Source organism: Malaclemys terrapin, chromosome 2 (assembly GCF_027887155.1).
Source record: "Malaclemys terrapin pileata isolate rMalTer1 chromosome 2, rMalTer1.hap1, whole genome shotgun sequence".
NCBI lineage: Eukaryota > Metazoa > Chordata > Testudines > Emydidae > Malaclemys > Malaclemys terrapin.
Genome location: NC_071506.1, coordinates 138,376,832 through 138,448,920, shown reverse-complemented (window position 1 = coordinate 138,448,920; position 72,089 = coordinate 138,376,832). Strand labels below are relative to the sequence as shown.

At 46.3% G+C, this 72,089-nt stretch overlaps 1 protein-coding gene across 1 annotated transcript; it reads right to left on the bottom strand.

The window, feature by feature from the left end:
* Positions 1–20,173: 20,173 nt before the first annotated feature.
* TGFA (transforming growth factor alpha) lies at positions 20,174–67,410 on the bottom strand. Its single transcript, XM_054020396.1, has 6 exons — positions 66,880–67,410; positions 51,353–51,406; positions 31,076–31,193; positions 29,900–30,049; positions 27,063–27,172; positions 20,174–24,051 (listed from the first exon to the last, which is right to left on the bottom strand). The coding sequence occupies exons 1-6, from the start codon at positions 66,917–66,919 to the stop codon at positions 24,044–24,046; spliced, it is 480 nt and encodes a 159-aa protein (XP_053876371.1). The 5' UTR covers positions 66,920–67,410; the 3' UTR covers positions 20,174–24,043.
* Between the last annotated feature and the right edge of the window lie 4,679 nt (positions 67,411–72,089).

Sequence of the window (72,089 nt, the reverse complement as noted above, 5' to 3'; positions counted from 1 at the left end):
ATGCAGATTAAGCGGCAGACGTGAGTCAGAAGGTCTGTGTAGCGCAGTATGGATGTTAGCATGGCCCAGAGACCTAGGTCCAGCAACTGTAAACCCAGGTTTACTATGCAGTGTGGACACTCAAGCATGGTCTTGGAAACACCGAATCCATAAGCCTGTGTCCGATGGGACCCAGGCTTAGTGTGCAGTATAGCCAGACCCTTAGCCTGCAGCTGTTTTCATGTCGGCCTTATCTACACTGGGATTTCAACCAATAGCGTAGCTACAATTGTGTAGCTATGGAGTTTGCCACAGGGCACTACATTGCTAGCTGAAATCCCAAGGACCTCATGCAAATACCCAAATCATTCTGCTAGGGAAGGGTGTAGTGTAAGACCCGACGCAGCACGGGGAGAACGCCCACTGAAATCTTGGTCCTGAGCAGCGAGGTGATTTTTGCATCCACCTACTGGACTGTAGCATAAAAGGATGAGTCAAGTCAACAGAGACGCCCATTGAGTACAATGGGGTTGGATCAGGCCCTAAGGGAACAAGTCTGGTTCTGGGAAGAATATGCACAATTTCGACTTTGTACCTAGGGCAGTGGCAGTGTTTCTTTCCTGCCAGCCACAGCCAAGACCCCTTTGCTATTAGCCAGGCTCGTGTTTATCTGCTGTTAGGCGAGCCCAGCGGTTCCCAACCTTTTTGCCGGCCTGACCCTACTTTGAGACGTATTGATTCCCGCAACTCCATCACGACACCGCTAGACTGCTGGAGGTTGGACCAGATGCAGCTCCTCTGCGGGCCCCCAACGGAAAGCCGAGCTCTAGAAAATGGCCTCCTCCATGCGGTGTGACCTTGCCCATACGGTGCACGTGAGGTCGTGCTGCACGGAGAACGCCATTTTGTAGAGCCGGTCCGGACGCGTTCGGATTTGGTTCATACATTCAGCTGGGATCGTGATCCCATCCCTGATGGCACAACCCCAAGTCCCACAGTTTGGGAGCCGCTGATCTAGCTCTGAATTGCCTAGATTGCTTGGTTTCCAGTTTATGGCGCACCTGGCAGGTTCCCAAGTATCTGTTGTTTTGAACGACACACATTCTTCTTATTTCCATTATCTTTACTCTCTATAAGGCCTAGGATCTGACCTGCTTTCTCCCCTTCACTTACTATTTTTAGTAAAACAGGCATTCTTCGTAGCTCTGGCGTTATCTTTATTGCCTTAATATCTGCGGCACATCTCCGTTTTATCACGCTGAGCTATGTGGCTAATGCTGGCCTAGGAGAAAGAGCACTGCTATGTCATTCATCCTTAGATAATCGGTTTCTCTCTCTCGCTCAAGCTGCCGTGAAGACTTTTCTGCACGAAGGACATAAACAATAAATTGGTCACAGGGCTTTTTCTCCAAGTAACTTATAGGTGGGTCTCATCACCCCTGCTTCCCATGGAAACTGAAGTGATGGGCCCAGGATGATCTCTGAAGTGAGGGGTAGAACCTGGAGTTCTACTTCTGCTGCTTGGAGCATTAGACAATTCTCCCTCCCCAAACCGGCCATCTTGACTCCCCCACTCTGCTGCCTTGACCACTAGAGAACACTGTCTCTCTGAACCAGGAAGAGAACTCTGCAATCCTTACTCCATTGCCCCATCCCCCGCCTTCTCATTATTTCAGGCTGCAACAAAATGGCAAAGTAGGAAGAGAATGGGAAGCGGAGGCACGAAAGGTGACCAGAGAAAGGTCTCCCCGAGCCCTCTTGTTGCATCATTGTAGAGTTTGGCGCTGACCAAATGGGAAGCACCATTAATTCAGAGGTATCATCTGTAGATATTAAGACCAGAAGGGCCCATTCTGATCACCTAATCTGACCTGCAAACGCAGGCCAGACAACTAAGGAACTCTGATTACAGATGCTACAGAAGCAAAGTGCAATTGATCAAACCTGATGCTTTTAACGAGACGGCACGCCTACAGAAGGCAAAGGGAGTTGTGCCCACATTAGCCCTGCCAGATAAGGCGTGCTGGACTTTTTCCATGGCAAATCAACGTGTGCTTTATGGAGGATGGGGACGAGGGGGAGTTAATTATTAAAGGGAGAGCAGAATTTTCAAGCACTAGGGCTTGTTCTAGCTCTGCCTGGCAACAGGTGTGCCGATCACCTGGTGTGCACCTGGTAAAGTCTGCTCCACGCAGGCCCCGCCACAGCTGTGACATGCAGTTGCCTCTCAGAAGCACGATCTAGCCTTTCCTTTGCCCGGTTCTCCGTTAGCTGAAGGGTTTCCATTCCCCTTCATGATCCAAACTGCCCGACAATTATAAATCACGCGTGACTCCCAGTTACATATGTTTCCTTGCCACGCCATGCGTCCTGCCATCACCTCTCGCGCTGGTATGCCCTGCTAACAGATAGTGCCCTTTGGCATCACATGGGAGAGTCCCAGCAGTTTCAGGAACTGAAGCCAATGGTGACACACCAATTTCAGCTTGCTGATGAGCTCAGAGGGGGGTTCCCCCTTGTCACACTCCCATGACATAGGGCCGTGAGACCTCCAGCGGCAGTTGTCCTAACTGCTCAGTGGGATGTGCTGTGGATCAGAGCCGCACCCCCTGGGAAAACCCTCTAAAGAGTGTCAAGTATCAGAGGGGTAGCCATGTTAGAGTGGAAGCTGAAGTCAGGGAGGTCTAGGAATGGCTTTCTGGCTGTATGATCTCATCTTGGCCTGATTTTCTCCGAGGGGGACTGAAGTCAATGAGAGCCGTGTGCTCAGCATCTCTGAATCTCAAGTCCATGGCTGCTCTGTGGCTTAGTTTGCCCATCTGCATACTGGGGATAATCCATTCTTAACCACAAACAGGGCATGTGGAAAGTGCTGAGAGCGCCTCTCCTGGGATGAAGCAGAGGTGACCCTGTTACTACAGTGAAAAGAATTATTAACCTTTCTACCTGGGCCAGGATTTTCAAAATTCTCTTCTCTGCCACACATACATCCTCTGCTCCAATCCCTCTTCTCCCAGAGCACACCCAAGCCACCTCATCTGTCAACAGGACCAATCACTGTAGTATCTAGGCACTAACAACGAGTAAGCAGTCGGGCTTGATCTAAACCTCACTGAAGCCAATGAAAAGACCCCGATTGATTGCATATGGCAGGCAGATCTTGGAAGCCTAACTCCACCTAAGAGGCAGTGACTGGTCTAGTAAACAGAGCACAAGACTGGGTGTCAGGAGACCGGCGTTCTATTCTCGGCTCTGTCACTGGGTGACCTGGGGCAAGTCGCATCGCTCTGCGCCTCTCGCCCGTCACTTGTCTTGTCTATTTAGACTATGGGCTCTTTGGGAGAGAGGCTGTCTCTTACTCTTATACCGCCCTTAATTAGTATAGTGGGGCCCTGATCTCAGCTTGCTAGGTGCTACCCTTTTGAAGGCCAAGACCATAACAGGATTCAAAAAAGAACTAGATAAATTCATGGAGGACAGGATGGGCAGGGATGGTGTCCCTAGCCTCTGTTTGCCAGAAGCTGGGATTGGGCAACAGGGGATGGATCACTTGATGATGACCTGTTCTGTTCATTCCCTCTGGGGCCCCTGGCATTGGCCCACTGTTAGAAGACAGGACACTGGGCTAGATGGACCTTTGGTCTGATGCAGTAGGGCCATTCTTATGTTCTTATGATCGGGGCAGTACATCTGGTCAAAGGACACCAAAGTAGCCGTATTAATTTCAGTGGGATTAAATTAATATAGCAGAGGCGAATTTGGGCCCTACAACTAAGGCTTAAAAGGGGATATTTTGGACAAGCAGCCCCATTAGGCAGTAGAATGCTATAAGATCTTCTGTTCCCTCTGTTTTATATTTCCCCCCCAAACAAACAAGCCCTGCAATGCCAGCTAGATAAGTAATAAAGCAGCACCAGGGGAAAAAAATTAAGCAGGTTTGGAGCTGTCCAGTATTTCCCCTTCGAGGTGGTCCAGCAGTGAAATAAGCCAACACTTTTGGTACCCTCACAATCCCTCCAATGTGCTAGGAACCTTCATCTGTCTGGATTCAACAAGGGACTGTGCTGCGTGACTTGGTTTAACACCGACTGCTATTCTGGGTACAGAATGCCCTGGCCCGTGTTTGTTTCTGGCAGCCAGGACCCAAGAAGAATTAGGCTTCACCAGCTCTTCTACAAGAGCTTGATGGACAAAGTTACGGAAATACATAAAGAAGTGGTAACATGTTGAATGAACCTGTGGTTTGTAGTTCTTTAGGCTACCAGAGTGGGATGGGATCAGACCTCCAGGCTGCTTTGCAGAGGGAGGCCTAGATGTTGCAGCATCATGTCATAGGGACCCCAAATCATAGTTCTTAGCGTTTATAATCCATAGAGCTCCAAGTGCTTTACGAAGTAAGTCAGGATCATTATCCCATTTTACAGATGGGAAAACCGAGGCACAAGAGATGTGTCCAGGCTCATGTCGGAGCCGGCAGTAGAACCCAGGTCTCCTAAGTCCCAGTCCAGTACTGTAGTCACCAGGCCATGCTGCCCCCTAAGAGCAAGTTACTTATGCCTAAGGCTATCCTTGGTTAGCAGCAAGGTGCAGAGGCAAAGAGCACTGCAGGGCAAGGAAAAGGAATTCAGTAGCAGGAGGTGCCAACAACCAGATTTAACAAACAGATACCGCAAAGCTTTACAAAAGCATTTATTAACCGAGAGGTATGTGACCTGGGTCCCAGCGCAACTATAAACGAGATCAGTCCATTGGCATGCCAGTCTCCTCCCCCGCCCAACGTCCTGAGCCCGGAAAAACTCGCAAGAGCAACGGTAACGGTTTCTTCCCCCGCCCCCCGGTTAAGTCTTTTTAAAGACACCCGGCGCTTCAGCGGCGGGTCGTAAATGTGGCATGAGTCGGCTGCTTTCTGCCCACCTCTGCGCAGCTGGGTGGCAGCTGCTGCTGCGTCGAAGCCTTTGCAGATCGAATTCAATGACCAAAAAGGGCCTAATGAAAGGAAGGATGGTTCCATAGCCCCAGCCTATGACTTGGGAGCCGTGGTTTCGGTTCCCTGCTCTGCCACACATTTCCCGTGTGACCTTGGGCAAGTCACTTAGCCTCGCTATGCATTAGGTCCCCCTCTGTAAAAGGGGATAACAGCCCCACCCTCTCTTCCAGGGCTGTGTTAAAGATCCCAAAGGGCTCAGATACGATGGAAACGGGGACCCTAGAAATATCTTAGCTAGACAGAATGAGCACCAAAGTCTGAGCCAATTTAAAAAATATATCTATATATTTGTAATGTTAATGTTTGATAGACACGCCTGATCTGATAACTCTGAGGAGAGTCCGTAGTTTCACTCACGTTAATACAGTCACCAGAAGCAGCCTGAGTTGGGTAGTGTAAAGAGGCCCACTCTGTAACACCCTGCTACATAGAAAGACTGATGACTCTATTACTGCATAATGCTTCTCTAAACAAAAAGATCAATTCAGTGTCGTAATGATTAACGTGTTTACACGGCCATGATTTGTGACCCTGTTCCAACTTCCTAAATAAATAGTTTTCCTATATATAGAACGTACAAAGAAAACTTTGTATTCCCCGCTCTTTCAGGGGCTCGAGATTGAAAGAGGCAGCGCTGTTAGGTCCAATGGTTAGGGGACTCCAGAGCGCTGGATTCAACTCCCACCTTTGCCACACACTTCCTGTGAGGCCTCAGGCAATCTGCCTCACCAATCTGTCATTAACTTGCCTCTGTAAAGGGCCGTGAGACCGACGGATGGAAAGTGCTGAACATGAAGCTGGTCATCCCAGGTCCACTGCCACTAAAGTCAGAGGCAAAAAATACCAATTGACTTTAAAGGGGAGCAAGACCTGCCTTGGTCCTTAGAACTCCCACGCACACTGTGAACCCCGCAGTGCGGAGGCAGCCAGCACAAAGGCTTCTGGGATGCGTTTGGGGAGCATGAGGCAGCTGCTGCACATGGTTTATTCAGTAGAGGGCTGGAAGCCTGATCGGCAGATATGGCAGCTGGAGATCAGCTCAGGACTGGCTGATGACCCACGCCCGTGGCTGCATACTAATCCCAAATTCAGGGCCGGCTCCAGGGTTTTGGCCGCCCCAAGCAGCCAAAAAAAAAAAAAAAAAAAAAAGCCGCGATCGCGATCTCCGGCGGCAATTCGGCGGGAGGTCCTTTGCTCCCAACGGGAGTGAGGGACCGTCCGCCGAATTGCTGCCGAATACCTGGACTTGCCGCCCCTCGCCGGAACGGCCGCCCCAGCACCTGCTTGTCAGGCTGGTGCCTGGAGCCGGCCCTGTCCAAATTGGTGTCACAGTCTATCAATGATGTGACATGCTTAGAGAGAGATTGTAGCATTCTGCCCACGCGGAGGTCTTTTGAGGTCAGGAAGGCCAGAAGTTCTTTAATAACCCAGCTGTTCTCCTTTCCTGTGCTTGATAGGTAGAAATCTGCCTTTTCTCTCCTTAGCCTGGTCTGCTGGCGTGTGGGGATGGTCTGGCCCCTTGCTCAGAGAAGTAGTCAACATTTAAATCCGTGCTTTGTCCCCCTTTTAACTCCTGTGCTTCCGCTGGAGGTAATTCCAGACTCCAGCTCCTCCCCATGTGCTTGCAGAGAGTGTCATTCAGGGGCGGCAGTGTCACCTAGCGGATAGAGCACTGGACTGGCACTCAGGAGACCTGGGTTCTATTTCTGGTTCTGTCAATGGCCTGCTGGGTGACACTGAGCAAATCACTGCCCTACTTTGTGCCTCAGTTTCCCCCTCTTTAAAATGGGGATACTATTATTTACCTTCTTTGGAAAGAACTTTGAAGTCTGTGGGTGAAAGTGCTCGATAAGAGCTGAGTAGTATTAATATTGAAAGTAGACATGTGGGTCCTCCTTCCTAAAAGGAAAAAAATAGTACTGAAGCAGAAGACGGCTTAAAATAACCTTTCCCTTGTGAGAAATCTTGTTACGATAAGACAAGGGAAATGGTACGAGCCTTTCCAACCCTCCTTACAATATCAAGACTGAAACTGTGTGGTGTTTTCTCAGGATCTGAACAGGCGAGTGAGTTTTGAGACATGGTAACATTTTCCAAGAACTTCTGTACCTAAAATGTTTAATAAGCCACTGTAGATTGAGCAAGCAGAAGTGTAGCTTTAAAACCCACTCAGATCAGAGATCGCCCAGTTCAATACACCCAAAATGACTGAGAGAGAGGAGGATGCATGGGGGCACCCACTGCAACGCATCTGTGTGAAATCCTGACCCCATTGAAGTCAATGGGAGTTTTGCCATTGATTTCTATGAGGACAGCACTCCGCTCTACAAATTTTTCTTGCAATCACTGCTATGGACTGGTTAGGAATTGTGCATCCTCTATTAGTTGGTTGATCTGGTTTCCCCTGCTCTCCACCCTGACCCATTTGTTTGTCTCATCCACCTGTTACATCTTGTCTTTTTTCGATTTTAAGCTCTTTGAGGCATCCGCTGGGGCTGGTCAGGAACTGGTTTTTCCTTGGCATGACAAATTCCACAATTTTGAAATTTTTTTCATTCCAAACCAGAACGAAAACAAACAAAAATTTTGAAGTGTTCTTTGCAATGGAAGTCGGGGGAGGGGGGATCATTTGGGGCCCATTGAAACATTTTGTTTTGCTAAAATGGAAACGTTTTGTGCTGATTTTAACACTTTTTTAAAATGCTTTTTTCATATGAAAAACAATCAATGGTGTTTCAAAATGAAAAATGCGACGTCAGAAGACATCAAACCGGAAAGTTATACCCTTTTCAAGATTCTTTTTAAAAAATTTTCGCCACAATCGACTTGTTCGGTAAAACACGCTGATTTCAATGAAAGTGGCAATATTTCTGACCAGCTCAAATGGTCATTTCTCATATGTCTGCAAGGTGCCTAGCATATGGGGGTCCACCTGGTTGTGGCTTTAAGTGCTAGTGTAACATAGGTGTTAAATAACTTTTTTATTATCCTGTTACTGTTCTCCTTTAAACACGGTTATAGACTCAGGTTTTATTGCTCCGGGGAGAGATCAGAGAGATTTGCCTCTTGCTAGCTCTGGTTTTATTGGTCTTCCAATGTAAACATCATGGAGAGTGCACACCGATTATCTACCTCCGATTGCTCTTTCTTTTATGATTAACTACCCCCAAAATGTGGGCGTGGGTGACTCAGGGATATGAAGCCGCATTGTCTGCTGGCTCCTAGCCCCATCAGACAAGTAGTGACTTGCTAGTCTTTGTTTTACTGTAGCAGTAAGGGGCCCTAACCAGGACTGGGACCCCCACTGTGTTAGGTGCTGTGTATGCACATGTTAAGAGACAGTCCCTGCCCTGCAGGGTTGACAATCTAAATAGAGAAGACAGAGGAAGTATGATTATCCCCATTTTACAGATGTGGAACTGAACCACAGAGGCCTTGATTCAGGAAAGCTCTGAAGCAGATGACCTGTGGACGGTTGTCTGGGGGTCTCACTGTGATTCCCACTGACCAGGTCTCAGCCAGGGCTGTCAGAAAGGTCCTGCAAAGCTTCAAAGTCACTGATATCAGAGTGTTCTAGCCAAGCCCACAAACCACCATCGCAGGGCTACCCAATTTGATAGCAGCCTTCAACTACCTGATGGATATTAGGAAAAACTTTTTCACTAGGAGGGTGGTGAAGCACTGGAATGGGTTCCCTAGGGAGCTGGTGGAATCTCCTTCCTTAGAGGTTTTTAAGGTCAGGCTTGACAAAGCCCTGGCTGGGATGATTTAGTTGAGGTTGGTCCTGCCTTGAGCAGGGGGTTCGACTAGATGACTTCTTGAGGTCTCTTCCAACCCTAATCTTCTACGATTCTGTGATTCTATGAATTTCAAGGACCTGGATCAATGCAGTTCACTCAGCCCGACTCCCAGCTCTCACTCTCTTCCCCCAAGGCCTAGAGATGTGGGCCCAGATCCTCAAAAAGTATTTAGGCATCTAATTCCCTTTGAAACCGATGGGAGTTAGGCAGCTAGATAACTTTGAGGATCTGGGTCATGTCCCTTAGTGAACCTGCAGGTGGAGTTTCACTGGGAATGGTCCTAAGAAGGAAGTCGCTCTGCACATAGCTTACATTTCTCTCGCATCCCGCCCTCGCCGCTGAATCACTGCCCAGGGAACAATTAATACCCGGAGCAAAGAATTCAGTGGCGCTGCCCTTCCTTCGCCTTCTGCTAAGAACAAACATGAGTCCAGACAGCACCCCGGGGATTCCACTGATTGCATAAGTCTCTTCTGGCCACACAAACACGGTCTGCGCACCATTGCTCTATGTTTGAAAGGCAGAGTACGGGCCCTGATTTCCAGAGGGGCCCAGAGCCTGCAGCCCCCATTGACTCTAAGCCAAAAGGGGAATGTCAGCATGGGCTGCTCCAGCCTGACCCCCACACCCCCGGGGTACATACTTGCTTGCGCAGTCCACGCTGAAGCCTGCATTGTGGCATCCTAGCTTCTCTTTTTAGAGAGCTAGCTGGAGAATGCTAGTGTGAGTACGTCTACATGAGCTGCCATTCAGACACCTGGCTGCAATGTTGATGTACCCTCGAGTCTTCTAGGAGGTGCTTTCAACTGACAGAAACTGCATGGTTGCAATCACAGGTCATCACAGCATGACTACTTATCCTATGCATCCGAAGAAGTGAGGTTTTTACTCACGAAAGCTTATGTCCAAATAAATCTATTAGTCTTTAAGGTGCCACCAGACTCCTTGTTGTTTTTGTAGATACAGACTAACATGGCTACCCCCTGATACTTATCCCTTAGTCAGCATTTTTTATCCAAGGCGCTTTATAGCAGTGGGGCAGTGTCAGTATTTCCAGTTTACCAATGAGGAAACTGAGGCACAGCAAAGCAAAGTGACTTGCCCAAATCCATACAGTGAATCAGCGGCAGAGCCAGAAACAAAACTCTTCTGACCCCCCCCCACCCCAAGTCTAGCATTCTTGCCGCTGAATCACACTGCCTCTCCCAAAACCCCTAGCGTCCAGAATCAAGAGCGACCGATACTTTGGAAAGGTATATCCAGAGTCCCATTTCCCAGTGACAAGTCAAAAATGAATGCAACATCAACAAGTTCCCCCCCACTGCTGTTTATGACTTTTTCACATGTTTCCCAAGTACACTATGAGATCAAAGTGACTAACAAAATAGATTAGGAATGTATCTCTTTGATCACACCTACAACAATCCCTGGTCATTAGTCACACAAGCATATGGAAGTGGCAAACCCACATCCTTTGCAAAATTTGAAGGAAAAAAAATCAGTGACAGAGAAAAACAAATTGCTTCACTCTCGCTGGCTCATTGCAGCTTTGGGTTGCTGATCACGATTCAATATTTTGGGGTTAGAGGCCTTTTAAGATACCCTTCACATAACACAAGAACCACAGGATCACCCAATGAAATAAATAGGCAGCAGGTTTAAAACAAACATAAGAAGTACTTCACACAACGCACGGTCAACCTGTGGAACTCAATGCTGGGGGATGTTGTGAAGGCCAAAAGTACAACTGGGTTGAAAAAGAATTAGATAAGTTCATGGAAGATAGGTCCATCAATGGCTATTAGCTAAGCTAGTCAGGGGCGCAATCCCATGCTCTGGTTGTCCTTAAGCATCTGACTGCCAGAAGCGGGGGCTGGATCACTCAATAAGTGCCCAATCCTGTTCTCTCTGAAGCATCTGGCACAGGCCATCGTCAGAAGACAGGACACTAGGCTAAATGGACCATTGGTCTGACCCAGTCAGGCCATTCTTATAAGACTCTGGATTGCTAGAAATGAGACCATGCTGCAAAATTCAGCTCCCAATAGGGAATTCAGACATCTGGATTTGGTTTCACTCCCCCCCGAACACAGGAAACCACTGTGCAATTGTGATCCAGGAACACACGTTAGTTAGATCTCACAAGACTTCTCTGGTAGCTTCAAAACTTGTATTAGCTGTGGTGGGCCGATGTGGAAACTGGGCACAGAGACGGGAAGTGCCTTGCAAAAGACCACAGAGTAAGTCAGTGACAAAAATGGAACATGAGGCCAGGACTCCGGATTCCCTGCCCCTTTTCTAACCATTCACTAAACCACATATTTGTATAGCCCTTTAAATAATAACCAATTGGGGGGTGGGGAAGGGGAACTAGACAAGAAACTCTCCTTTTCTGGATGCTACTCTTGGTCATCCTTTGGTTATACAGATGCTTCCTATTACCAGCCTTGCTCCCCTTTCTCAGCCTCTCACTACATCTATCTCTGTTATGGAGCCCATTGCTGGGACCTCAGCTGACTTGTAAGAGCCCACCTTCCTGATGCTAGAACCCATGCATTGAGACTGCATGTGATGAATGTAACTGACTTAGAATCATAGAATATCAGGGTTGGAAGGGACCTCAGGAGGTCATCTAGTCCAACCCGCTGCTCAAAGCAGGACCAATCACCAACTAAATCCCGACTTGCTTAGCTCCACACACTAGTTATGGGCCTCTGGCTCTCCCTCCCCTTGGCTTAAGTCTGTCTGCTTCCTCCACCTTTTCTTTCTTTCTCCCAGTAAGGGTAAAGCTCCTTGGAAGGCCCTGCCACTGATTCTGCTCCACTGCTTGCTATGGCTCTTGATGTCCACCTCTGGCCACAGATGTCTTTTGATTAGGAATGGGCTGAAGACACACAATTTGGTTCCAGATTTCAGATCCAGGGTGGAGGGCCCTTGGGTCAAGGCTCATCTTGTCCCTGCGTGACACCACCCAGACTTGGCACAGTGACAGCAGTGGTAGTGTGGAGGAAGGAGAAGGTCACATACTGGGCACATTAACCTACAAGGGTCTTAATTCTATATTGAACCCGCCCTGAAGCCTGATAAGCAAACCCAGGGAGAGGTAGAAAGGAGGGCCTCTCTGCAGAGCTGGTTTCCATTTCCTTCTCCCACCCACCAGGCTACAGAAATGGAGATTTGGGGGCTTTCCTACCTGTGGGAAGCCTTCTCTCCAGGAAGGAATGAGCTGTAACATTGCACTTCCCTGCTGACTCAAGGAGCAGAGGAGAAATCAGAAAACCAGGCAGAGCTGAATGGAAGGTCAAACAGCAGTGGGCTGGGAGCGCAACTGATTTCTAGCCTCTGACAGTGCTGCATGCTGGCCGAAATGTAGTACTGCAGTCTCCCAGCGCAACAGGAAACTGCAGGTTTCCGCTTGTGTTTTTTATTTGCATCTACTTTTTTTTTTCTTGGCCCTTTGCAGGAGGATGGTGCGTGCGTCCCTCCTGGCTAGAGCAGGCAATGTATCTTCAAGGTAACTATCTGGAAGAACGAACTGGAAAGGTGAAGGATGCAGACTGGCTCAAGGCAAGGGAAGGGATTGCTCAGAGACCTTATAACTGGTGCGTGGGGTAGGCAAGTCAGTTATATCCATGCTTGTAAAGTGAGGCCCTAATGAGATACAAGGTGGTCTGCTGGATGGGGCATGAGATGTCGGTTTTATTCCTGTCTCTGCTGCTGGGTGACCTTGGATAAGTTATTGTGCTGCTTTCTGCCTCGGTTTCCCCATCTGTAAAATGGGGATGATGATACCGATCTCCTTTGAGAGCTACTGATGAAAGGAGCTTCAAAGAGGCAGGTATTCTTATTATTTTTCCCAGTTCTGTTACGAACCTCCTTTGGACCACTCATTTCACCTCTGTGTTTCCCCTCCCACCCTTTGTTTAACATGGCTATTTAGCTTGTAAACTCCTCAGCCCCTAGACTCTCTCTCTCTGTGACCCTAGTCCTGAAAGCTTTGCCTATGGGACCAAGAGCAGGCCCTGGATTCTAGCCCCACTGGGACCTGTGCCCTCTAGTCACCTGTAACACAAATACGAGCTTTGCCTGGACTTGTCTATGATGATTCAGCTCAATCCACTTTAACATAGCAGTTCAAACAGCCCATCCTGCTCGCTATCTTATCTTAGGTACTTATATGGCCCTCATTACCACAGTACCTGGTGATCCTTCCAGCACCCCCTTTACACATGGGGAATAGAGGCCCAGAAAAAGACTAAGGGTAGTCTACACTGCAATAAAAGACACACAGCATGGCTGGAGCTGGCCCGAGTCAGCTGACTTGGGTTTGTGGGGCTAGAAGTAGCAGGGTAGATGTTCAGTCTTGGGCTGGAGCCCGGGCTCTGAGACCCCATGAGGAGGGGGTGGGTCTCAGAGCCCAGGCTCCAACCTGAACCTCTACGCTCCTCATTTGAGCCCCCCCAGCCTGAGCCCCGGTAAATCGGAGATGGGGGTGCCCCAGGTTTTCTGACTGCGGTGTAGACATTACCCTAAGTGACTTGTCCAGGGTCAAACAGGGAGTCTGAGGCAGAACAGGAATTTGAACTCTGTCTATGGCCCTAACCACGGGCTCATCCTTTTCCCCCTTCTTGCTCAGTTACACTGGTTTAAATCCAGAGTAGCTCTACTGAAGAGGTCATTGCAGCCCTTCTAGATTTTTTTATACAAACCAGCATCCATACTGGTTCCTATCTTCTTCCATCCCCTGGCTCCGCAAACCTCACCCCCTGCTTCTCCTCTGACAGCCAATAGCATGACAGGGGCCTTACTCAGCAGAGAATTAACCAGATCCAAAATGCATTTCCCGCCTAGTCGCTCTCCAGTTATCAGTGTATCTGCAGCCGTTCCTCCATTGTTAGCCTCTCGCCCGACCAAGTAAAAAGTTGTTACTTCTTTGCCCCACCCCCAACGTCTGTTTTAGAGTCTAATGAGAAAGACAACTCCGCCCTGTATGTTACTCTGTACATTTCATATGGATGGTATTGTCATCATTAGGCCTGGGCCTTCCCATGGCAACAGAATGCCAGGCCAGGGTAGAGGGAACCCATGTAATTCTGCTTCAGTGGCTCTTCTCATCTCATCAATGCTAATGAGCTCCCTTGTGATTTAACAGCCTCTAGCACCCGGCCCACTGGCTCCATTCACTGGCTCTTTAGACTTAATGCAAATTATTGACTGATAACGCACACAAAGAGAAAGTAGGGCAACCTTCCACTGGGAGGGGAATTAAAAAGGCTGCCAAGCTCCGAGCTGGGTGCAGGGATCTCTTGCTACTACTTATGAGGCTCTGTCTATCTGCAATGAGCTTATTGATGTGACTATAAAAGGGAGCTGGGCTGCATGGTTTGGCCAGGAATTTAGATTTTTTTGTTTTGTTTTTAAAATGGTGAACTTAATTGGAGCTTCATCTTGGGGAGAGCACATGGGAGCTGATGCATGCTCAGCCCTTCATCGCATTAGACCGTGGGTCAATCAGGTACTTAAGCAAATGTCCAACTTTAGGAACCTGAGCACCGCCATTAACTTCGGGGGGCCTGCTTACATGCCTGCTTAGTGTTAGAGGGGAGAGGGATAGCTCAGTGGTTTGAACATTGGCCTGCTAAACCCAGGGTTGTGAGTTCAGTCCTTGAGGGGGCCACTTAGGGATCTGGGGCAAAATCAGCACTTGGTCCTGCTAGTGAAGACAGGGGGCTGGACTCGATGACCTTCTGGGGTCCCCTCCAGTTCTATGAGATAAGTATAATCTCCATATATTAATTATTATATTACAGCTGCTCAAATGCATGGGCTAACATACCATTGCTGAAGCAGGGCCCAATCCTGCACCCATTAGTTAAAAAACCTCCATTGATTCCCATGGGAACAAGAGCAAACTGTCAAATTACAGGGGTTGTATGCAGTGATGTAACTTAGTGGAGAGTCACCAATCATGTAGACCTGCCTCTTCCCGGGGCTGGTGTGATTCTCTGGCCTGTCTCCGGTTCTTTCAGGTCCACAATAACTAAGGAGGAGCAAGAAACTAGCAGCAGCAGCTAATCTTTGCCCTCCTTTGTTTGTGTCCAGTTTCCATGAGCTGTATCAGCAGGAGCAGCCAGGAGTCCGAACGTTGGGAACAATTATGATACTGTCTGCAACAAAGGGAGCATCTGATGTCAGAGGCCTCCCCCGTTGCTGGGAAGCTCTGGTTTGTAATCGTGCAGAGGGACAGCTTGTTACCAATTTTTTTTTTTTTTTTTTTTTTTAAAAACCCTCACCCCGATGTAGTTTCTGCGATGCTGTGCTGCTAGAAAGGACCCAGGTCACTGCTAGCAGGATTGAGCAGAATTCCTGGGGAGCCACGGGCTGGCTTTGCCGCCTGAGAAAAGTCACTGTTGTGAGAAATCAGGCTGTTTTCTAGTCTCTATTTTAAAGTTTGAGAACCCCAGCTACAAACCTGCCCCCAGGCTAGGTTTAAATGTCCCAGCTGTCCTTATTTCATTTGCCATCATGGGTTAACCTGTGACTGAAAGACATAAGGGCTAGTCTACATTAGTGTAGCAGCATTGCACCTGTGCAAAGTACAGATGATGCAATGTAACTTCTCCCTGGGCCAGCCAGGCCCATGCACTGCATCGATCCTGGGGCTTTGCACTATCCGGAGACCAAAATCCCTGATGTAGACAACCATTAGTAACAAGATGTATTCAAAGTGACTATCAAGGAGGCTCCCTCCGTCCCTTGGAGCGTTTCAGTTCCGAGCGGATGGCTTTCCAAATGGGACACGCTCAAGTTCCACCACACCTGAGCTGGTGGCCAGGTTGTATGGTTCTGCTTTGGATGCATTGGGTTCAGATCTCTCCCAGTCATGTGGCTCTAACCTTGACAGCCTGCCTTTGTGGCGAGGGGTGTGGTGGACACCATTGCTGTGTCACTCTAAATGAAGAATGGCTGTCTTCCCAAAGGATCTGCTCGAGCCCAAGAAGCAGTTATGGCCTTGATACTTACACTATAGCTAAGCAAAGGACTCCCTCGTGCAAGGCTCTGAGGTCATTTGCCACCTTCCACCATCACTGAATTCCCTGAAATAGCTGTGTAACACAGGTGGCAGGTAGGGCTAGTCGCCTGAGTGCAAACCCACCCAGAGCTATCCTGAGCTGATGCCCATGCGACCCCTGCCTACTCTGCTATTTTGAGTGCACTGGATTGAGCAGAGTTGGCGCGTGTGATCCACCCACCCTGGGAAGCATGTGCCTAGCTGCAATGTCAATGCACCCGATGAAAAATAGATCAACTGTTCATTAGCAGTGTATAGAAAGATGGAAGCTCTGCTCTTAGTTACTATCAGATTGTACATGATCATCTTCAAAAATCCCGTTTGGAGGGTGTGGCTGAGGAAGGAGATCAGACTTTAAGGTCAGAAGGACCCCTTACAATCATTTTGGCTGAACAATCCCTGCCAAATGAGCTCACCTGTTCGTAGAGCACTTAGCCCCGTGCGGTGCTGGTCCATGACTGGGGCTCCTGGGTGCTACTGCTAGATAAACAACAATTGAGGCTATAATTTAGCCAGCCGCCTCTTATACAATCATTCTCCAGGGCCTTGCAAGCCAAGAAGTCTGCTGGCTGAGCAAGGCCTATTCGACACCCATAAGGGCTAAGCACCATCAAAATGGTGTGGGCTGGTTTGTGATTAGTATCTCTTTGAAACAGGCACTGCTAGCAACCATGGGAAACAACTCAAAGAGGAGAAAAGCCAGGCCAAGAATGAGGCCTCTAGATTCTCACCCACTTTTGGAGGTTGTTTAAAAAGTGCTTCAGGAAGACACCACTGTCTCAACTCCATTTTGTATTTCGAGATTCAGCAAGGACACCTACAGTACAGATGTCCCCTGCACTGGGCTGCTAAAAGACCTTAAACCTGGCCTGCAGGAAAGGACTGACCTCCAGGGGTTGAGAGGCTAGTTATTAATTTATATACAACCATAATCCCAGGGTAATCCTGTCTTGGCCTTACTACTGCAACTCTCAGTTAAGACAAGGAGACTGGACAATTACAAAGGCGAGAGAGACCCTCAATCCATTTCACTGAGGGCACCAAATGAAATGCAAAAACTCACTCTCACCCCAATTCTGGATTGAATGGTCGTTGAGCTGTGAAAAGTTCTGTGCTTGCTTTCCTAAACCAGCTAACCCCTCATCCACGTTAATTGTAGATACTGTTGTTGTTTGTAGTGTTGGTCAGAGTATAAGAGACAAGGTGGGGGAGGTAATATCTTTCATTAGGCCGACTTCTGATCCCATAAAAGATATTACCTCCCCCACCTTGTCCATGTAATTAAATCGCAGCACAGAACCAGGACTGGTTCTTTCCACCCGGAACAAGGATCATTCCTTGTAAATGAAGTCACTACAGTATAAGATTCAAAAGCAACCACAGTTTATTTATGTATTTCAATTGAGGAGCATTTAGAGCAGGGTGATAAACCACACCATTTGGATCCAGATCTTGAATTCTCTCCGTGGATCTGAGAGGTGTTTGGATCAGATTCATTTGTGGATCAGAGGAAAGTCACACAAACAAATACACACCAGCGACAGAGGGTCCTATGGCACTTTTAAGACTGACAGAAGTATTGGGAGCATAAGCTTTCGTGGATAAGAACCTCACTTCTTCAGATGCATCTGAAGAAGTGAGGTTCTTACCCATGAAGGCTTATGCTCCCAATACTTCTGTTAATCTTAAAGGTGCCACAGGACCCTCTGTTGCTTTTTACAGATTCAGACTAACACGGCTACCCCTCTGATACTAAACACACACCCTAAGTCTCAAACCCAATTTGGTCAGATTGGGTCCATTTGCTCATCCACCCCAACTATGGATTGTTTTCAACACAAGTCTGCACTATGCTCAATCAGAACCCAGAAGGGAAAAAAATTGACATCTCTGGGGGAAAAGAGTGGAGAAGGATCAGCCAGAGACCCTAATAGGTAGGGGCAGCTACAGAAGCAGCCAATGTCTCTGGACATTCAGAGAACTTGCTACAAATTTGCCAGACTTTCACTGCGCTGCTTGCTCCAATCCTCTCCCACCCATTCTTTTCACTTCAGCTTCACTCCACACCTGCCCCTCACCCTCTGCTCTCCTGCCCTTTTCCCCTCACCCACTTCCCTTCAGTGCCCACCCCCATCTTCACTTTTCTGTAGCCAATTGCTACATTTAAATGGAAAAATGCTTATATGGTTGAAAATGACCCATTGAATGGTTTTGCCGACTCCTAAAAAAACGTCATGGTATAAAGAGCTATGACCAAGAATACTTGTAGGATGGAGCCCTTACATTGTAGGCTAGCGTCTTGGAGGAAATGGTGAAGTAATATTGGGTCATTTTAAACTGGAGTGAACATAAGCACTGAGGACTATACTGTAAGGAACAATCTCGCATTGTGCAGGCACATAGACTAGACGAAGGGCTCTCAATCTCAAGAGGAATTCTAGAATTATTCACTTTCTGTATGGCTAGATGGGAGATTGTTACATCAGTAAAAATAGCTTCAGTGGTTAAGAGCAAGGAAGAGATTGAGAACTATTGGAGAGACAAGCTGATAAAGAGTTTTAGCATCTCTTATCTCCAAGGTTCTCTTGTCTAATAATCCCTCTCAGCATATTTTAATATTGTCACACCACAGAAGAAAATCCATTCATTCTGGGACCAAGGAACATTCGAAGTTTCAAGTAATCCTCAGGTTGCTGGAGTTCCTTTCAAAGCAATAAAAATGCGACAAAAAAAATCTGAAAAAAAGTGTACTTTATCACTCTAAGTAACTAGAATTCAGGTATTAAAGAGAAAACAGCCAATCACAACATAGTACAGAAATCAAAATTAATTTAACCACACAAAATAAATTAAAACATTAAATATTAACTTTTTCAGTGCAACATATACAGATGACAGAGTAACCATGACTAGAAAAAAAAGCTTCAGGTTGGTTATTTATAATAAACTTAGAGACTAAAAAAAGGTTAACAATTCAACTGGAGGTTAGAGTACCAGCTGGAGGAAGTTTCCTAGAATTAAAGCTGATTTTATTATTAATAAGAGATCATCGGTCTCAGAGGAGCATGGTCCCTGCAATGAGGTGGTAGTTCTGTCCTAGTGCCATAAAATTTCGAGACTGAATAAATATGTGATATTTTAAAAACCAAACAGCACGTTTTTTTGGTAAAAATATCCAAAATTGGGGGGAAAATGCAAGTTACACATTTCAGGCAATTTGTCAAAACATCAGGGACACTGGGTGAAACGCACACATTATGGGTGCAAAAATGTCCCAAAAAGTGGGGAGATTTTCAAAAGGCACATGTAGAAGTTGGGTGCCCAACTCTCACTGACCTTCTGTGGACACTGGGCACAGATATCCTTTGTGACTTTAAAAATCCCCACCTCTCCCCACTGAATCACATTTATTGATCTTGAAATGCCAGCTCCAATGAGATTTTTTCCCCCGTAGTTAAATTATATAGACCCTAATTTTGCTGTTAAATCTGGATTAACCCCACTGATTTTAAAATGTCTCCCCCATGAATGGAGTTACTCCGAATTCACACCAGAGTAACAGAGCGCACTCTAGGCCATGCTGTCTTCTTTTGTAAACGCTCAGGCTGAAATCTCGGCTACACGGAGGTCGAGGGCAAAACAATGGGACCAGGACTTAATGTGCTGAGTCACCAGAAGTGCTCATCTTTCCAACGTTACATTCAACGAGACCCTTTTGCGACATAATTCCAGATTGCCTTAGACCCATAGAGCTGAACCCCTGTGCCAATGAAGTCCACTTCAAAATTTCCATAGGTTTCAGTGACAGCAAAGATTCAGCCCATAGCTTTTTGTTTTCCTACCGTCAAAAGTCCACAATTTATTTCATCTCCTAGCTCTCCCTCACCTTGCATTGCGACTTTACCAGTAAAGAAAAAGTCGAGGAACAAGCATAATTTTAAATCTCTTATCCTGGAACAGTTTCAATTAATTTAAAGCCTGCAACACAGCACAGGATAGACTATACTTATGTGTATGGAAAAGCCATTGTGGGGAAAGAAAAGAGGAATTAAGATCTTCATTTTAAATTGTGAACCTAATACCCATTGTCACACAAACCTTTATTTCTCCCCTGTCCTTTCCACTCCCTCTTCAACTAGGCAATGATTTTTTTTTAAAAGTACATTCCATATTAATGAAGTGTGATCCCACTTTTTGAGTCAAATATCTAGGTATTTTAAAAATCAGATCCTGGAAGGTCAAATAATTGCAAGGAGCAGATCCCAGAATGGATTATGAGATAGAATATACACATGGTCCTTTCAAATTGCTCTATAGTGGGGTGTAATTGGGGGGGGGGGGGGGGGCGGAGGCAAGAATTCAGTGCTGGAAAGTGTCTGAAAACCTAGATTAAATCCTCAACTGGGATTGCTCCATTTAAGTAAATAGAAATGTTAATTCACATCAGCTGAGGATCTTTCCCCCCTTGTTTTTAAAGATCGAATTAGTGGATGCATGAACATTCCCACTAGTGGGTCAACTCAGGAGGCATGTGTGAGCTTCTTGCCTATCAATATATTTCTAGGTAATACAGAGGGACAGAGCTGCCCCTAGGGGAGACATGCCTAGTTGAGTATCAGATACCTGTGTGTTAGTGCCATCTTAACATGCGAAACATCCGAGTTGGATGTTAAAGCAGCAGTCAGGCTTAAAACCATGCCGCCATTAGGGATGGGTGAAGAGTGTCAGATCATCATCCACAAGGCAAATCTGACCCGGGCTTTTGAATGAATTTCTATGAACTTCTTGGGGTGCACCCAGCGCTAATGGCAATACATCTTCCTGAGAAGGACCGTCCCTGGAAGGTCTGAGGACAAGGTGGGGTGGTCAGAGAACTACAAGCCCAACCGTTAGTCACAAGAACCATTCCTCTGCTCATGTATATTGGTACAGGCTACAGGGTCAGGCCTATGAAAGGAACAAGGCTTGTGAAATAAAGCATAACAGCCCCAATGGGCACGTGCATCAAGGCGTGAAGAGAAGCCTAAATAATTTAGGCTACAAGAAATCAATTCTTTAGTCTTAGTCCCCATATAAAAAGCAAAAGAGAGAGAAAGAGCACTCTCCTGCAGGGTGCGGAGAGCTGGCCAGAGGCAACATAAGGGACTTGGCCCCTTGTGGAATTGGCCCCTCAATGCACAGCTTCCATAAGACATTTTAATGCAATTTTTTAAAAAAGCATCAGTGTGCTAAAAACACCATCCCCACTCCTCCTGGCTGGAGCATTCTGCATGTTTTAAGGTGAAAAGGGACACTAAAAATGAGATTGAACTTTTCTTGGGAGCCCTATGTTAGAGGTTAAAGCCCGTGTCCTAAAAAGCAGGGCTAAGCTATTTATACAGCCCTTGTAATTATGGCCATCAGCAATGCCGCTTCAATATTAAGGGCTGAATTTGCCACCAACAGAAATGGTCAGCGTGCCACTGATATCAATAGAATTTATGGCCACTTATGCCAGCAGGAAATTTGGCCCCAAGTTTCCTGAAGTGCTCAGAAACCAAGAACAGACCAATAGGGTCCCTCCCTACAAAACAGAGATTTAAGGGATCTCAGATGGAGCAGAATTATTAAGCTGCTGCAGAACAGTTACATGGCATTTCAGTTCAGATATTTCTTCTCCAGTCGTTTTGAGCCAACAGAAGAGAGGGCCCTCGAATGTTTTAAAAGATATCGGAGAAATGTGGGTAATTCAGCAATTACTCCCCGATTCAGGAAAGCGCTTAAGCATCTGCTTAAAGTTTTTAAGCAACTGCTTAAGTGCTTTGCTGATCAGGACTGCTTTACAGAATCAGGACATTAGATGCGTTGGGTTTTTCCTCTTTGACAGACTCCTAGAATCACTGATGGAATCACATGTACAGCTCAGAAATTGACCAGACCACACACCCTGCTGCCACACCCTCAAGATGCAGTGCCTGCAGCTTCACTGCCAAAGGGAATAATCCAGATCCACCTCTCAGACAGAGATGCTGCTATTTTAAAATTATTTTTTCAAAATCAGCTTTAAAAATAAATCAAAGAATTAAACTGAGTGGGGGGAAAAAATCCTGGGCAGAGATGGACGAAAGCCATCTTGGTTGGGGGTCAATCTGCCTCCATAGGAAATCAAGGGGAGTGGACTTAATAGGTGTAGAATCAGGTTCATTGTAAGTCTGCGTCAGACTCCGAGTCAAGGCGCAAGGTCCAGCAAAGGGTTTAAACATGCTGCTCTCTCTCAATTAAGATTATGGCGCAAACCATCACTTGTGTATATCTATTTCGAAATTTCCTCTGGTGCCAGTTGTTAGGTTGCTATATTATAGGAAACCAGAAGTTCATAAGATTGTCGTTTCCTTTAGGTAAGAGTCTGAAAATGAATAAGTAAGGCAGTTGTTTCTCTATACAAGATAAATGGGAAACAAAACTGTTGTTCCTATTTTCCTTACTATGATCTGGGTTAAAGTTGCAAGCATTCCTCCTGTAACATTTTGCTTCTAAACAAAAAGGGTGAAATTATGCTCTTCAACAATCAGGACAAACCTAGGGACAAATTCCCCTGTTTACACCTGTTGGGAAACTTCACTGACATCAGTGGAGGGATAGGCCTCACTTAGGCCCATAAAAGTGAATTTGGCTCTAGGACTGTATTTTGCCAGGCAGATCTGGAAGGAAAGTTCAGATCAACATTCAGAAGAATATTTCACAGGTGGGACTGTCAAGTTTGTTATCCAATTGCATCATGTACAGTGTGTGTTTATCCTCTCAGACTCAAAGACCGACTAGGTGTGTGTAAACATTTACCTACAAGTTATAATCCATACTCCAGGGAATAGTCCTATTTACTTAAGAGGGCCTGATTCTGATCTCACTCTAGAGTAAACTAGGAGTAACCAATGGAGTTACACCAGTGTAAGCAAGATCAAAATCAAACCCCCCTTATCTTATCCAATTACATCTATTCCAGTGTGGAAGGGTTTGCAGGATTGGGCCCTAGGTTTTCTGCTGTCATAACATAGCAACTCCTAAAGTTTTCTGAACGGTCCCTAGTGAGCATAAAGAAATGCAAAAAGCCACAAGTCTAAGGGCCTCATTCAAACCCATTACAGACATTGGAAAGACTTTAATAAGCTTTGGATCAGGCTCTAAATGCCTAGATTTCCACCACCCCAATGGCCACCATTTTGTTATGGTTATCATCTCCAGGTCCCATTTTTTCAGCTTTCCAAGAACACCAAAGACATTTAACCCCCAAACACATTTTTCTGCCTCAATAACTTGGAATATTTTCTGCCATCACATTTAAAATGCAAAGGATTGTGGGGCGTGAACACATTTTGCCCCCCCCCCCCACACACACACTGGCTTGAGCGTTGCTATTTTTCTCTTGCAACTTGTCTCCTGATGAAAAGGAATTGAATATCATCAGAAAGGGACAGGATAATCCTGGCCAGTTCACCTCGTCCCGTATTACCCCCCAGATCTCATCTGGCAGGGCGAATGTCCCAATGGCAGCAGCAGCACAAAGGAAAAAAAAAAAAAAAAAAGAAAAAAAAAAAAATCGCAGTCAGGCAAATAGGATGTTCCTTCGAAAGCGTTGGGTTCTCCCTTTTGAAAACAGGGACCTGCAACTGCTCCTCCCAATGAGGATGTAACAAATGCATGAACCAAAGACCCAGCCTTCAGGTAAGTTCCGTAAAGTCTTAAAGCAGGACAGATACGGACAGACTGTTCTCATAAGCTATCTCCAACCTGAACTGTACACACTTTTTTCCCCCCCCAATCACTGGTGTCAAACCTACTCCCCACCACACAAATTGTCACATCTACATAAACATGAAGCTGACCCACGTGCAGTTCTCTTGTGTCCGAGTCTGAAGTCTCGTAAAACAGTCTTTAAGATTCCATGGTTGTGGAGATGTGGTCTACTCATTAGTTCATGGCTTCACATTGGGTAGCCCCATGGAGATGGTGCCCTCGATTTGGCAAGGTTCTGAAAGCTCAGCATATAATACAGGATGCATATGAAGAGTCAAGGTAATGTAGCGTATGCTTGATACTAGTCCCCTCCAGAGCATTTTCTTCCGTGGAAAAATGTTCTTCTCTGGAATGGGGTAGGCCTCCTTTATTATACTGCAGTAGTCCCATCTGGCCATGGCAATTAATATATTGGTCAGATCCAATTCTCCTTCAGACCACTGCAGAATAAAAAAAACACAAGGGTTAACCTACTTCCATGGGAGCAAATGAGGGCATAATTTGGCTCTAGTCTAGCATCAGAAGACAAGAGTCATAAAAATGGCCATACTAAATCAGACCAATGGTCCATCTAGCCCAGTATCCTGTCTTCTGACAGTGGCCAGTGCCAGGTGCTTCAGAGGGAACGAACAAAAACAGGGCAATTTTGAGTGATCCATCCCCTGTCCAGTTTCTGGCAGTCAGAGGTTTAGGGACACCCTGAGCACTGGGTTGCATCTCTGACCATCGGTGCTCCATGGTTAAACACATTAGAAATTCCATTACAGCAATAACCCAGAGGGGCTAAATAACTTATGATTTTGGGTGCCTAACTTATGGCATTTAAGAGCAGTCTGATTTTCAGAGGGTGGGTGCTCAGCACTTTCTGAAGACCAGGCTGCTTAATTTGGGCAACCAAAATCACTCAGTCAGTCAGTCAAATTTTAATACAAAGGACAGGGAATAGATAGTTTGTTTTTCCTTCTTGCTCATTCATAAAAGTTCACGTTCAAATGACATTGCTGTTTCACTGCCTGATCTATGGATAAGGGCTCCCCGTCTCTTGATGGAAGTCTAAAGCACTCTCTCCTTCACCGTATGAAGAGTAGAATACCTCCCCATACAATCTGTAGTACCTGATATAGCCACAAACCGCTTAGGAGACCACTATATGAATCCAGGACAAATAAAGGCACCTTAGCTGCCATTATAAATAGATCTAATAATCTAAACGCAAAACACTAACAATAAGAGGAGTACACGCTTTCTACAGAATTCTCAGTCTCCTTCGTGAGTGCAATGAATAATCCAGGCGGACTAAGATAAATAATTAGAGCAGAGACAAAATTAAAGAAAAACAGGAAAAGATCCAGAATAACTCTGGCCCCTGCCTAGACGGTATGTCATATGTCACCTTGAATTTATTGCAACGTGTTGTGCAAAAAACCCCTACGCTGACAAAGAAAACGTTGTACCGAACTGCCAAAAGCACAGAAGCTGTATTTTCAGAGATGCTAAAAAAGGTTGTGATTTATTTCAGTGTCATTGGAAATCTCTTGCAATCAATGCTCATTTAGTGCCACAAATGAGACTTGTCTACACGCAGATGCAGTAACCCTAACTAGGCATGCCAAATGGTTTGTAAATCAGTTTTAAAGGGTGTAAAAAACAAAAATCACTGCACATTCAAAAGATGCTTCACTATAAATTCAGGTGGTCTGTAAAAAGGGAGACTCTGAAAATATCCCCCTAAATATGCAATTTCCCAAGGTTGGTTAGCTACCATTGCACATTTGAAATCTTCCTTCAGTTAAATAAGATTTACTAATTTATTAGATTATATTACTTCTCACTCTATGTGCTTTACTATTTCCATTTCTCTCAGCATGGGGTCTAAGCAACACTTATTCACATGACCAGACCCAATGGGGCCTGATTCAGTGTTCCATCAATGCCATTTTACAATCACCTCCTTTTGATCCTTTGGGGATTAAACATCTTCATCTTTATGGCAACATTAACATATAGTGAAATAACTTCATTAGGCACTGAACCAGGACTCAGGTGATCTGGGTTCAACTTCCCAAGGTCACCTATCAAACTAGTGGCAGAGCAGGGTCACTTCCCCCTCTGTGACTCAGTTTCCCTATGTGTAAAACTGAGATAATGATACTGACCTCCTTTGCAAAAGAGCTCGGAGATCTATGGATGAAAATTGCTATATAAGAGTTAGGTATCACCACCCTGCATCTTGGAAATGCCAGCTAAACTCACTTAAGAAACAAAGTTGCTCAGCAGTTCTAACTTACCTGGTAAGTCAGCCTCCCCTATCCCTCCCCCAAAAGGTAGGAATGCAATAAAAAAAAAAATTAAATGCATGAAAGGTTGATCTCAGATGCATTCCAAGAGGTAAACAGGGCCATTCTAATAGAGGACGCTGAAGGGTGAAGTGTACTGATGCTCACATTACCTTATGTAATCTCCAAAAGGACCCCATTGATCCTGCTCCCATAACTGCCTACTGCAGATATAACCCCCTGGTAAGTGTGTTACAGGTTGTAGGCCCGGCGTGACATGAGTCATTAGACATAGGTGAGGCCTCATTTCTTGGGAGACAAGATTAGCGAGGTAAATGGAATGGGAGGTTGGGAACAGAATGTCCATGCTAAAACTAAGCTAGGTTAATGGGTCAATAAGATAAGAGAATGTCTGTGCTAGCTAAAATGAGGGGGAACACCCAGGGAACCATTTACAATGGACAAAATAAGCCTGGAATGTAAAGAGGAAGTCATACATGGACAGTCCGTGTCTAGAGCATGCTGTACAGGAATTGGTACCTCTGCAGTAACCAAGCCAATCCCCCAAACAGTAAATGCAACATAATGTGTATATGTATATAAAAAGGAAGAGGTTTTTTGTGCAACTTTGGGTGTGTGGTACGCTCTATATCCACCCCCTATGCTTGAATCTGATCAACTCAGCACAGCTTTGCTGTAGGCCAAATAAAGATACTCAAGTGAAAAAATCTGGAGTCAAACTGAGTTCTTGGGCAGCTGAATGGGGGGAAAAAAAAAGTCTCAGAGGGAATCCCAACACAGGCTCGCCTCCGTGCCTGATCCACCTAGGATAGGAGAGTGTTGCAGCGGTAGGCAGCCTGGACTCTTTAGCTCAAAAACTGTAGCAGCTCATGCTTTTAGCTGTAGAGGTCCCCAGGTCAAGTCCCCAGGGTGTTGACCAAGATGGTGGCACCTTCCTTTGAAGAATCTGATAATGGCTACTGCCAGGCTTCATGCATCATCCATGGGTATGGAGAGAGACAAGTTAAATAATAATAGAAGAGGGATCATTTGGACTTTGCCTGCTACCAACGCCCGCTAAACGGAACTCAGCTCCTTAACAGGATCACCATCTCCACGGCCAGCCAATGAAACTATTAGAAGGAAGCCATTGGTACGACAATTGTTCCTCCTACCGGTCTCTGAATGGCAACAGGAAGTTCCCCCCTTCAGGAGCCCGCTGGGCTTCTCGTGTCTGCAGATGAAGGCTCGGCACCACTCACAATGTTTTCTTATCTGACAGCAGCTGAAATGCAATTAAGGGTAGGGGTGTTAGGGCGGAGACAAGGCAAAGAGCTCGTGCACAACAATGAAGAGGTCTCTATTGTTCAGCAATAACCATCTCACAACATATTGGGTTTAGTTCTGCTCTCCGCTATCCCAAAAAGCTCCATTGACTTTAGTGAAGATGCCAATGCAGACTGACAGAATAGACTGCGGTCCATCACACAGCATTCACTTTGCTTAGCACTGAAATGCAATTTCCCCACTGGGGGTGGGAAATGACAGGCGTTACTACAGCACCAACAACGCTACACGAGTGTCTTGATGTAAGGACAAAGGATTTGCCTAATAATTGCAAAGCAACAGGGGAATTTAGATAGGCAAAAATGGGACAAACTCACCCCTGGTGTAGCTCCATTGATGCACAGGAATGAATTTAGATCTTGTTAGTTACCCGAGATCTGGAATTTGAACCAGACACTGGAGACTCAAAACCCTACTCTTAGGAAAAGGGCCATGAGATCTTTCAGGATCTAGTCTAGACAGGAAAGAATCTAGAGAGGAAGGACAGCCTGATGATGAAGGCACCGGTCGTGACTCAGGAGATAGGGATTCGATTCCTACCTCTGCCAGAAACCCATTGTGTGATCTTAGATAAGCCACCTACTCTCAGTCTTTGGCCCCATCCAGGAAAGCACATAAGCATCTGCTTGATTTTCAGCCTATGCTTAAATGCTCCCCTGAATCAGGGCCTCTGTTTCCCCATTTGTGAAATGGGGGTGATGCGAATACTTCTCTCTCACCCTTTATCTATCTAGATTGTAAGAAATTGACTGGCACTACGCAGCTGTACAGCTCCTACCGCAGTGTGATCCTGATCTCATTTGGGGCCTCTAGGTGCTACTTTAATACAGATAAATGAACCACAAGTGCTCAGAAACTCTGGTTTAGACCTCAGACAACTGGAAGGGATAAAAGCCCTCAATGAATTTGGAACAAATTGTACACAGCAGCCAATAGCACCAATTGATGTGCTGTTGAAAGATTTATTTACATTTATAAGTATATATCAGCCGCGAGAAAAGTGACAATTATGGCAAGACAAAACACACTGGTTTATTGCAGCTGTACCGACTGGTTTGTTTGTTTGAGCCCATCGTGAATTAAGAGTTAAGAGCTAACTGAAAGAAGAGTTAGGACATGCAGAGAGACTATGAAGCAACGTGTCTCATAACACAAGCCACTTGGGTTGGGAAATCAACCACAACAACACTTCCTTTAAATTACACAGTGAAGACAGTATTGTTATCTTAACAATATACGCATGTTGCAACACGAGTATATTGTCCACCTGCCCTTAGAATTAACATTGAAGTACTTTACATCAATAGGGATGAGCTGTTCAGTGCAACTCCAGTTATCCACAGAAATGGGCTGTCAAAAAGTGTGAGGGAAGACATGGCCCTGCACCCCCGGCTTCCTGCAATTCACCCTAACTCTCAGCCAGCCAGTAAAGCGGGTGGTTTATTTAGACGACAGGAACACAGTCCAAAACAGAGCTTGCGGGTACAGACAACAGGACCACCCCCAGTCAGGTCCATATTTGGGGCCAGGGATCCCAGACACTGGTCTGGGCTTCCCTCCCCTTCCCCAGCCAGCTCCAAACTGAAACTCTCCAGCCCCTCCTCTGCCTTTGTCTCTTTCCTGGGCCAGGAGGTCACCTGATCTTTGTTCAACACCTTCAGTTGGCACCTTTGCAGGGGAGGGGCCCAGGCCATCAGTTGCCAGGAGAAAAGGTGTTGGCCATTCTCTGTGCAGACACCATCACACTGGCCCTCTTGGGCTCTGCAACAATCACCCCCCCTTATCCCACCACCTAGATACTCAAGAACTGCATAGGGGAAACTGAGGCACCCACACAGTATTCAGAGAACATTAAGAACATTCCCACTTCGTCACATGGGCATTCGCACAAGTAATGTTTCTTGTATCACAATAGCAACCAGAAAGCTTTCTACCCTCTAAGAGGTGCATGCAGCGGTCTGCATTTCCCCTGCAACAGTTCCATTCACTAACACATTAAACGGAATAGGGAGCTTCATCTCATGCACTATTTTCTGTGTTAGTCGTGGCATCAACTTTGGCTGGCGGGGGGGGGGGGGGTGAGGGGGAGTGAGGAGAGGTCCAATCCTATTCAGGGGCTCAGCACCACACAGGGTCAGGTCTAGAGTCAGCAGCTGCCAGGAAAGCAAATTTTCCACCGTCTACCTGCATAGGGCCAGTTCAGAGAAGAATCTGAAGGAGTCTAGTTCATGTAACCTACAGCTTCTTCCAGTCCTGTAGTATACAAGTTACACACTTTGGATGCCCTTATGTCCATTTACTGATGTAAACAGGCCCCCTCCCTTTTATACCTGTGAATTTGGCCCATATTTTGGTATGGTGTTAAGAACCTAACACCTAGTTTTTAAATTAGCTTTTCTCTCTGGCACTGGAGGTTTTTAAGAGCAGGTAGACAAGCAGGGATGGTCTAGAGAATACTTAGCTCTGTCTCAGTGCAGGGAACTGGACTAGATGACCTACCAAGGTCTCTTCCAGCCCCCCGTTTCTATGGGTCTGTAATGCGCGGCAGAAGGGGACTTCGAGTCTGCGTGGATACTTATGCACGGCTAAGACAAATCAACAGAATCTCACCGAGACCCAGTAAAAGTAGTACGCTCGTCCACAACAGCATGTAACGCAGACTTACTGTATTAGTACACAAGCCACAATAAGGATGACAGACGCTACCACTGAAACCACCACTAAGGCAGTGATGGTTTGTTTCTTCTGATTGGCAGCTACCACTGCAAGGAGGTCTGCGTGTTCGCATCGTGTCCCGACGAACCCAGAATGGCAGCTATGAAAAGAGGAGAGAGGTGAATTAAAGAAGAAAGCACAGAAGCCCATGCGCACCCAAGAAATAATGATCCAGTCACTGGGATTCTCAAAAGGCATTTGGCAGTCAGATCCAATGGGAGTTAGGCACCTCAGTCCCCTAGCCAGAGAGTAAAGAGTGGGACAGTGACAGGCTAGCAATACTTCAAGTGCCAATTAAGGGGTTGATCCTGCAGCCCTTACTCTGGCAAAGCTCCCACTGAAGTTGTACCTGATCAAAAACCTGCAAAGTAAAGCCCCGAGCACGTACTAAAGCAGCAGCTCCTTGCAGCCCTCCAGGCAAAGTTTTCAGGCCTCCAAAAGCCATCTATTTAGGCTAGATTTTTAGAATGCTGAGCCCCTGCAAACACCCATTCAAGTCTTGGGACCAGCTGGGGGCACCACTGAAAAAAAATCAGGCTAGTAATTTAGGTTATGTCTATGCTGCAGTTTAAAAACCCGTGGCTGGCCCTTGCCAGGTGACTCAGGCTCACGGGGCTGTTTAATTGCAGCATAGACATCTGGGCTCAGGCTGGAGCCCAGGCTCTAGGATCCTGTGAGGTGGGAGGGTCCCAGAGCTCAGGAACGTCTACACTGCAATTAAACAGCCCCGCAGTCTGAGCCCTGCAAGTCAGAGTCAGCTGGTGTGGGCCAGCCATGGGTGCCCCCAGCTGCAGTGTAGACAGACCCTTAGGTAACCAAATATGGATTTAGGAGCCTAACTTTAGGCATCCAGGTTTGACCTTTTTCCCCTTTGTGCCATGAAGGACAAGGGAAGGTGGGTACTCCATTCTCTCTGAAAATTCCAGTCGGTGTGGTTTCCTTAGAGGTAACATGCGACTCCAAAGATAATGCAACAAGTTATATGTGCCAGTTCTCATCCCAAGGGAAATGCAATGGGCACAATACAGTTACATAGGTCTGCTGCCCTGAGGAACAGTGAATCACTTCTCTTAGGTTTCACTTGTGCTCACACAAGCAAAACACTTTGCCACAGGAAGAGACTTACACACATGCTGGCTTCTCCTCTTGCACCAGAAACCTGCAGGTCCCGTGGAAGCAGAACTGACTGTGGGAGTCGGGACAGTCGTTAAAATGGGATCGGACTGCGGCAGCCACTGGGGGACCTAGATGGGGTGAACAAACAAAGATACATTTTTAACTCCATGTGTAACCTTCGGGGTGTGGTGTCCTGCCCCATCTAGAGGCACCGAGACCACTTAGAGAGAGCTAAATAAGTTGGCTTTACAGCCTTGGCTAAGAGCCAGTTGACTTTTAGCTCATGCAGTAGGGGCTCATGCACTAAGCTCCAGATGTCCCCAGGTTCAATCCTGCCCACCGACGACCGGGGTCTCTCGACGGGACACATGCATTAGCCAAGTCCGAGACAATTCTCTGCCCACAGGGTTGCGCTCAGCCATGGTTTAGATTTCGCATGATGCAGAGTTTCCTGGGCACAGCACACACATGTTCATAACCCACACAGTACTTTACTAGGAAAGCATTAATCTCTTTAGAGGGGATTTCCCCCCCAAAACCACCCTCTAAAATTTAAATAGATAATTGTATCCCTGCCACAGAATTCCACCAGATAGGTTTTCTGAACTATAGTGGTGTTCTCCTTTTCTATTAAGCACTGAAGAGTAATTTTTGTAGACTCCGCTTGGTTTTGCTAGACATATTCAAAGCTACCCAGGAGATTTAGATACCAGATTCCTGTTAGTATTAATGGAAACTGGACACCCAAATCCTTTAGGTGGCTTAAAATAATCTCAGGGTCTCTCTTTAATCAATTCTCCCATATAGGCAGGGTCCTTATTACTATGATTTATTTCTATTACTGTAGCATCTAGGGGTCCTAGTAACAGATGAGGATCGCATTGTGCATGGTACTGTACAAACAGACTCCTCCATTGTGATTTGAGCTCTAAGATTAGCGTAGTGCAGGTGAGGGGAAGGGTGGGCATGAGGGAGGGGCCACAGAAACCAGGATGCGCGACTGGCAGCACCAGAGTTTGAAATCCTCCATGGAGCCACAAGAGAGATGCAAGATGGAGCAGAGTAAGGTTCCCCCATGCCACCCTGCCAAGGTGCTTCAAGTCTGTCTTGAAGGAACCACCTCTAGGATGAGAGGAGAGTTCAGTCTCCATGGCCCAGCCAGTTCTTGGCCTCTCTGTTGAGGCTGCCAACAGAAGGTGCATTTTAGCGACAGTTTGGTGGTCGTTCTCTCTGATGGATGCTTGCCCATGGAGAACCAGACTAAGTTCCCCCATCTCATTTCACACAGGCTACCATATCACCCAAGTAACATTTGGGCACTGCTAGGTCACCCACTCAGACCAGCCTAGCAGTGCCCAAATGTTACTTGGGTGATATGGTAGCCTGTGTGAAATGAGATGGGGGAACTTAGTCTGGTTCTCCATGGGCAAGCATCCATCAGAGAGAACGACCACCAAACTGTCGCTAAAATGCACCTTCTGTTGGCAGCCTCAACAGAGAGGCCAAGAACTGGCTGGGCCATGGAGACTGAACTCTCCTCTCATCCTTTACCAATCCCTTGAGCCAACAAGGCACCCTCCTCCATAGATTCCTAGAAACATGGAGGAAGGGAAGAGTTCTGTAGGAGAAGAGCAAATTCCATTTCCCCTTCCAGAGAAGTCTCGCTAATACCACTGCAGGATTGGAGATTTTTAAATAGGTATTTGCAATCCTGCCATTCAGACTGGTGTAGATGGGACAAAGAAGCTGCATCTGTTGACACCAAGTGTGAATTTGGCCCAGAAGCTGTAATGAAAGTGATCGAGACTGCAGGCTGAGAAAAGTCGGGAGAGCACAAAGGGAAAGGAGATTATCCACTGAACGGGGTTTGGATTTGTTCTTCCAACCCTATGAAATCAGAGGCAAGCAGCAGATGTTTAAGGGGCCCTTAGTGGATCATTTCTGATACACTCACAAAATAAGCCTTTGTAGCACTAGAAGAATTTACTAAACAGCTTAAAGCTTAAAATTCTTAGCCTGGATGAACTTGATGAATAATCAAAGACTCATGCGCTTAGAGAGTACTTGCCAAAGCTTCACTGCACTCTTCCATTTGTTTTCTTGTTACAAAAGCACCACCACCACAATAGCGTGTCGCGGAGATGTTCTAGATAGAAGACACTCACAAGAAAGGGGGTCTGCTTTAAAAGGGACCTCTTCCACCAAGCGTGATAAGCACAGTGCTGGCAATTCTATATAATGAAACATTGTGAAGTCAAGTCTCAGTAGTAAGGACAAAGCAGAGCAGAGGAAGAGAAATGGGACAAGAATCCATCGGAAAATACAAAAGCTTCCCTGCCCCCCCTAATTGCTACACTGTTTTCCATTTTGTCCTGTGCTGTTTTAAATTATCGTTCACAGCCGATACGGAAAACCAATATCCTGCTTTTGGATTAGCCCTCGTAGAAAGCACATCCGATCTCCGTCGTTTCAAAGCCCCCCTCGGGTTCCTGTTTCCACACATTTCTGTCGGCCATGGTAATTAAATCCACATCTCTCAAAAGCTCCGGGTCCCAGGGAGATTTTAAACCAGTTTGAGTGTTAATCAAGGATATTGCGCATGAGAAAAAGTTTTGTTCAAATCATGTATTCACACGAGGTGGCGGCTGGCAGCCTGGTTTGGTACTTGAGCAGCAGTGGGCCAGTATTGCCATGTGGGAGAGACCGATCAGATTTTCAGCCCAGATTGTCTCATGACACGGGTTATAAGTTCTCCATAGATTTGAAAGCCAGAAGGGGCCAATATGATCATCTTGTCTGACTTCCTGTATACCAGTCCTCAGAATTCCACCTAGTAATTCCTTCATTGAGCCCTGGGGAGGAGTCAGTCAAGGAGCAGAAGTGACTGCTTCAATCCCTCTTTTAGGGAAGGAGCATCCCCATCACAAAATAAACCCCCATAATGGAGGAAGGCACCACTGGTAACTCCATTGTTACCAGCAGCCAATACTGCGATAGCGGATTTTCTCAAAAAGGGACCGATCTCCCCCAACTTTACGGGCATGGAGAAAAAGCATGGGCAAGCCTTTAGATGGAAAGCAAAGAGGCCAGCCAGCCTCATATCAGGATCGAATAGATTGTACGACAGCTGGTTACCATTTTCGGAATCTGAATACATACAGGTAAGAGTCAGGGGATAGTCATGTTAGTCTGTATCCACAAAAACAACAAGGAGTCTGGTGGCACCTTAAAGACTAAACAGATTTATTTGGGCATAAGCTTTCGTGGGTAAAAAAACCTCACTTCAGATGCAGATAAGAGGTTGATCAAACACAAAATGGGTCTTATAAAGGTACTACATACAGATTAGGACAGAGATTGGTTAATAGTGGTGTGCAAAGTTCATGTAAGTTAACAATGATAAAATAGGGTTTTCTTTAAAAAATGAAAACCTCTAATTGGCAGGCAAAGGAATGAATGGGTCACTGTACCGACTTCTCATAAGCAGCCCCACACAGTCAGAGAGAAGTTTTTTCCGGAGCAGGGACTGTCTTTTTGTTCTGCTTGTACAGAACCTAGCGCAGTGGAGTCATCTAGGATTAAGGCTTCAAGGCACTGCCATAATACACATACAATAATAATTGGCATGGAATGGCAAGAGTGAAGCTTACAATGCTTAGTCCTGCCATGAGCACAGGGGACCTGACTAGATGACCACTCGAGATCCCTTCCAGTCCTACGATTCTATGAATGGCCAGGACCATGCTGGAACAGTTCTTTGGGTAAATGGAGGACTTTAGAGCCATCAATCCGGCAGCTTTTGCCAACAAGCAATTCACTGAGCAGCAAGCAGCACAAATGGGCTTCTGAATGGAGTCTGGCCTGGCCTCTTTTAGCTAAAAGAACAGTGGATGTGATAAAACTGCCCCCCTTCTCATGGCCCAGGCAGTAGGAAAGCCTGGCTGTTTCTAATAAGGGTTCAGAGATACACACACCCCGACCCCCAAAGAACATCTGAATATGGAACTGAAACTTCAGAAAAGGAACATGAACTAAAGCGCATTGGTAGAGGTGGTCCGAAATTTTCCAGTGAAACATGTGTGTGTCTGGAAGTGCAGACTTGTTGGAAGCAGAACTTTTTCGTGGAAGTCTTTTTATTTTATATTATTCATTCAAGAAAATGTCTGAAAGAAAAATTGGGGTGGGGGAAGCTTTTTTTTTTTTTTTTTTTTTTTTTTTTTTTAAGGTTGAAACAGAACGTTTCGATTTTCCATGTTAAATTTTTTTTTAACTATATTATAAAATGAAAACAGAATGAAAATGTTTGATTTTTATCTAAGCAAAATGTTTCAACTGACCTGAACACACACTTTTTAAAAATTTTAGTTCATGGGAATATTTCAAAAATTCTTCTTTTAAATCCATTTCAGAATAAAACAAGATTTTGAAATCAGGGATTTTCCCGCAGAACAAAATAGCCAGTTCCTGCCCAACTCTGCTCATTACACACTTTTATTATTGTTATTTGTATTAGAATCATAGAAGATGAGGGTTGGAAGAGACCTCAGGAGGTCATCTAGTCCAATCCTCTGCTCAAAGCAGGACCAACCCCAACTAAGTCAACTAACGCCAACAAAATCACCATAGCACTTCTCTTCCCCTCAAAAGGATGAGAGGTTAAATAGACTCCGAATCAGCAGAATACTAAACAGCAGGTTGGCTTTGTTGAAATCACCACTGTGGCTTGGATTCTTCTCAAATGACTAGCAGTCTATTACAACAGGGCACTAGGTTTTTAAGATATGTGACCCTCAAAGCAGCACAAACATCCTTTGCAGTTTGGATACTTCTCTGAAGTTCATCTAGGCTTAGGATGACCAGATAGCAACTGTGAGAAAACGGGACGGGGGGAGAGGGGGTAATAGCTGCCTATACAAGAAAAAGTCCCCCAAAACAGGACTGTGCCATTAAAAAACAGGAAATCTGGTCACCGTATTTAGGCTAATCAATCTGTTGTGCTTCTTTTTGGTCAGATCATAAACCACTGGAATGAGACATTTAAAACAAATCTTGTCCTCTTCTACAGTGTTCTCCACCTAGACATCTCATGAAACACCGATCAATTAAAAAGTGAAGAAAAATTATCCTCATTTAAAAAGGTGTGAAAGAGGCAAAGGGGGGTGCGCATATCCTCAGCTGATGTAATGTAGCTCCATTGAAGCATCAACATCAAAGGCTTTACATTGAGTTATGCCAGCTGTGGGTCTGTCCTAGAGTTTACAGCTTAGAATTTTCTAAGGTGCCTATTTCCTTTAGGTGCCAACTGAATCAATGGGGACTGTGGGTTCTCAGCTCCTCTAAATTAGGCCCAAAATGTCAAGTTCGGCAGCCAAAATTAGTGGCCGCTTGTGAAAATTTAGGCCTAAGTCACTTGCTGTAGATCCCAGCTCTGCCTCAAACTTTCAGTGTGAATAGAGATTGTCCCCTCCACTCTGTTCTCCCTGCATTACCCACAAGGCCCTCCCGTCTCCCTTGATAGTAGCATCCTGGTTTAGCAAAACTTGGGACAGGCAATGCAGACCTGGATGTCATTTTACACCGATCCCCTCAAAGGGGTGGGAGAATTAGCAGGTCCAGTTTTAAGCCATCTCCATCAACCCCCTTGATGATGAGCCACATCGCACATGGAGATTAAATGTAACTTCCGTCCTCCAAACAAAACTCCAGGACATCTACTCTTGTGTGTAATGGCAGCAAGAAAGGAGCAGTCCCTGCCGGGATACCTTTCGCCAAATGGGCCTTTAACTTCTTTGTAAGAAAGAACGAGAGGGGAGCTTTAGTTTACGACCTTGCCTCAAGAAGCTGCACCAACTGCAATTTTTATGTTGTACCAGCCCACATCAAAGGGCTGGGACTTTCATTTTGTGCCGCCAAACCAGAGAGCTTTTCCCATCCTAATTACAATCCCTTGGGGACCATCCATAGACCAGCCGTTTAATCTTCTATTTTAGCTTCACTGGCTTTGCACCATAACAGTCTCCCCATGAGCATTCAGAATTTTAGAATAGAATTCACTGACCATCTGCTTCAGGATTCCTTTGAACTGTGTTGCAGACTGGTAGTTCCGAGTGGTGGAACAAGACCCTGCTGAAATGCTCGTCTACCATCTTTCAAATGGTATTCTATAGATAGTTGCCACATGCCTTTGTGGGCACTGATGGGGATAAGACTCATGTACTGACCTTGGGAAAGCAAGATGGACAATGATTTAATCATCTAATGTGTTTCTCAGATATGCTTAATGCCAGCACTGCCAGGACAGTTTCAGAGTCTGATTCCAGACACATGAGGCTAGCAAGGAGACAGCTTTCTAGAGTGTAAGGAAATGCTCCCATTTTAGCCAGTTCAAACAGCGGTGGATGCAGCAAGACATGCAAGCGCGTGGCGATGCTTTTCTAAATCCCCACCACTGGGGAATGTTTTATGCAAAAAGCATTCCGGTTAACTGCAAGACAAGTTTTTTAAAACTTTTGAAAAGAAAAAAAAAATCACTAAATATAAACCTTCCCCAAGATAAATATAATTGGTATAATATGCACATCATCCCACCTCCACCCCATCATCATCATCTGTCTCTTTCTCCTGCTCCCTTTTGCTTGTCTAGTACCTGCCTTTTTATCCATATACAAAGGCAGTGAAAGACACACACACACACACACTTCCCCCTCCCTCAGCTCCCCTGTAAAGGATTTTGGGATGCAGCTTGTAAAATGGACTCTCTTAAAAGAGAATGTCCTAATCCTGCCGTCTTTGCAGGGAGACCTAGATGATTTCTGTGCAATGCTCCATTACTTCACTGGGACCCCAGGCAATTGTCTGGATCCACCAGTGCAATTCTGACTAGGATGGAAGCGACCATCTCTCATTGGTTTTATTGACCAAGTTCCAGATTGGTAGCCATAAAACAGTTGCCAGAAAGTTATAATCACTCAGATTGCCCTCTTCTGCACAAAGCCAAGGAACGACATTAAACCTTTGGCAATAGTATATTGCTACTGCTCACAAAACACTCAGTATGAACAGGAAATGAGCTATAGCGGCTGATCCATATGTATCAGTGTGATCACATCACTGACTGGTGTAAAGCCACCAGTCAGGTCACCTAATGAAGGGAAATGAACTTGGAGGGCACCCTCCAGATTCTTTCTTGCCACTTCCCTGTGTGGGGTTGGCGACTTATAGCTTGCTTCTGAAACTCTCATATTCCTGGCTGTGGTGCAGATTGATCAGAGGTCTGTTGATATCCGGTCCATGTAGCAAGTTTTCGGTCTCTCCCTTGAAGTGATTGTGGATGGAATCCAACCAAGAGCCATCCCACCGATAACACTCCAGTCTCCACTGAATACGTCCATACCAGTGTAGCCTAGCCTCCCTGAACTGGTCTTCAGATGAAGCACCCTGCATGAGGCCCCCCAACAGCCTCGTTCTGTTCCTCATCATGCAGTGTCCAACCATCTGGCCATCTCAGCATCTTCATTTCCGTGGTGGAGAGCATCCTGATTTCTTCTCCTGTGGCTGGGCAAATCTCTCAACCCATCTTAATGTATGGAACAATTACAGTTTCACAGTCTTTGTCATGGAGAACTGGGGTTAGCTCCTACCATATGCGCCACACAGCTTTAGTACGATGCCAGGCATCACTCAGGAGGGCACCATTGTCAGCAACCATTAAACCGAAGTATTTAAATTCTTTCACTCTAAGGGCTCTGCCTGTGATATACTTCATGATGGGCCCTCCTACCTTAGTTACCATAGCCTTGGTCTGACCAGCTGCACATTAAGCCCAGCCCACTCAAAACTATGTTATCACTATTCAAAGTTGACTTGTAGGGTCTCAATCTTCCATGCATCACTAAAACATCAGCGGACATCTTGTTCCAAGCTGGCTCCCTTCCATATTCTCACTTAGCCCATCCATGATAACCAGAGACAAAAAGGAGCCCTGATGTAGGCCAACATTTATGGGAAATCCTCTACTGTCCCCGATTTGGTTTTGACTGCAGTAGTCATTCCCTCATATGTACCCTGGAGCAGATGGACATATTCTTCTGGCATGCTTCTCCATCACAAGCTCTACCAAACTAGTTCTCCTGGTACATGATCATATGCTTTCTCCAGGTCCACCCACAGTCTCTTTTCTCTGAGATCCTCTATGAAGACTGGTAGCAAAAATTGGCCTCAGTTGTGTTCCTTCCTGGCATGAATCCATACTGACCTTTCCAAATTTCAACCATCCCATGCAGATGCTTTTCAATAATCTTCTCCCATTCTTTCATCGCATGCAACATCAGCTTAATTGGATGATAATTAGCACATAAATATCTCCTTTATGTTTAAAAATAAAAACACACTACCAAGCTTTTACACCGTTCAGCCAGCATTTTCCCTTTAAGAACACTGAACAAACTTTTAAGATACTTGAAGCCTTCCTTTTCCAATGACTTCACCACATCCATTACTGCTTCATCTGGCCCAGGTGCTTTCTCCATTTCCTTAAATGCCTCTGCAACCCTTCCTTTTTATGCTATCATGACCGAGTTTGGCTTTCATATCCTTAATTCTTCCATTGGGTTCTGCTCATTCATCCCTCTTTCAATCAGTAAAATAATCGTTTTGAGTCACCATTCATTTGCAATAGAACCATGTTCATTTATAATGCAGCAAACAAACTTGTTCAAATGCCTCATCATTTTCTCGCTTGCCTTGGTGAGTCTATAGATGGTCTTCTTTCCCTCATGTCCTCCTAGCCTGTTATACAGCTCATCACAGGCCATACTTTTAGCTGTCAACGCTCTTTGTCTCCATGTATGACATCTTGTCGCTGCTGAAGCCACTGGCCTACCATTTTTCAAAAGTTCTCTCTCCCCCCTCCCGCCCCCAAATAAATTCTTTAGTTCAAGGACTGCACCACCAAGTCTCCCTTCTTATCCTTCCCAGCACTAGGCCCATTGCTTCTAGGACTTCATGTGCTATTTCTAGCAAAGCTGACTCCAGTTTGAACCAGTTGTCCTCCACACCTTGTGTAGACTTCCTGACTACACACACGATTCAGTGTTTGTGAAGATTCTCTCCTTGCCATCTTTAAGTTTCCCCCACTTGAGGCCCTCTGGCACACACGGGTGTTCAGCTACTTCTAGGGCTCTGCATTCAGAAATTCACCCGTCAGAGTCTGGGGGGTGGAGCTCAGAGCCAAGGCTCCCGCCGACACTTGAACATCGACACTGCTATTTTTAGTCTGCTAGCGCAAGCCCAAGACAGTTGACCAGGGCTTGGAGACGCGCTGCTGCAAGTCCTTTTTGCAGTGTAGACATTACTTCAATGAATACTTAAGGTATCATACAAATTTGAGTAAACCAGGCTGTGGTCAAACTGGGTTCTAACAAGCTGCCAGTGTGATTGGCACCAAAATGTTTCAGACCACCTCTCCTCTTCCCCCGCTTCCCAGCAGGATTCCAGCAGAACCTGGCCTTGCTTGTGCTAGACAATCAAACTAGGTTTGAATCCACAACCAAGCCGCAGTCATGGTGTTAGCCTCCGTGCAATGACCAGGGACATGCCAGAGCCAAAAAAGTTTCATCCAGATCTAAAACCTCCCCAAAGTTCAGGGTGCAGCACTACATGCCAGGGCTTTGGATTGGCCCAATACATTGGGAAGAGCCAGAAGCAAAGTTCAACTGCTGATTCCCAAATTTCTGGGGAGTCTACAATGGACCTGTTCTCTGGAAAGTACTCTACGACCTGAAAACACCGCAAAGTGCTCTGTGATAGCCCCAGATCCTTTTTCTGTGCCTCTTTTCTCAGCACTCAAGAGAGCAGCCTGTCCACTGACAAATGATGCTATGCAATCCGACAGTTTGTTGCAACCAGGTAGTAACGTTTGCATTGCCCTTGATGCTTCAGTGTTACAAGAATGCCCCAGCAGGGGAAAGAGTAAAAAAGATGTTTTGCCTTGTTGAGCCTGCACCCTTGGCAAAACGAGATCAGTGTGCCTAGTCTAGGTACTCACAGCTGATGGTGTTCTCAGACCACCTCTTATGAAAGGAAGGAGCAGCAGCAGAAGGAACGTTACTGGGATGTATTCCAGCTCCCAACCACCTTTGGGTTTCACACAAAGAATTTTCCACACAGGTGGAATTTTCCTCCCACCTGATTCTCCCCCTTCCAACTGACCCACAGCATGGCTGATTCCCAGAGTCTGGGGAAGGTCCTTACAGCGGTGAGATCTTATTGAGTTTTCTATTTTCAAGTTCCCCACCCTTACCCCTAGGGGCCCCTCACCTTCCCCTCTCTGGCTGGGTCCTAGGGTGACCAGGTAGCAAGTGTGCAAAATCAGGACGGGGGTGGGGGGGTAATAGGAACCCATATAAAAAAAAAAGCCCCAAATATTGGGACTGTCCTTATAAAAATCAGGACATCTGGTCACCCTACTGGGTCCTCTCCCCTCTTTTGCTGGTATATGCCCTTTCTTGGGACCTGATCCAGAGTCCACTGAAGTGCCTGGGACTCCTTCCACTGATTTTGGATCACGACTTTGGTTACTCTCATAGCAATATCGGAACTGCCACACTGGAATCAGGACGAGTAGCCCATCCAGTCCAATAGTGGTCTTAAAGCAGCTGGTACACGATGCTTCAGAGGAAGGCTGATACTGTTCACAATGAACAATCTGCACCAGTGCCCCTCCACATAGGCCATTCCCAAATCTACCGGTCTAATCCCTCACATCTCCGGCTACAGTGGCTCCAACTCAGCGTACCAAAATAGGCTTAACATTGCTTCTCTCTCTCTCCCCAGATGGAAACCCCGCTCTCCTCCTTGCCAGCTCAAACTAAATCACGAATCCTTGGCATGAGCAGTCTGCTTGCAAGGAGAACAGCCAGGAAAATTCCCCACTTCTAAGCTATCTGATCGCTGCCTCTAGCCCCCTTTCCCCCTCTGCAACAACTTCTCAACCAGGGAATAGATTCCTCTTTCTCGCTCTCTCCCCTCCTGCCTATCTTCTGTGGGTTGCATGATCAATGCAACCCCTCTTACAGCAGGCCACTTCACAGTATGCAGTTTCAAGACCTTTTCATGGCTTCCCCTCTTTTGGGATTTCCACAAGTCAGTCACCTGCTCAACACTGCAAAGGGGCTGCCCATGACTGACATTGTTCACATCGCGCCAAAGAGGCATATATGGAGAAATCACTGTCTAAAGATCTAATCAGAGCTGAAGGTTCACCAGTTTTCCTCCTCTAAGATTTTGAGACACCTAAAGCTGCCCAAGTCATGGTACCCATCTGTCAGAGAACCAGAAGGCTCTGCCACTGACTCGGACCTTGAGCAATTCACTGCTCTTGTACCTCAGTTTCCCCATCTGTACAACAGAGGATATTGCTACTTAACTCAGGGGGGTGGAGAGGATGAACCTGTTCTTGCTTGCAAATCATTTTGAGTTCCTCAGGTGGAAGAGGCTCTTAAAGAGCGTAGCATTGTGATTAAGAGAAAAGGGAGACATTAGGGTTTAGAATAGAATGGGTCTCTTAGGCTTTTGTTATCATGCAACCAACTCAGTCACAGTAACTATGTGAGCAGTCCTTCGGATCTCTCAGGTTCTTGGGCCTTGGCTACACTGGCACTTTACAGCGCTGCAGCTTTCTTGCTCGGGGTGTGAAAAAACACCCCCCTGAGCACAGCAAGTTACAGCGCAGTAAAGCGCCAGTGTAAACAGTGCCCCAGCGCTGGGAGCCACGCTCCCAGCGCTGGTGACGCGACCACACTCGCACTTCAAAGCGCTGCTGCGGGAGCGCTCCCGTGGTAGCGCTTTGGAGTTTCGAATGTAGCCAAGCCCACAATGAAATAGCAATTACCTCAAACTACCTTTGACCAGCCCCTCAACTCCTGTAAACTCAAGCTCTATTGAGTTCAGCTGATGGGAACGGAGGCTCAGGGAGGTGAAGTGACTTGCCCAAAGTCACACAAGGAGTTTGTCAGAGCCAAGAACTGAACCTGGGTCTCTCAAGTCCCAGTCCAGTGCCTTACTCACAAGGCCCCTCTTTTTTAGATTAGCATCACTATTATTTATTTTTATATATATTATATATATATATATATAAAAAAAAAAAAAAAAAAAAAAAAAAAAGAGTAAAAGGAACAACCTCCCGTCCCACCACGTAAACCACTGCATTATTGCCATTAATAAAGTGATCTTAAAGATAAGAAATTTACCAAGGGTTGTGGTGGATTCTCCATCACTAGTAATCGTTAAATTAAGATGCGATGTTTTCCTAAAAGCTCTGCTCTAGCGCAAAGAATTAATACAGGGACGTTCTATGGCCTGTGTTCCGCTGGAGGTCAGACTGAATGACCACAGGGGCCCGAGGCCAGAAGGGAATCTGTGAAAAGGGTTTTGGATCAACCCATACCAGAGAAGGGCTGGAGCTGTGAAGTTCAGATCCAAACTGAAGTTTGGTTCGTGCCTCTTTCTAAACTTAAAAAAAAAAAAAAAAAAAGCTGTTTTCTTAGCAAGATTCAGATTTTTTGCTTTGCGAACGTCTGTCCCACAGTGAAATCTCACTGTGAGGCTACATAAACTCAAGGGCAAGCTCTCCGCTCTGCTCAGAGCACAGAGTTTTCTTTTACACACACTTTTCATTCAGCCGGACTCCCAATCCCTTCAGCCTAGAAAGGAGGTTTTATTCCATGGCCAGGAGTGATATTTACAAATTTAACTTCCAAGAGACACAAATTCCTTTCAACGTGGTGCTGGATAAATAATCAGGTATGACTGAATTGGCCCCTTACAAGCCCTCCAGAGTTCCTCCCCTCCCCCCCGCTTTGAACACAAGTAAACCATGAAAGAAAAAAAAAAAAATAGATTACATCCAGCTTATTAAGTCTCCATCATTCTGGCCAAAGGACAGGACAAACCCCGTACACACGTGCTCTCCACACAAGCTGTATTTCTTAAGCTTCAGAGGATGCCAGAAAGAGAAAGCGTTGACATGTTTGTAGCCCTTTTAAAACCCTACTCCAGCCCATTCATAAAACCCACTTGAGGTTCTGTGAAATGGGAAAGTTATTGGGGGGTGGGGGTGGGAAATCATTTTGTGTTTCAGATTTCACAGTTATTGTACCCGTTTTATGAATGAAGCCATTGATCTAGCATAAATCGATTGGTTACAATGCAAATCGGCACTGCCAACTAAGAGACAGTGCTGGAGCCATGGTGCATCTAATGCACGACATCCTACTTCTGGCAGTGCAGTCCTTGGAGTCAGGTCATTACACAGATATTTCCTTTTCTCCCTAGAAAGGCAGCCAGTGTCATCCTCCTTTGGCTGCAATGCAAGCATGCAGACAGCAGGCTCTAGCGGGGGATTTGTTCCCCACTGTGGCTTGCTTTTGTTCTTTGGCAGCCGCATTAAGGGGCTAGGGGGACAGTGGATACCAAATCACCTGCCATGATTTTCAAAAGCAACTGCTGGTTTTGGGTGCTCCATTTAAGACCTAGCCCTGCACGACAAATGTCCATCGGTGTAACGCTCCTGAGCGACAGTAATACTGACCTAACTCCCAGTGTAGACAGTGCTAGGTGGATGAGAGGGCTTCTCGCGTTCACCTAGCTACCGCCTCGTGAGGAGGTGGATTAACTACGCTTAAGGTAGCGTCTTCATGCTGCTCGCAGAGGTGGGTTTTTTTATGCTGATGGGAGAGCTCTTTCCTTTTGGCATAGAGCATCTTCAGACGTGCTGCAGCTGTACTGGTACGGCTGCACCTCTGCAGTGCCGTATGGATAGACTTACCCCAAGTGGAGACAAGCCAGCAGTTTTCAGACAGTGCTCAGCACTCACTCTGAAATTCAGACCCCTTTATGGTACCTCCGCTTGGGCACCCAAATGGATAACTACAGGGCCTTCTTCCTTACTGAGAAAGCGGTATTTTGAGAGAGATAGATAGCTATATAAGAAGGCAAAACTCCCATCAACTTCAGTAGGGCCAGATTTTATCTATCTGGTCTACGTCTCCCCGTCTTTGGAAACCAAGGAAATGAAAATAGTAGTACCTAGAGCTCTTTCATCAGCAGAACTCACAACACTTGACAAAGGAGATCAGAATCATTGTCCCCATTTTATAGATGGGGAAAAAGAGGCACAGGGTGGTTAAGTGGCTTGCACAAGATCACCCAGGAGGCCAGTGGCAGAACCAGGAACTCAACTTGGGTCTCCCAAGTCTCAATCCAGTGCTCTGTGCAGTAGGCCACATTGCTTCCAATACCCATCTTCAGAGACCAGACTGAGTTTGCTCCAAAACACTGCCCATTGCAGGACCTGCTCCAGAAAGTCTGATTTGTGCAGAGGAAGACAAAACTAATTTCTTCTGTTCACCCACAGATATTACAAAGTGTTTGATTTCATGCCCTATGAAAGAGTTAAGGGGCAGTGACTCCCAGACGGCCTATCCAGTTATAAGAATAAACATTAAAAATACACACGGAGGTTGCGGAAAGGACACAACCCCTCATGCACCAGGGCACATGCCAAACTGCAACTATTGGGAGTCAAGAGGAAACTTCCCCGGGGAGTAGGTTATTCTAAACTGACTACTGCAGTCTTTGCGCCTTCCTCTGCAGCAGCTGGTACCGGTGTCTGCTGGACACAGGACACTGGACTAGACTGACCCTGGTCTGATCTGATATGGTCCTTCGGACATTCAGTTTGGGATCTCCAATCATACACGTGGTAACGTATCATCTTTGGGGAGTTTGGATTTCTTAGTCTTGTCTAATGATAGATAAGGAAGATTTTCAAGGTGCCTAACTGACCGCCAATGGGAACTGGATGCTTACCGGCCACATGGGCCTCTGTGGGGGCGGGGGGGGGGGGAACACCTCCCACACCTTACGATTTCTTCTGTCCTATCATTGGTTCTCCAATGTCAGGAGAAAGGTACGGGCAGGCAAAAGAGCATATTCTGCATAAGCAGAGGTTTTCTAATCGCCTCTCACACTCAGCCAATGTTTACTAGCTGCCTTATCTAACATGGTCTTAATCTTGGCTGTATTTTTATCCCCTTCCTTACCTGATTACTCATAAGTCCATTTAGCCTTGCTCTGCATATTTCCTGATCGCATCTACACTCACTCACTCTCGCTCAGAAGCCCAGAGTGACTCTGTGGCACCAGCTATTTCCCAGCTCTGCTTTCGACTGCCACTGAAAGTAGAATTTGGTTCTTGGGCCTTGCTCGAGCTAAGATCCCCACTGCTGGTGTAGCTGCACGAGCGCAAACCTCTAGTGTAGACGCCAGTGCAGCTCACGCTGGTTTCAAACTGGGGTGAACCAGACAGATGGGAAGGCTGCTGCACCACTTCAAATTAGTTCTCTGCTGGGGGGAAACCAGATGATTTACACGCTTTGTGATTTTTTGTAATGAAACGATTTCCCACTCACTGGTTACAGTTTAAGGATTATAGTTCTTTTTGTTGGGGGTGCAAGAATTCCTAGTGGCTGAAATGTACATGAAAACACTGGAAGCTATTGAAGCCACAGGGCTTGATTCCCCTCCCCACCAGCCCTCCCTTAGATGGGTGTAAGCCAGGAGCAGCTTCACCGAAAAATCAGTTGTGTTGCACAGGTGGAAAACAAAACAGGAGAATCGGGTTCATATTCCAATTCCTAGGCATAAGGGTTCCACTAAATGAATAAAAAGCAACCCCTTGCATTTCTCATGGCTATCCTGCCTGATCCTAAATGCAGGAAGCTGCTCTACCAGCCCTCAGTGGTGGTGGCATACGGCAATCGCTGTTAGCCAGACACAGCTTCTAGTGACCTATTACGAGGGACGAGCAAACCTTCCAAGGCTGGGAACTTCAGCTAAGCAGCCTCCCCTCCCCCCAATTCTGACCCTGAAATCCAAAGCGTGCAAGTCTCAAGCTCAAAACAGGATCGTCAGGGTTAGAGTTACCTGGGCCTTGTCCCTTAAAGTATTTGAAGTCTGCTGACCGGCTCAAAGGAGATAGCTCTGGAAGGACCGAGCAGCAGTGGGGCTTGTGCAAGCTCCGCATGTGTTTTTAAAAAAATAAAATACTAAGTTTAATAAAACACCAGTTTTTAAAAGACTTATGTTCCCAGACTAGGGACAAACCCAGACCAGAACGTTCATGAGAACAAACGCTCTTGAGGGATTTCCAACCCTTCGGCTGCTGAGGGAGGGAGTGTGGCCTAGTGGATAGAGCACCAATCTGGAACTCAGTACACCTGGATTCTGTTCCCAGCCATGCCACTGACTTGCTGAGTGACCTTGGGCAAGTTACTTCCCCACCTGTGCCTCGGTTTCCCCATCTGTAAAATGGGGATATGGACACTGACCTCCTTTGTAAAATACTTTGAGACCTACAGATGAAAAAATACTATGTATTGTTATTAATCTATGAATGGTCACCCTTCTGAACTAGGCTACTAATCCGTTACCCCTCCAAAAACGGACTGTTTTTCCATAAAACCCACTTCTTGCATTCAAGTGGCAACATTTGTTTTAAAACCAAACAGTCCCCTGCAGCATTTGCAGCCCAATATTGCAGACCTAGTTTAGTGCAAATGAAAAGGAAGTGGACTAGAAACTGATTGTACGCCAGGTGAAACCGACGCATCTGTTCTGGATGTCTGCTCACTTCTCGTTGAGGTCTGAATGCGGATTGGATTTTTAAGATTCCTTCAGTCTTAATAAGCTAAGGCCGAATTAGTAGGGCAGGTAAGGTACAAAATTCTTTCCCCTACTGCATTCCCTTGATATTGTAGCAGCGTTGATTGATCTGGGGTGGAATTTTCAAAAGCACTTAAGTGACTTAGGACGACAAGTCTCATTTTCGAAAGCAACTTGGCACGGATGAGCCATTAACATCATTGTCGACTGGGGCTGGGAGGGTCGCTGGCTGCCACTGGCTATGTAGACATATCTTAAGTCACTTGGGATCCCAAGTCCCACATACAATGCTTTCCATCCTCTCTAGGCAGCCCTCTCCCCCCCGCCCCCATCATAGGAGGGCTGAATTTCAAACCTACAGAATTGACACCTCCACACCCTGTCTATCTCCCCTTCTGACCAAATGCTGCCTAAGAACCAGAGGCAGTTTCCCCAAGTTAAATTACTCGCATCACAGCAGCACCCAGAAGCCCCTACTAAGATCACAGCCCCACAGTACTAGGTGCTGTACAGACACTGCTCCAAAAAGCTGACGGACCGGACAGACAAGGTGGGAGGGCAAATATAGGCACAGACATATGGTGACTCACCCCAGGAATAGCACCCAGGTCTGCTGGCTCCTTATCGGCCACCCTGTGCTGACTACACCAGGCTGTCGCAAACTTTAAGGGGTGCTCTCGCTTGTTTTGTTAGATGGTAATTTTTGGAGTTCACTTCAAATCACAGGCAGGTGAGATCTATGGATGGTTGGTCTCTTTTGGGGCAAGCTACCGCCACTCCATATGAAAATCTACATGATCCTAACGCTGGGAAAAAAAATCAGCGTATTCAGGCTGAGATCTCCTGCAGGATTTATTGTATAGACAACGAATGACTCCAACAGCTATGAGATATCCTCCCCCACCACTCCTGCACCCCCCAGCTTTGTTTGAGAAGCCTGGAACTTTGATTATTACCAGACAGGCACAAGCGAGCCCAGAAACTACCTCTCACAAGTTAGATCTGGGCTTTGATCTCTGTGCCATTATTGACTCTAAAGGCTTTCACAGCTTCTTATGTCTCCCCTTAGGGAAGTCAGGCTAACCATAAACTGAAAACACAGCCACTTAAATACAGAGGGGACTCCCTTGTGATTAGAATGAGGTCATCACAAATGGGGAGGGGGAAATCTTTTACAACAAAACATCACCTCATCTCACACCAGTGGTGACTTCTCAGGACTTTGTGTGTTTCCATTGTGGGGCAGTGCAAAGGGTGCTATCGGACAGAATAGAGCCCATCATTATGAATGGTCATTCAGAGATAAGTGATCCTTGAATCTCGATACCAAATTACTTATTACTTGCCTCATGGTAGTGCCTAGAGGCCCCAAGAAGCATCCTGTTGTGCTAGGTGCTGTACATGCATAGAACAAGAGAGAGGTGCCTGACCTAAAGTGTTTAAAATGGGAGTTTTGCCCCAACTTCAATGGGTGCAGGATCAAGATGACAGGAGGTTGCCACAAATGGGGGAAAACAACTAACAGTGGACTCAAACATCTAAAAACAGGAAGCTCTCTCCTTCCTCACCCATCTGAAATGCAGGACCCTGCAAAGGGAAAGGAAGAGCCCCACATGTACAACCAAAGAATCGCGAAGGGCCAATGATTAGAATCAGGCACAAAAACCGGGGGTGTAGTTTTGATTTGGGTTATCATTCTAAAGCCACAGGTCATTCTCATCCATGGGCCATTCTGCCTGGGTGGAATGAAAGAAGCTGTTTATTCAACCAACTGAACCGGCACCAAACGCTTCCTTTCTAAATTCACGAGACTAAAGAAAGCTGAGAGCTAAGAGGACTTGAGCGATGTAGGGCTTGACCCTCCTCTCACGCCAGTACAAAATCAAGGGCAACGCCACTGAAGTTAATGTGATAAAAATGAAGAAAGTACAAAGAGAATAAATGCATTTAGTATCTAGGGCATGGCAATTCCAGAGCAGGTAACACATACCTGCACAAGAGAGATAAGCTTTCTAATTTTAGCACAACTCCAGTGCCTTATGGGAGAAAACTCAGGCAGGGAATGGAATGGAGAAGTTGTCGGGAATTTGGAAAGGTGATTGTTGAGCAATAGTATCTCACGCACTGGGACTGGTGTCTGGCTGGCCCACGTTCCACCTATTTGCAAGGCAAAGTAGGTGTTGCAAAAATATCACATTCCTGAGAACTCCATTGCGTGCGTGCATACAATTGCATCCCCAGCTCGCAGCACTTCTCCCACATACTGGTTATCCTGGTCTACTAGGCAGTACTGGACCCAGGAGACTGGATCCAAGTCTTCGCCAGAACTGGAGGAAGTTCAGACCAAGATATGAACTTGACCACTCAGTCCCTTTCAGAGCCAGAATGAGCCACTCTAAGGGCTGTGAAGGAATGGCACTAGTAGTTCCCAAGTGTTTTTCAGTGTGTAAATCTAACAAATCCAATATAGACGAGGGCACTTAATGTTTGAGCTATGAAGAATCTGTTAGCAGTATGAGGACTATGACATGCAGTTGAGCAGATCTGATTCCATCCAGCAGAGGGTAGTCATGTTCCCCACACACTAGCCAGCCCACTAAAAGATGCATTCATGTAAAAGAAGGTAACCCAATCCCCTCTTTGCACCACCCCAGACACAGATACCATGGTACAAGGCCACATCCCAGGGGATCATTTACACATGGGGCTACTAGCATCCCATCCACACTGATCAGCAAGGATCTTCATGGACCCTGTAATTAACACTACAGTAGCTCTCAAAAGCCTCAATTGGGATTGTGCGAGGTATTGTACAAATACATCAGAGATTGTCCCAAAGGGCTAGCCACAGCATTGTTTGCTCATGGGTACAAACCAGCACTCACCCTGGAGAAGACCTTATTTCACTACAAGCCAGCACTCGGTTAGGAGCTGGAGCATAGGAAAAGGCTAGTCTGTCTGTTGGTTATTTTAAATAGCTAGCAGCAGGCTGGAAGTGAAAACCTTTCTGGGCTGGATAAGCAGCACACAGACTAAAGTGAATTCTCTCCTCTCCCAGTGGCTTCATGCTCAATAGGATGGAACGAGAGGCAGAGAAAAGAAATGACCTCTCCTCCACATGGTTCTCTTAAACCAGCCTGGCCAAGTCACACATGTGATCTATCCATTTATTAACACGGCCTAGATTAATACATTGAAGATAGGGTGTTAAACAAGAATCAAATTAGGCCCTGGGGAAGAGGCCAACATTACACTCAGTAAGATAACCACTAAATGTTTCTGGGTTGTTGTTTTTTTTGCACTTTCAAATACAGATCTCAACCCCATGGGTGACCATTTTCCAAACATCTGTGCTGGGGAAGGGGTCATCTGAGCTGGAGGACTACTGGAGATGGCCAGGAAACAGAGTACAGGGATGATGCGAACATCTGTGGGGACCACTAGGTATGATTAGAAAAGCCAGAAGGGGTGGATGAGAGAGCTAATTCAGAGCTCTGGCTGCAGAAGACATGGTTGAAATTACTATGCAAGGTCTAAGGTTAATATATTAGATCAGTGAACTTACCACTCAAGGCAGATGTTGTGTTCTCCAAGGCATGGCACACAGCTAGTAAAATACCTAGGGAAAAATTTCAAATACAGGTCACATACAATACAACAAGCAAAACATTGATTTAAACAGTCAAAAGAGAGACACACAGAAGATCTTATTTCTAGCTGCAGGGGCAGAGTCAAAGATGCAAAAGACCTGTAGGTTTTAAAAGGAATCAACAGCTTTTGGGACATATCCATATATTTTAAGGCCAGAAAGGATCATCTCTAACTATACACACACATACACCCAAGATATCCAAGTTTACATCCTTAGACACAGAATGCAATATACACACACACCTGATCTATACATGAATCAGGGGATGGAAGTATTTTCCCAACACAACATACAGTAGTAGGAGCAGCAATAGTACTTTGAATATCCATGGAAACTTTCATCCTAGGATCCCAAATCATATTGAAATATTAAATCTCAGTACCCCGCGTGATATTGTTATACCCAGGTAGAGATTAGGAAGCTGACACACAGAGAGGTTAAATAACTTGCCTAAGGCCTAGGGTTTGATCCAGTGCCAATTGTGGTCGAGGGACAAGTCAGTTGCAGAACCGGGAAAAGGACCTATGAGTCCTGACTCCCAGCTCCCTGCTCCAACCAGTGGCTCAAATCTATCCAGATGCGAAGAATTGTGTGTACCATAAGCTTTCTTATCCAAAGATACCCCACCTAAATTAAATATCCCTTTATTTGAAACCCGGTTTATCGCATAAATTCCACACTCCCCAATCCTGTTGAGATAAGTAGAGTTCCAGCTCTTATGTTACCAGTTGTAAACAACTGTTCATAAAAATGAATAAAATGTGCACCAGAAAAGCAAAGTGGTGGCAACAATGTAAGCACTAGCCGAACAAGAAGCCTACAGAGCCATATGGGTCTGAATGGGAAGGAAGGATTCTAAACAATCCTTGTTTTAAGAGGATTTAAAGGGGGTGGAGGAGGGGAGAAAGCTAAACACACTATATATTTCTGAAGGTCATTCTTTTGCCATGCGGAGAGTTAGGAGGAGGAAATTGACCACCAGAAGCAGAACTAATAGCAAATCCAGAAAACAATTAGGATTAATTTAGATTCAACTTTCCGGAACTGCAGGAATAGTGGAAATGCAAAGCCAGGTTTCATTGCTCTAATAAGACGGGTCCTTGAGCTGGGGAAAAACAACAAAGGTCGGAGCCAGGTTTTGTTCAGGCTAAAGTGCTGGTTAGACCCATCAAGTTTAAAGCCAGAAGGGACCACCAGATCATGGAGTCTGACTTCCTGTGTATCGCAGGCCAGAGGATGAAGAGGGGTACGGTTTGGATGGCTTACATGATTTTGGAGCTTTTGCTGTGAGACTTCAGTCTGAAATGGTGGCTATTTCACCAGATCAGCTTCTCTGACAGAAGGTTAAGCAGGGCATCTCACATCAAGAGATGGGTCTCCTTGCAAGAACAACCCACCCTGGGAGATTTTTAATTAACAAAAACAGCATTGGAACTGACTTTTATTCTCTCTTGAAAATAAGGCCATGACAGCAAGCTGGGATCCAGAAATCCGGATGCAAATACCCCTTCCTGAAATTTGGAGGGGTTCAGATTGGAGGTTCTTGTTTGGGCCCTAATTAAGCAGAGCCATGTGGAACTCAACCGTTTCCAGTCTGCAGGATTCTCTAACCTTTTCTTGGTTTCGGTTCATGAAGCATTTAAATCCCTCCCTCCTGAATCTTGGGTCAAAACAAACCCCAAACCTCAACCAACACTCAGCTGAAGCCAGCTAGTTCTGCTGGCTTGGGGTCAAATCCACCAAGACTCTCACCAGAAACCATTCAACGCCTCTTGCTCATTCAAAGAGCTCATAACCCCTAGTGAGATTGGTCTGAGTACTAGTCTGCAATGAAAAACACAAGTCAGATAAGCTGGGAATATCACAAACAGGTGCCCAGTTATGAACATTCAACTGCCGAGTTGAGATTGGAGCTATGTTGCACCCACAAAAACAGAAGCAGAGATTCAAAGAACAATTGCATGAGGATAAGGACAACTCACTCCGCCTCCTAGATGTTACACACGTTTGTTTAAAGATATGGCCCTTGGAATGCTGGCATTTCCCCAAAACTCAGCTAGATGGAGCACCCTGCTGGACTTCCTGGTGACAGCACACAGAGTGTTAACAACAAGCATATCCAAACTCAGCTGGGAACCTTTCCAGCACCACCTTTGCATGATTTGCTTCCCAACAGATTCTGCTTTTAGTCTTGGGGAAATGCCTGTTTTGACACATTGGGCCAAATTCACCCCGTCGCAACTTTCATGGAGTTGCGCAAGAGAGAACACTAGCTCATAGACTAACACCTCCACAAGTCACCCTCCAGCTAAGCCAAGCTGTGACCGATAGATATGCCACCAGCAGGTACAGACTTAAGAGCGGAAGGTTTTATACGTCCTTCAGCTTCGAGCTCACATACAGATAGGAGATCCAAGAGAGAGAGAGAGAGAGAGAGGTTCTCTCAGCTGGGCTTTAACTCCCATGAAGAAATATAAACAAGCAAAAATTATTAGCTAGATCAGGTGTTGGAACCTGTTAAAAACTGATCATCCCACCTAGTTCAAATATGTGCTTCTCTCTGTGGAGTTTTGTATCAGGGGGTAGCTGTATTAGTCTGTATCTACAAAAACAACAAGGAGTCTGGTGGCACCTTAAAGACTAACAGATTTATTTGGGCATAAGCTTTCGTGGGTGAAAACCTCACTTCTTTGGATGCATAGAGTGAAAGTTACAGATGCAGGCATTATATACTGACACATGGAGAGAAGGGAGTTACTTTGCAAGTGAAGAACCAGTGTTTACAGGGCCAATTCAATCAGGGTTGATGTCGTCCACTGCCAATAATAGATGAGGAAGTGTCAATTCCAGAAGAGGAAAAGCTGCTTCTGTAATGAGCCAGCCACTCCCAGTCCCTATTCAAGCTCAGATTATTGGTGTTGAATTTGCAAATGAATTTTAGTTCTGCTGTTTCTCTTTGAAGTCTGTTTCTGCAGTTTTTTTGTTCAATGATAGTGACTTAAATCTGTAATAGAATGACCAGGGAGACTGAAGTATTCACTTACTGGCTTATGTATGTTACCATTCCTGATGTCAGATTTGTGTCCATTTATTCTTTTGCGGAGGGACTGTCCGGTTTGGCCAATGTACTTGGCAGAGGGGCATTGCTGGCACATGATGGCATATATAACATTAATGGATGTGCAGGTGAATGAGCCCTTGATGGTGTGGCTGACATGGTTGGGTCCTCTGATGGTGTCGCCAGAGTAGATATGGGGACAGAGTAGGCAACGAGGTTTGCTACAGGGATTGGTTCCTGGGTTGGTGTTTAATTGCTGGTAAGTATTTGCTTCAGGTTGGGGGGGTTGTCTGTAAGTGAGGACTGGCCTGCCTCCCAAGATCTGTGAGAGTGAGGGATCATTTTCCAGGATAGGTTGTAGATCGTGGATAATGCGCTGGAGAGGTTTTAGCTGGGGGCTGTATGTGATGGCCAGTGGTGTTCTGTTACTGTCCTTGTTGGGCCGGTCCTGTAGTAGGTGATTTCTGGGTACCCGTCTTGCTCTGTCAATCTGTTTCCTCACTTCCCCAGGTGGGTATTGTAGTTTTACAATGCTTGATAAAGATCTTGTAGGTGTTTGTCTCTGTCTGAGGGGTTGGAGCAAATTCGATTGTATCTTAGGGGTTGGCTGTAGACAATGGATCGTGTGATGTGTCTTGGATGGAAGCTGGAGGCATGTAGGTACGTATAGCAGTCAGTAGGTTTCCGGTATAGGGTGTTGTTTATGTGACCATCACTTATTTGCACTGTAGTGTCCAGGAAGTGGATCTCTTGTGTGGACTGGTCCAGGCTGAGGTTGATGGTGGGGTGAAAATTGTTGAAGTCCAGGTGGAATTCTTCAAGGGCCTCCTTTCCGTGGGTCCATATGATGAAGATGTCATCAATGTAGCGCAAGTAGAGGAGGGACACTAGGGGACGAGAGCTGAGGAAGTGTTGTTCTAAGTCAGCCATAAAAATGTTGGCATACTGTGGGGCCATGCGGGTACCCATAGCAGTGCCACTGACTTGAAGGTATAAGTTGTCCCCAAATCTGAAGTGGTTGTGGGTGAGGACAAAGTCACAAAGCTCGGCCACCAGGCTTGCTGTGGCCTCATCAGGGATACTGTTCCTGACAGCTTGTAGTCCCTCTTGAGCAGATGGTGTAGTTTCTTTTGGTATTCCTCAGTGGGATCAGAGATTAGTGGCCTGTAGAATGTGGTCTTGGAGAGTTGCCTGGCAGCCTCCTGTTCATAATCCGACCTGTTCATTATGACTACAGCACCTCCTTTGTCAGCCCCTTTGATGATAATGTCAGTTGTTCCTGAGGCTGTGGATGGCATTGTGTTCTGTACGGCTGAGGTTATGGGACAAATGATGTTGTTTGTCTACAATTTCAGCCTGTGCACGTCTGCAGAAGCACTCTATGTAGAGGTCCAGTCTGTCATTTCGACCGTCAGGAAGAGTCCATGCAGAGTTCTTCTTCCTGTAGTGTTGGTAGGAGGGTTCCTGTGGGTCAGTGCACTGTTCAGTGGTGCGTTGAAAATATTCCTTGAGTTGGAGACGACGAAAGTAGGCTTCCAGATCACCACAGAACTGTATCATGTTCATGGGGATGGTGGGACAGAAAGAGAGTCCCCAAGATAGGACAGATTCTTCTGCTGGGCTAAGTATGTTGTTAGATGAGTTGAGGGTACCACTGTTGTAGCCCCCTGTGGCAGATAGAAGTTTAGATAGCTTACTGTCCTTTTTCCTCTGTAGAGAAGTGAAGTGTGCATTGTAAATGGCTTGTCTCATTTTTGTAAAGTCCAGCCACGTGGAAGTTTGTGTGGAAGGGTTGGTATTGTATGAGAGTCTCCAGTTCTGAGAGCTCATTCTTGATCTTCTCCCATCTGCTGTACAGGATGCTGATCAGGTGGTTCCTCAGTTTCTTTGAGTGTGTGGCACAGTCTCTCACCATAGTCAGTGTAGTATGTTGATTGCAATGGATTTTTTACCTTCAGTCCATTTGGTATGATGTCCATCTGTTTGCAGTTGGAGAGGAAGATGATGTCTGTCTGTATCTGTGCAAGTTTTTTGTTGAGGTTGATGGATTTCCACTCCATACGGCTAAATTTAGTGCCTTGCATGGTGTCAAGTATCAGGGGGTAGCCGTGTTAGTCTGTATCTACAAAAACAACAAGGAGTCTGGAGGCAGCTTAAAGACTAACAGATTTATTTGGGCATAAGCTTTTGTGGGTAAAAGCCTCACTTCTTCAGATGCATAGAGTGAAAACTCTGTGGAGTTTTGTAAGGCAGCTGAACACACACACACACACACACACACACAGTTTGATGTTAGACAGCCAGTGATCTCTTGAAACACTGTGCCGCTGACTGCTCTAATTACAGTTTGCAGCGTTGTTGTATGTATCTACATGTTGGTCCCAGGATATTAGAGAGACCAGGTGGGAGATGGAATCTCTTATTGGTCCACTTTCTGTTGGAGAAAGACAAGCTCTCCTGCTATGTAGAGCTGGTAACTGAAGAGCAGCTCTGAGTAGCTGGAAAGCTGGTCTCTTTCACCAACAGACGTTGATCCAATAAAAGATATTACCTCACCCACTTTCTCTCTCCAGCTCTTTAATTAGGTGGGGTTATAGCCCCCTTTGATTGTAGGAACATAGGGATTGCTAAATCAGATTGGGCTCATAATCCATCCAGACCAATATCCCATTTCTGAGAGTGGCCAGCACCACTTGCTGCAGAGGAAAGTGCTAGAAATTCCACAGCAGGAAGTTGTGCTCTCATCCTAATCACTAGGAGTTAAAGATTAGTTTCAATCCCAAAGCATGAAGTTTCACATCCCTTCCAAATCTTTTAGCACTATTCTAATTCTTGATATTCTCGTTATCCAGTCAAGATTATTATTATTGCCCAGTCCCTCTTCAGCAAGAGTCTTGCCCACCACAACATCCTGTGGCAATGAGTTCCACAGTCTACCATGTTCAGAAAAAAAAAATATTTCCTTTTACCAGCTTTTATTTTCTCATCTCTTGATTCCACTCAATGTCAAGAGGGGGCTACTGGAGGGAGATCTTCTCTGTGGCTTTGGAATTCTATACGCCTCTTTGTCTGAAACAGCCCCAACAGGATTACTTTCAAAGCATGTCACAAAGCACATCTTTTCCACCGGCTGCTGGAAAACTGAGCACGTTTGGAAAAGTGGGGAATTGTTAGAGAGGGAAAGTTGAGCTTTTAACTTGTCTGGCTTGATGGTGGCAGGTTCTACCACATTGTATTGTACTGCATTATTTGTGATGCACTTTCAAGTTACATTAAGGACACAGAGTTTATGTATGGCTGCCCCTTATACAAACACTGAAAATAAGCCCCCAAAGCAAAGAAATGAATTAAGCCACAGTTGAAAAAGTTATCCCAATCCAGGACAGCACTTATGCATAGAATCAGAGAAATGTAGGGCTAGAAGAGACCTCAAGAGGTGAATTAGTTCAACCTCCTGCACTGAGGAAGGACCAACTATACCTAGGCCATCCCTGACAGGTACTTGTCTAACCTGTTCTTAACAGCCTTCGATGATGGGAATACTACAACTTCTCTAAGGCCTTGGCTACACTTACCCGGTAGTTCGGCGGCGAGCGATCGAACTTCTGGGTTCGACTTATCGTGTCTAGTCTGGACGCGATAAGTCGAACCCGGAAGTGCTCGCCGTCAACTGCGGTACTCCAGCTCGGCGAGAGGAGTACCGCGGAGTCGACGGGGGAGCCTGCCTGCCGAGTGTGGACCAAGGTAAGTTCGAACTAAGGTACTTCGAACTTCAGCTACGTTATTCACGTAGCTGAAGTTCCGTACCTTAGTTCGAATTAGGGGGTTAGTGTAGACCTGGCCTAAGTAACCTATTCCAGTGCTTATCTATCCTTATAGGTAGAACATTTTTCCTAATATCCAATCTAGTTCTCTCTTGCTGCAAATTAAGACAATTATTTCTTGCCCTACTCCCAGTGGACATGGAGAACAATTGACCACTGTCTTCTTTATAAGACTTATCACCTCTCCCCCAACCCCAGTCTTCTTTTCCAGACTAAACTGGCCAATTCTTTCGGCTTTTCCTCATAGGTCATGTTTTCTATACCTCTTATTTTTGTTGCACATGCCCAAGTCACACTGAAATCAATGAGTGCTTAAAGTTAAGCATGTGCTTCGCTGGATGAGGCCCTAACACACTGCGTAAGAGCAACACCGTGCTGAAAACATACCAAGGCAGACAGCACAAGCTTAGCACTATTCTAATTCTCGACATTCTTGTTCTCCATATTGACACCAAATCCCTCTTGGTAACCAGAGATGTAAATACACCTCATCCAGGATTTCAAACAACAGGACCTGCCAGGGACATTACCACCTTGGGCCACAGGTTCCTGTTTCTCATTAAAGGATGGACTTTTCCACTTCCTCCCACAAGTTAGGTTTTTATCCTCTCAGTATCCGAAAGCTTACATTCACTAACCACAGACTGCCGAGGTTCAGTCACCCTGTGATTGCTTGAGGTCAGTGATTCACACAAGTGAAGCCTGACAGCTGAGTAAATATGGTTTTAGGTTACCTAGAGCAAACTATGGCAAACATACCCGACAACACGGCAGCTAGGGTGGTGAATTTAGGTATGTGCACTGTGGTAGCTGTAATGCAATCTACTGTGGCATCACACTTTCCCATGCACAGTCACCTAGATGGGACACCGGCATTAGATAGAAAGTTGAAAATACAAAGGCCGGGCTTTTCAAAGTAGCCTAATGGGATATTCAGTTCATATGGGATCTCGTTACCTAACACGCTTAAGGTTCTTAGAAAATCGGCAGCTCTCCCTAGACAGAGACTGAGTTTTACAACACGAAACCCTCACCACCGGTTGCTAGCGGGGATCGAACCCAGGATCTACGGCTTCTAAGTTACAAGTCTCTGCAATTTGAGCCAAAGTAATAATGTCACCTGTGTTGCTGGTCCTGAAGGGATAGAACCTCACTGATGACCTGCAATAAGTAGTTGCAACAGATACATGGACATTAGGGATATACTGAGACCATCGCCCATGTGGTGAGGCCCTCAGAACATAAGTCCTAAGTAAGATGTGCACTAGAGTAGGCCACCTTCCCCAGAACTCACCCTCTGAGGGGTCTAGGTCTACCACATTAAGACTTAGCGGTCATTGGCTGCGCAAAGGAGGTTCCCTATTTGCATCCACTTATCACGTTTTCCATTTTAAGTGAGTGCAAATGAATAGCCCAACCTATCATTTACTGAATGATTACAGGGGTCCCTGCACACCCAAACTAAGCTTGAGGCCCAAAGAAGTTACTCAGGGCTGCCCTACTCTAGAAAGTTAGGTCAACCTAGCTACACTGCACACAGGGGTGCGAAAAATGCACCCAAGAGACATAGTTAGGCCAACTTAAGCCCCAGTGTAGACAGTGCTGTCAATGGAAGAATTATTCTGTTGACCTAGCTACCGCCTCCTGGAGAGGTGGACTACCTACAGCAACGGGAAAACCCCTTCTGCGGCTGCAGCAGGAAGGGTCTGTAATACAGCAGGGAAGCGGCAGCACTGCTGTAGTGCTTCTAATGTAGAGGTACTCTCAGAGGTCTAACTCAATAGAAAGGGTCTTGCCTCCAGAGTAGAGCTCAGCTCCCTCGTGGGCAATGATTATTAAAACAGCAAAGTTCACTTGAAAGTACCACCGGGAATTAAATGCAACCACCACTTGGAAATCAGGCACTTCCCTCCTTTCAGCATAAAGGGCAGAGAGCCACTTGCTGGCCTGAGCTACCTTTCTTATCACAAGGGAGAGCAATCAGCTAAGAGTTTCCAAAGAAAACAAGTGGCTTAGAAGTCTACGTCCCATTGACTTTTAATGGGGCTCGGGTGGTTTTGAAAATTGGGCCCCATCATTTAAGACAAGCGCATTGCCTCTTTGGAAAGAAGGGATGAGAGGATACAGGAGAGGGCCAGGGCTGGGGGAAAAGAGGTCCCGGCAGGAAAGAGGTGGTGGTTGCTAAGAGAGGAAGGGAGAGGAGGAGGACTGGGGTTGTGAGAAGAAGTTGAGCAGCAGAGGGGAGGAGGAGAACAGGAAGAAACATGGTGGGAGCAGAGCAGGGGTGGGAACAGTTATTTTTTGAGCACAGGTGCAGGAAAGGGCATCACCTTCGTAATCTATTGGTCAGTGCATTATATGTTCCCTTCTGTGCCTGAACCAGGGAGGATATGAGGCTGTTACAGCTGCCAGCAGCAGAACCAGCTGAGAACTGTAACAGACCCATCTCCTCAGTGTATTGAGCACAGACGGAGGGTGCGTAACATGGTGAACAGTGGATTATTCCTGCACCTGTGGTTGGTTCCCTTTGGGTCAGCCCACTCACAGCCTTAGCATTACCAAGCACAGGTCCAATCTAGCCAACCTTCTGCTGACCTTTTGCACCTGGCTTAGTGAGCCGGCTTCCCGGAGCCCGGGCTCCCTTCAGTAGCTTGTGGTTTGCAGAGCTGCTGAATTCCAAGCAGGCTCTGCCATCACTGAGCTGCACACAGGTTCTGCGCCAGCAAACCTATTTCAGGAACCACCACAGCGTGTGGGAAGTGGTCTTCGCGTAACAGTTCTGAGAGAAGATTCACACATGTTCGTTATGTGGCAGCCCAGAGGGAGACTCCGATGACTCCAAACCCTTTTATTTATTAAGAAAGGGAAAAGCCATAAGAGAAACCAGGAAATATTAGCCTTTGAACAACCCTGTATAAAATTAAGAACAGTGATGCAGTCCACTTTAGAACAGTCCCAGGGAAATCATCTTGCAAGCAGTGACCGGCTTGGAAATATCTCCCCAATGCAGTCTTCCCTATGGAACTCCCAATTCCTAAAACAAACCTCAGACCACACCTTTTTGAAAGTTGTCTTGATCCATTGTATTCCCTCCGCTCCAGTTCTGCTCTGAATTTAGCCCTGTATTTGCTACCAAAGGTCTCTGGGAAACTGGCTATTAATCCTGGTGCAGCATAAAGGATTTCTTAAGGACCCTTCGCATTCTTTCCAAGACTGTGCAACATTGCCAGACAATTGTGGCACCCCACCCCAGAGGTGGCTGCATTTCAACGCTGCTGTGTGTGAGGAGTTTGTAAAGGGCTTTAGGATCGTTTAGAGCAAAGGGTGCTCTAGAAGTATACTAGATTAGTAATAAAAAAAAAAAAAAATCATCTATGTATCCAGGCAGCTCCAGTAACAGGAGACCAAAGAAAGATGGATCTTTCTCCGATTCTTACTTCATGTTTCACTGACTCTTGTTAAGGGTTAGTTATTAAAACCTTAGCCCATCTAGATGAACTTTAGTGGGACACAGGGTGAAATTCACTCTTGAGCAGATCATCAGCACAAAGCCCTAGGAGTCCAGTCTAAATCCCTCTGAAATCAGCAGGGCCCAGACGCCCAAAAGGTATTTGGGCTCCTAACTTCCATACATTTCAATGGGAGTTAGGAGCCAAAATTCCTCTGGGGATTCCAGGCCCAGGAGTATTTCAACTGACTTCAATGGAAATTGGACCAGACCTTGTGTCTCCAATTCAAGATGAAGATGCAGATACAGTCTAGAAACAGTGTCATTCCAACATGTTTACTGTTCCCATGTAAAGGAACATGATATTAACATCCTGTCCTTTTAATTATAAGCAGACAACAACCCCTCATTAAATTAAATCTGCCTTGCAATGAATTAAGAGTCTGAGTGGCAGTTCTACTTAGCAATCCATCATCAAAGACCATCCCTGCAAGCAAGGAGTGGCTGAGCAAATAACCCAGAAAGGGACTGAAGCCAAGTGTCCATTGGGTCTTGAATCGAAGGAACTAGAGATTACTTATCTGAAAGTGCATTGTTCAGTTATTATATATGAGTATACAACACAGTAAAAGAAACTAGTTACAGGCATTTGTACAGTGGTGTGTTGGTGCCATAATTTTAGTTACCAAGTTTCATTAAATAGCAGTATTGGTGACAGTACAATAGGATACATACGAAATGATGGGGTCTAAATTAGCTGTTACCACTCAAGAAAGATTTCTCTCACGCTGCAATGGCTCCATTACATGTACAGCAATAAAGAGGTGGACAATAAAATATAAGGCACTATACAAAGCATCAATATAATACTACAACTCTTGTTTATTTAAACAGGGACACATTTTTTTGATAAAAAGAACGGGAGTACTTGTGGCACGTTAGAGACTAACAAATGTATTTGAGCATAAGCTTTCGTGGGCTACAGCCCAGTGCTATAAGAATATAGCAGACAGTAGCATTTTGGAGATTGCTTAGCGTATAGAATTTGGACTAGAATGAATTCTACAAATGAGTCTACAATTCTAATTGTAGCACCCAAGCTCTATTCCACACACAAAGATGTTCCTCAGTCTCTCCCTCAGAGGCACGTAAACTTGCATTACAAGGCTCTCTTTTCGTGTCCAAAGGAACCAGCAGCACTTTTCACAAGAGCAGGCGTGTGGAAGCCTCTATCATAGCCAGACTGTAATGTGAAGAATTACATTCCTCCTGCCTGAAGTTCCCCAGAGAACTCAAATACTTTGCATATAATACCCTGGTAAACAAACAGTTCAAGTTCCCTTTGGAACAGTCCATCTTTCCAGAGCCTGGGCTCCCTCATGCAAGATGCTGAATACCCTGTATTTCCTATTTCAATTGCGGAAAGCTGAGCAGGACCTCACAAGACTGAGCTCAGGCAGAGGATGGAATGTTGTTTTGCAATTAGGACTATAGGTAAAATATTAACCCTCCGATTGCTCTTTGGCTGTGGCTGCTGGGATAGGCAGTTAATTGCCAGCACCTCTCTGAAGTTCCATTGCTCTGGGAGATCTCTAGACCCGTTGCTCTGACACACGGGCTTCAGATCTGTAAGGGCAATTCTGCTAATCATACATTGGGATGCAGGTAAACTTACTTAAAAAGAAAATCAAAGTTAACTTCCATTCTATTTTGACTTTTAAGCTCTGTAGAACACAGCCCCATTTGCAGCAGCTGTAATTATGAATGATAAATGAACACTAACATTTAGGAGACACCAGCTTTTCAGAGCAGGTGCAGAGGAAATTCCTGGTCACCACAAGCAGAGACAATACATGAGAGAGAGAGCTGTGGACTGAAGCACCACACACGGCATGCTCGACAGACAATGATTATGGGGTGTGTTTTACAGTCTCATTGGGCTGAATCAAGCTCTTCTATTTGAGCCAGAAGAGTTCACGGTCGGCTAGGAAATTCAGACCAATCAGATTTTCACTGCTAACAGAGTTCAAAGACCATCATCCTCTTTCCTCCTCTTCCATTTTTAAAGAGAATTATTCATTAGATGGCTTTCCTTGCTACAAGGCTACCACGCTCTAACTATCAATTGCACAGATGCCTGGTCTGAACTTCCATCTTTACACAATGTACCTTATAAAAGCACGCAGAGCCCAGAGAACAGCTTTAGAGAGGTGGACCGCTACATAGTGATGCATTTTCAGAAGGGCTGAGCACCTGCAGCCCCTACTGATGTTAACAGGAGCTGCCAATCATCAACACCTCTGAGTAAGCAGTCCCGACCTACACATCATTTGGCAGCCTGGATCAAACTGCTGGCCCATCAAAGCAATACTTGATTCTTCAGAAGAAGAAAATCGCCTCATCGTGCACCCAGAATTTTAACTGAGCTCAGTTTAAGTTTAGTACTCCCCAGAACTGGAATTCAGGCTCAAAACAGCAGTCATAATTCTTCTCTCTCAACCCTGTATAAGTCAGGAGTAACTCCATTACCGCTGACCTACAACAGCTCAAGAGAGGAAAATCAGGGCCCACTTTCAACACTTGGCTTATCTTTTTTTTTTAAATATATAATCATCAAAGCAAAAAAGCTCTCCACAGAGTTGCACTCAGGGCTTGTATGCCCTGGTGAAGACTCCCAGCGTAGACTCAGTGCACTGATGTGGTTTCAGCCACAAAGATTTTGCATAGATACAGCTACACTGGTACAAAAAAACAAAACAAAACCAAAAAAAACCCTCCTGTAGACCAAGTCTCAGTTACACAGAAATAAAACCAAAAGGGGCTGGAATTATTCCAGATTTACACCCCTGTAAAAAGGGATATCAAAATCTGACAGTGTCCATAGAGGCTTCTGATCTGGATTTTCCTCACTGACCTCAATCGAGTTATTCACAATTTACACTGGTGTAAGGAAGAGGATGTAAAAACCCAACACAGCTAAGTAAATGAGGCAATGTTTGTACATCACCTAGTATACCAGGATTCCTGGTTCACGACTAGGGCTCTGAAGTGCTAGGGTAATACAAATAATAAGTAATACCTCTCTCCTTGGCAGAGCAAGAAAGTTATTTGAACTCCTGACAAGCACAGTTTTTCTAAAAAAAAGAATGAAGTAAACTGCAGCAACTCATTGAAAAGTTCTTCCCCGTGTGAAATCCACAATTTCCATGACAATGCCTTCCCTGCAGCAGCCAGGGAGTCACAGAGCTTCCAGGCCCACTCAGGGGAGAAGCAGACAGATGCACTCAGCCCACAGCTTGGTTTCCAGGCTTTGGGGATTTCTAGCCATGTATTCTACCCCCAGCCTACAAAGGCCTGCAGCAAAGGAGGGCAGGTGCAAGAGCTGTGAAGACATTTGAGGCACCCACTCTACTCAGGAGGCAGTTGCTGCTAAGGAGACATACCCACTTGATAAGCTTTACCTTGCAATGTTTTTGAGCCGTAGGGACCAACCTGCCACTGTTCCTCAGTGTTTCACCTTCTGTACGCAAACCACTGTGAACACTCACCCTCAGTAAGACTGGGCCCAGCCAAAGAACAGACCTAGCTATTAAAATCTGACCCCTTCCCCCCTTTAAGAGTATAATGTTAAAACCACCCATGCACGGAGCTCCCACTGACTACAGTGGGCACCAGAACATCCATTGGGCTCAATTCTGTTCAGAGTTTTTACACCAGTGTAACACAACTGATTTAAACCAAGTTAATCCAAATTGACGCTAGTCAAACAAAGAGCAGGATCAGGCTTTGGGGACTTCTAGGAACTCCTTGTGCAGTGTAAACACTCATGGGGTTAACCCTTTACAGGATTGGAACCTTAATATTCCACTTTTCACAGGTGCTCTTTCAGTTACAAGGGAAATAAACATACATGTTTCCAATGCAATAGGGGAAACATGCTTCAGTTCATAGACTCTTAGAAGATTAGGGTTGGAAGAGACTTCAAGAGATCTTGTCCAATCCTCTGCTCAAAGCAGGGCCAACACCAACTATGTTCAATATGTAACAAACTCTCCTCTTGTGGCTGACACACACACACTGAATTTTGTGTCATGATCTTGCTTTAAGTTGCCCAGTGCTCGTTACACACCTAGTTTAAATTTTAAATGAACATTGCTAATCATCTGGTGCCAACCAAACCCAGTGGAGAGCAAACATGCCAGGGGCAAGCCACACAGGAAATAAATAGGCAAGCAAAAGATACCTAAAGGTATTTGCGTTGTTAAATTCTCAGCCAACTGCTTGTTGACAAGCACAAACTCCAGGGGGGGGGAATCACAAGGGATCTCACACACACTGGACTGACATTCCAGCCTCCTTGTTCAGCCTTGTCAGAAAACAATTGGGAGAACACCCTCTTAAAAGCCATCAAGGAGAGAGACACATTGCAAACTGGACATAAAGGTTTGGGGCACTGAATAGGCATAGGCGAGGGGTAAGGAAATTGTAGCTGGCTGGAAAAAAGTTAGATCTTCTAGAGGAGTGATTAGCAAGTACCATATTCCATCTCTCAGCAATTCCGGAGTTTGGAGGGGGGAGAACCCCCTCCCCACACAAATGAGAACACCCCAAAAGCTTGGGTTCTCCCCCCCCCCCGCACACACACACACAGAGCAAGGTTTTAATTTTGTTCTCCTGCTTATATAATTAACCCCCAAGTCCCCTTGATTCATTTAATTCCCCCCCCCACCCCTTAAAGGAGCAGCAGTTGAATAGGGGTCAGAGCTCTCTTTCCATGGGAACCAGAGAAAGAAGCTAAAGCAAGCGTGTGTGTTTACGGCTGTACGCAGGAGCGAAGGCATGGACCGGGGCATGCCACCTGAGAAAGGGAGTTTGGAAAGAAGCGTGCGAACTGGGGGCTGGAACGGGGGTGGAGGGAAGGAAGAGGGGGAAAGGGGCAGAGGGAAAGGGAAGGAGCGAGGCAAAGTGGAGAATGCAGGAGTGGGAAAGCGGGAAATAAAGTGACCGAGGGAGAAGGGAAGGCACGAAAGAGGGGGAAAGTGAGGAAAAGGAGAGAAAGTGAGAGAACAAAGCCAGGCAGAGGCGCCCAGCGCCAAGGGGCTCGACCTACCCAGAGCGACCACTGCAGTCTCCCCGGCGGAGCTGACCATTTTGCAGGCGTCCCCCAGCCCTGCTGCGCCCGGAGTGGCGGTGCGCCGGCTCCCTCTACTCCCCGCGGTGGGCAGGGCTCCGTCGCCGGGCGGAAATGGAGGCGGATTCACCTTTCAACCACTTGGACCTGAGCGGAGCCGACCATCACTCTCCTGCCCTCTCCGAGAGGGGCGCGGCGGGTCTGGCGAGCGGGGGGTGCCCGGGACCCGCGGCTGCTGGGGACGCTCCGTGGAGTCCCGGGAAGGGGCAGGCGCCGGGGGAGAGGAGGAGAAGTGGGTGGGTGCGGGGAGAGATTGGTGCCTAGGCGTGGGGCGCAGGGAGATGCACTAGCTAGGGAAGGGAGATCGGCCCCACATCACTAGCAGCTGGAGAAGGGGGAGAGAGCAGCGCGCACAGGGGCTTCGTGCGCCTCCGCCTTGGGGAGCCCCAGGGGCGCAGCGCGCTAAGGCGCACGCGGCTAAGGTCCTTGCCGGGATGATAGCGAGCGAGGCTCCTTCGCCAACCGACGAGCCCTAAAGTTTAGCAACTCCGGGGCCGGCAGCTATGCGGGCGTAGCACATGGAGATTTTTATTGGGCAGCCGTGATCGGTTTCCCAGTGGCTCCCCCTCCTGCCACCCACGGCTCTGGCCATTACACCATAGATAGGACCAGCTGGGAGCTACCTCCCACGGTCCCTGTGAGTAGCTGGGATTGGGCCTTTAAGACTGTGGTTTGATCAGCCCGAGAGCGATCTCTCTCTCTGAAGCCTGCCGTGAACTCTAGGCGGCAGGAGAGGGTCAGAAATGTTCTGCCTCCTCTCATCTGCTCCCTCTCCTGACAGCCGGACCTATCTAGACTGGACAAGGCACTTTATCACTTAACTATCTACGGGCCTGTCTACACTTCAGATTGATTGACGGTCAGCCTGAGAGGTATGGCGTTAAAGTGTCTGGCCTCCACCAACAAAATGTTGTGTTGCCACCCGTCTGGCCCTGGTACATAGGCCATTCACCTTCCTTTGGAAGAGGGTTTCGGGGTTTCACCTGCAGCCGGGCAGATGTGGATGCATCCTAAGGTTTGAGAATTAGAAGGGTTGGCGAATTGCAGGTCCTAAGGTGGTTTCCAATCCCTCTGATCTCTTCCCATGTGTACAAATAAAATAGGTGTTGTAACAATGATTTTAAATTGATTTTTACCATTAACATATAAATAGAGACCTAAGCCAAGAGTCAGGGGATCAATGCATCCTCCCTGAAACATCCATCAAAGAACATAACATCAACCTTTATATCCCGGTATTAGCAAACTCATCACAGGAATAACTATCCTGCATTTGCTCATTGCCAATGGGATTTGTAGAATTATAGTTTCAAAACTGACCCACTTTGATCCAAGTATTCTTCATTTTAGCACATCTTCCATTTCCACAGCGCCTTTCATCCTGAATGATCTCACAGTGCTTCACGGCAAATATACAGACATGCAGCCACTTCTGGCAGCCAGCCGCCACATAACCCATTGCACAGGTGGGGTGGAGGGAAAATTTTGCCTTGAGACAAACGCCGCATCTCTCTTACAGAAAGTGCTCTGAAAACTTGAAAGTCCACCTGGGTCAGATGGGGTGGCAGCTGACAGAGAGCCTCCTGTCCCCCCAAAAAGCACAAAGGATGAAGGGCTAAGATCACCAAATGAGAGGAAAGAAGTTCTTTGGGTTAGGGTACTGGACCAGGGCTCAAAATATCTGGGTTCAGGTTTTTACTTTGCTATAGACTTCTTGTGCAAATCATTTAATTTCACTGGCCCTCAGATCCCCATCTGTAAAACAGAAATCATTTCTTTTGTCTGTTTTGATTGTAAGGTCTTTGGAACAGGGGCTGTCTCTTACTACCTGTACGTGCAGCCCCTAGCACAATGGGACCCTGACATTGGCTGGACTCCCAGGCACTACAGTAATACAAATAAATATGACTGATGCTGAGATGTAAGCTTATGCATCTAAGGTGTTTCAAAGCCAAAGGGTAGATGGTGCTCTTGTGACAAGGAGGTGGCACTGCTCTAATCACAAACCGTAGCTTTAGATACTGAAGTCGCTGAGAATAAATAGGAAATGCAACATGAGCCTGGCCCAGGAAAGCGTGTGTTATTGGGAAGCTATCACTAGGGTGACCAGACGTCCCTATTTTATAGGGACAGTCCCAATATTTGGGGCTTTTTCTTATATAGGCGTCTATTGCCCCCCTACCCTCTGTCCCAATTTTTCACACTTGCTGTCTGATCACCCTAGCTATTACTCAGCTTTGCTCAGGACTCTTGCAAATCAAATTTCCTTAGAAAAAGAGTACGCACTTTGCCCTCTGTGGGCTGTGGTTAGTTTGTAGGAGGTGGGGATCAGGAGGAAACCAGGGAGCAGCCCTTCCCTTTGTGTATGTATCACAGATCCAAGACTCCCAGATTGCATAAGCCACAAGAACATTCTTTCATTTAGGGCTGGCCAAGTGACTACACCCCTTCCTCTCAGAGGCAGCTCTTACCTTGGCAATCCACGCCTTCGTTACCTCTAATGCAATGGGCTGGGGCTGGCCCTAGCCATGAAAGCCACCTGGAAGCTCAGGTTTATGCCAGAAAGCAGCCGCAGTCCTCCTGCGTGGGGCAGGCAAGAGCATGACATTTCATAGCTTATATGGCTGGATGGAACCAGTGTGATCATCGAGGTCTACACTACAGACCTACGTCACTCAGGGGGGTGAAAATCTCTCCTGCAGGCATAGAGCGGCTACACGGGAGACCTTACAGCGATGTAGCTACGGCTGTGCCACTGTGAGGTCTGTAGTGCAGACAAAGCCTCGGAGTGTCTTCATTAAAGCGCTACAGCAGTGCAGCTATATTGATGTGGCTGTGTGGATGCAGCATTTTAAGTGTAGACATACCTCTAGTCTGATCTCCTGTGTAAAACGGGCCTTAGGACCACCCTGAATTAATTCCTGTTTGAATTAGAGCCTAGCCTTTAGGAAAGCATCTGATCTGGATTTTAAAAATTGCCAGTGACGGAGAAGATGCCAGCCCTCGGTACGTTATTTCAGCGTTAATGACCCTCACTGCTAAATATTTGTTTAAACTTGTCCAGCTTCAAATTCCAGCCCCTGGATCTGGTTTTACATTTGTGCCCTAGGTCGATGAGCCATCTATCATCAATTCACTGTTTTTTTTACTGGCTGACAACTGACTGCAGGGTGGAATTCACGACATACAAAGCTCTGAACAGTGCAGACCTAGGTTACCTTTAAAACTTGCCTCCCCACTTTATAGACCAGGGGCAGGTAAACTATGGCCTGGGGGCTACATCCGGCCCTTCAGACATTTAAATCCGGCCCTTGAGCTCCTGCCAGGGAGCGAGGTCCAGGGCTTGCCTCACTCCACGTGTGCTGTGACTCCGCGCAGCTCGCGGAAGCAGCAGCATGTACCCCCTCTGGCTCCTACATGTAGGGCCAGCCAGGGGGCTCCGCACACTGCCCCCGCCGCAAGTGCTGCCCCTGCAGCTCCCAGTGGGCGGCAACCATGGCCAATGGGAGCTGAGGGGCGGCACCTGTTGACGGGGCAGCACACAGAGCCTCCTGGCCGTGCCTCTGCATAGGAGCCGGAGGGGGGACACTGCTTCCAGGAGCTGCTTGAGGTAAGCGCCACCTGGAGCCTGCACTCCTGATCCCCTCCAGCCCCATGACCCCTGCCCCAGCCCTGATCCCCCTCCCACTCTCCGAACCCCTCAGTCCCACTCTCCTGCACCCCAGCACCTGCACCCCCAGCTGGAGCCCTCACCCTCCCACCTGCACCCCAACCCCCTGCCCCAGCCTGGAGTCCCCTCCCAAACCCTGAGCTCCTCATTTCTGGCCCTACCCCAGAGCCCCCCAGTTTCATGAGCATTCATGGCCCGTCATACAATTTCCATACCCAGATGTGGCCCTCGGGCCAAAAAGTTTGCCCACCCCTGGTATAGACTGTGTTTGTCTAGCATATCATATCTAAGTCAGCTGGATTTTGTGAAGCAGGGTAAATAGCAAATCCAGCACTGGACAAATTCATGCCAGGAGCTACAAGATTCCAGCAGCAAAGTCCATCTGGAACACCTGCTGGATTGTGAGATTGTAGGAGTGCAAAGAGGCTACAATTTCCCCTGGGTCAGGGAGTGCTGCAGGCTGCCTGCGTTACCCCCAAACTGGATGGTGCTAGCGGGAAAAAAGGGCATAACCGGCGTGGGGAGGGGGTCAGCATGTTTCCCCAAGAGCATCTTCCCCGGGAACAGTCCAGGAGTAGCACCTCCAGTGATGTGATGGTAAAAAAAAGAAAAAGAAAAAAGAAATGGGTAAACTAATCTAACCTCCATATTCCCCAAATGAGAAGTGGGTAAACCTGAAGTTATCCTTAACTCCAGTACTTCACTACTCTAACAGCAATGTCTGTACCACTGCTTCCCATCCTCCACTACCCCGCCATGGGTGAATTCTCTTCTGGGGTGCCCCATGCTGGCCTTTCTCACCTTGCGTGAATCCAGCTCCTCATGTGGGGCACTGAGAAACCTCCTTTCCACGCCATTGCCAGCTCCGGACATTTTCTGACAAATCTTGTGATATTTGGTGTTTTTCTTAATGGTTCAGCCCCTAGAATCATGTGATTACAAGAGAATCTCAGCTTTCATGTAAATAAAGAATAAAGAGAGTTTCTAGGCCTCAGGGCTAAGCAGAAAAGCCAGGGAATGTGAACCCTAAAGTCTCAGAAACTAGAAGGCAAATAATCCTCCCTCCCCCAATTCGAGATTTTTGCAGGCCTGACTCAGAATTTTGGGATGTTGGGGGCTGGCCCTATGACTTCCCATTGCAAGAATCTACTTTCCAACACCTACACCCTCTTTTTAAAAAATATTATTAGTAGTAGTATGTTGCTGTGTTCCATTTCTTCCTTTGGTGAAACCCCACACGTCATCAGGAAACGGGTGACTATGGGGGGCGACTTTGGAGGTTACTGATGCCAAAGAAGTCCCCGCTGTGTCATGGTTTGTGTGGCCATTACGCCACTGAGGTAACTCCCTGGCAGGGCCGTGACATGAAATGTCTCTGCGCTGGATTGCCCAACAGATGCTCAACTTTCTAGCCACTGGCAGACAAGCCCAAAGAACCACCCTGATAACATCATTTAAA

What these genes read in the sequence shown, in the direction of transcription:
- TGFA (XM_054020396.1), bottom strand. Translation starts at nt 66,919, where the DNA reads ATGGTCAGCTCCGCCGGGGAGACTGCAGTGGTCGCTCTGG. An exon ending in GACTGCAGTGGTCGCTCTGG is followed by an intron (nt 51,407 to 66,879) that starts GTAGGTCGAGCC and finishes ATTTTTCCCTAG; the next exon opens with GTATTTTACTAGCTGTGTGC. An exon ending in CACAACATCTGCCTTGAGTG is followed by an intron (nt 31,194 to 51,352) that starts GTAAGTTCACTG and finishes CACCCCATCTAG; the next exon opens with GTCCCCCAGTGGCTGCCGCA.